Source organism: Emys orbicularis, chromosome 6 (assembly GCF_028017835.1).
Source record: "Emys orbicularis isolate rEmyOrb1 chromosome 6, rEmyOrb1.hap1, whole genome shotgun sequence".
In the NCBI taxonomy this organism is placed as follows: domain Eukaryota; kingdom Metazoa; phylum Chordata; order Testudines; family Emydidae; genus Emys; species Emys orbicularis.
In genome coordinates this window covers 110,221,575-110,293,663 of record NC_088688.1, presented here as the reverse complement: position 1 = coordinate 110,293,663, position 72,089 = coordinate 110,221,575, and positions in this window count along the sequence as shown.

The following is a 72,089-nucleotide window of genomic DNA, read 5'->3' as shown; positions in this document are numbered from 1 at the left end:
TGACTCGTTGTAGCTAAATTAGCCCCCATCATGTTGTATGTATAGTTGGGGTTATTTTTTCCAATGTGCATTACTTTACATTTATCCACATTAAATTTCATTTGCCATTTTGTTGCCCAATCACTTAGTTTTGTGAGATCTTTTTGAAGTTCTTCACAATCTGCTTTGGTCTTAACTATCTTGAGTAGTTTAGTATCATCTGCAATTTGGAAATAAGAAATTTCTAACATACTTTTAAATGTTATTTCATAAAGAAAGTTCATGCCAATAAGGGAAATTGCTCTTTATTTTAAGGCACCAGGCAGTCGATTGTGTAATCTTATGTACTTGACAAATGGAGTTCAAAACCATAGTGTCTCCAGTAAGGTGGCATAGTAGATACTCTGCACTAATTAGGCCTCAACTGGAGTAGCGTGTCCCGCTCTGAGCGCCACATTTCAAGAAAAATTGGAGAAATTGGAGAAAGTCCACAGAAGAGGAACACAAATGATTAAAGGGCTAGAAAACATGACTCTGAGGGGGAAAACGGGTTTGTTTAGTCTGGAGAGGAGAAGACAGAGGGGACATGATAACAGTTTCAAGTACATAAAAGGTTGTTACAAGGAGGAGGGAGAAATCTGAGAATAGGACAAGAATCAATGGGATTAAATTGCACCAAGAGTGGTTTAGACTGGACATTAGGAAAAACTTCCTGTCAGGGTAGTTAAGCACTGGAATAAATTGCATAATGAGGCTGTGGAATCTCTACCATTGGAGGCTAGACAAACATCTGTCAGGGATGGTCTAGATATTACTTAGTCCTGCCATGAGTGCAGGGGACTTGACTTGATGACCTCTCGAGGTCCCTTCCAGTCTTTTGATTCTATGATTATCTGATAAATGTCTAATCATTCATTGGGCAGACAACAGTTCAAATCTTATAACTTGTGATCCTATATAAAATATTTTACACCTCAGCTCCGTCTCAGAATCCCATGCAACATAAAACTGTGCTACACAGTTTAAAAACTAGAGCCTTTATAGTTGGAAGAAGAGACAAGTAGCAGGGAGTCTTGATTTTTGTACGTGTGCGCACCCACATCTATAAAGTCAAGGTTTAGTTACTGAAAGCAGTTTGGGGTACCTACAATTACAGCTTTCTGCAGAATCTCAGGGTATGTCTACATTGCAATTAAAAACCCGTGGCTGGTCCATGCCAGCTGGCTCAGGCAAATGGGCTGTTTAATTGCAGTGTAGACGTTCTGGCTTGGGCTGAAGCCTGAGCTCTAGGACCCTGTGACCCAAGCCCAAAGGTCTACACTGCAATTAAACAGCCCCTTAGTCCGAGTACCAAGTCAGCTAGCACCATCAGCCATGGGTTTTTAATTGCAATGTAGACATATCCTCATTCTGCCTTTCTTCACTCCAGTAAACATTGATTTCTCAATTTTAACAATAAAACTATTTCTTTTCCAATAAGCAAAACTTCATAAGCCAGTAGTTTTCTTGTGCTTACCATTCATCTTATCTTTGAGCATAAGAAGTCGTCTTGTTGTTAGGCACAGCACCTGCCTTCCTATCCCAAATATCGTTCTATATGCTTAGCTGACAGACGGACAGTGCACAATTCATAATATGTAAGCTTGTGAAACTGACCAATATTCTGAAGATATTTACAAGTATTTTGCAACAAAGCTTTTTAGCAAATGCCTCCCTGAACTCAAGGTTACCTCTTTGGAAATATTTGTAGACATCTTGCATTTATATGCCATGAATTTGGAACGTGACATACGTTTCATTACAAAGCCAAAGCTTCATCCTGGCAGTTTACTACACTTCATAATACAAATGAAAAATCATTTGCTGACAGCAAACTAGTGGCAGGTGTGCTTTAGTGTTGACAGCTGCATTTCTGACATGGATCACAGAGAAACTCTACCGTAGAGCTAGAACATCTGGAACATTTGGTCAGATTTCAAAAGCTAATTTAAATAGGTTGTCTTTTCCCATTTCATAATATAAAACAAGAACTATGATGCAGAGTTTGCATTATGATAAAAGCAAATAATTTTAAGAATCACATTTTCTACATTAATATATTGATAGTTACTAAAGGCATCACAATTTCATAAGAATTTCTGCATCCAAGAAACCGCTGAGGTAAAAGCAGTTTATTTATTGCCATATAATGCCCATAACAAAAGCGAGTAAATTCGGTAAGATAACTATTAACAATACACAGAGCTCAAAACTCAAATGTAGTCCTGCCCTTTGGAAATCTCACCTGAACTGAGACATCCAACCAACTGCAAATTCTTCAGAGCAGGGACGGTCTCCTGCTATGTTTCTGAACAGTGCCTAGAATAATAGAGCCTGAATCCTGATTGGGCTGCTGGGTGCTATTGCAATAGTACATATAAAAAAAATAAACCATCATAATAGGAACAAAAATAAGAAGTTCAGCTAAAAGGCCAGCTGAAAAATAAGCCGTGCTGCATGATCTGCAGCTCACCATACTTGAGCAGTGATGGACACTTGGGGATCTGAGTCCTAAAACTCTATGGCTGACTGAAAAAGCAAGTTCTAAGAATTGACAACTGAGTCTAGCCAGGACTTCAAGCGTGGCATTGAGACTCCATATTTTAACATAGTTATTGTGTTGATACAGACAGGGTTTGACGATATTGAGCCTAAACACTTCATTATCAGTAAGTCACAGGACCAGATTCTGAGCTGCTGTACACTGGTGCCGTGCTGATTTACACCAGCTGAGGCTCTCACCCAAAGCAAGCACTTTAATAATCCCTGGGATCGCTTCTGTGTCTATGGCTTTTAGAACTAATTCCATGATGGTCACGTTAAAAAACTCAGCTAAACTTTTCTTTTTTAAAAACCAAAATTTCACATGTAATAGGCCAGTTCATATCAGCTGATTTTTTAAAATAAATATGTGGTAAGCTATTTATACCAACCTATTAGAATAAAGTTAGATTTATTATATGTAAACTATACCCAAAGCTGAAATGGTGCCAAAAGTTGTGCCCATCTAATAGTGTATATTCAAGAATACAGTAGGGAGCCTAGATTAGTGGTTAGAATACAGGCATGGGAATAATTAGGTGTTGGGGTTCTTTTCCTGGCTCTGCTCCTGACTTGCTGTGAGACCTTGAGCAAGTCACTCAGTCTCTCTAGAGGCCTAATTTTATGCATCTGTAACATGAAGATAATTACATATTATTCTGAGGTAAGTAGTAATTTATAACACAGAGATTAAAAAGCATTTACCGTATATACTCGTTCATAAGCCGAATATTTTTGGTAAAAAAGTGATGCATCAAAGAGCGGGGGTGGGCTTATAAATGGGTCTACACCTAAATTTGATGTTTTTAAACTCTATAGAATCATTTAATTGAGTATCTAATACATTGTCGTTTTGTTTACCTGGAGCGTCTGCAGGCATGGAGACCCTCGGCTCCCTGTGGCCGCAGTTCGCAGCCAATGAGAGCTGTGGGAAGTGGTGCGCCACTTACCGCAGCTCCCATTGGCTGGGAACAGCAAACCGTGGACACTGGGAGCTGAGGGGCTCCGTGCCTGTGAACGCTCCAGGTAAGCAAAGTGTCCAGGCCTGCTAGCAGCTTACCCTAACGGGCCAGGACCCAAAGTTTGCCAACCCCTGAAATATAGGGTTGGCTTATGAAAGAGTCATACCGTTTTTGCTATTTTTACCTAACCATCTTGGGGGTTCGGTTTATAAACGAATGGGCTAATGAACAAGTATATATGGTAAGTGCTTTGATATACCACCTTTCACCCAAGGATAAAAGTGTTAATGCAGTTAGAAAGAAGAAGAAGAAAAAAACTTCTTTTAAGACATTGTATAAACAATACTAATACACTGTATGTGCTTCGTCTACACAAATTATTTACCCTTTCTAAACATAACTTTTCAAAACTAACTCACAGATCTAGCTCACAAACTTTAAAGTCAAAGTCATGGAAATATTTTCGGTTACACTGTGCACATCTTTGACTGAAGTTGAAAGTTACACTGTAAAGCTATACTATCACTCCATAGATTTAAAAAATGACTGACAATGAAATATAATCCCCCAAACTGCAGGCTGAGGGTATTGCGGCACAAGATCACATTAAGGTATTGGCTTTTCCTGTAAATGGAAGAGCCCAAGTGATATATTTTATATGCAAATTATTTTACATATGAAGACAGAAGAGTTGTAAGTCCCTTCACTTACCCCGGCCCTTGGATTCCCACATTTTCTCCTCCTCACCAACCCACTTCTAGCCCCCTCCTTCCAAGTTTTTTTAAAGCTACTCCTGTTTCCATCTTAGCTAGGTTGATCATCCCGTACTGCTCTAAGTAATTTGTTTTCTACTGAGACAAAAGTAGCTAAAGTCATTGGAGTCAGAAAAAATGTCTCAGGACCCTGTATGCGGATTGCCTGCATCATTTCAAAGCAAATTCCTTGTGTACCAGCACTTTTGAATCTCGTAGTTTATGAAGGGAGGTGTGATCCAGGTGAATGAGCAGAGGGGCTGGGAATCAGGAGCTTTTAATTTCTAATTCTGGCTTTTCCACTAACTCACTCTGTGACCTTGGGCAAGTCACTTCACTTGCTTCCATCTGTTAAATGGTAAAAATAAAACTTGCCCACCTACCTCCCAAAGGACTTATTAATTTATGTCTGCACAGTGCACCTAAAGTGCTAAACAAATGGTAAATATTATGTGCCCCAAACTTAGGGCAACAGAACAGACCTTGGGGCAAATCAGGATTTGATGTTTTTCTAAAAGATGCCATGGGAATTATTTTGGGGAACTTCTATGGCCTGTATTATACAGGTGGTCAGACTAGAGGATCACAGTGATCCCTTCTAGCCTTGGAATTTATACATACTGATTTTACTTACACACACACACACACACACAGAAATTAAATGCTTGTATATATACACTCCATCCATCGAGGTTGGCAGTATAACAAAAAGATGATCCTGAGCGTTAATACCTAATGCTTTTTTTCTAAATTGCCCACTCTGGGCTCAGAGTCCTAGTATTTGAAGGCAAACAGTTGTGTTCTTTACCCAGCATACAAGGAATTGTGTGTTTTAGGAAATAAAAGATAATTGATGAGGTTATAATTTAAGAAGTATTCCATATTGTTCTTGAGAGATAGTGATACGTACTGATGCTACTTGTTGAGTAATGTAATAATCATCATGAGTAAGGTGGCAGAATTTGACCCTTGGGGACTAACTCTCCACTGACCTGCATCTCCTGTAGGCATTTACAACAGTGCAAAGTGGGTACAGAACTCTACCATTCTGATCTGAGAGTGTTTTACATCCAGTTTGCATACACTTTATGCTGGTGTAAGGGACTGGACAAGATGAAGGGAAATGGAGGATCAGGTGATGTGTAAAGAAACACAGATGCAGGAAAAATGTGACAGAAATGACTACATGAAATTCAGACAATTAAACAAAAAAAAAACAAGAAAGAAAAAAAAGACACTATTGAGTGACCTTGGTGCAAAAGACTGCAATGCTGTAATCTAGGTGCTTTTGTGACATGCTTCAAAGAGCAATAGAAATTGTGGCCTGACTCTGCTAGAGCTTTCTTGTAAGATATTGAAATGTTTTATGTTTGTTAATTTTCTAGGTAACTAGATGGAGGTGGGGGCAAGTTTCTAATAATTGCACTGATAAAGAAAATAAAAAGAATTGGTGTGTATTATTGTGCCAACAGGGGATTGGGCTCTTTTTAATACAACCCACTAAGCACCCGAAGAACTGTAAGTTGTATGGATGAATATGTGACTAATGTAGCCTCCTGTCCAGCCGTTACAGAGAACCAGTATTTATTTACTAGTACACTGTGACAAATGACTTTGCTTTTAAAGTTTTTTTCTCTGACTACAGTCAATTGCTTTCTAGATCACACTAGTAGCTACTTTAAAAGTATGGTCTTGATAAGAAATCATAGTGAAAGTCAAATAACGTTTCAAAGGGTTAAATCTTTCAAGTGGAGTTTCTTTTGTTTAATATTTATCTTGACTAAGTATTGGTTAGGCACCATCCATGAAAAACTGAACAGCCAGACGCAACCTCCTATTTGAAAGAATGTGTGGTACTCAAGAAGTTGTTGACTAGGATGCATCTCATTAACATTCAGCAGCACTGCATGGAATAAAGGAAGCCCCCTCCGAAACAGGAGGAGGGAAGATAAAAGGAGAACACAGAAGAAAACAATGCTGACTAACTGCACTGTGAATTTTCCCTTTAATGGAATCGCTTTGAACATGCCCTATCTATAGCAGCTCTCCGGGCACATGCAGTGTTGAGGGTCAGGAGGGGCACAGGAATGCAGGACTTGGAACTGAGAGAGAACTGCAGGGAAAGGCCATTTATTTTGTTAAATACGTATAAAAATAAATTAGTTAACATATTCACCATCCAAGCTCTGCATTCCCAGCAAGTAGCAAAATGGGGTATCTGGGGTTATCCAAAGCTCTCGGCAAGGGAAGCATAGTCCACTAGTTCATGTCACTGCTTTCCCATTTCAACATTATGCTAATTGTAAATTAGATTGAGAGTTGGATACTTTGGCAAATCTTACATAAAACAAAAAAAGGTCTAATTACAACACACATAGCACCAAGCAGGATTCCTCCATATAGCTCAAATGTGCCAAACATTGACTGTTGAGGGCTGCCCATGTCTCTGTAGTGTACCCTGTGAGAGATTTGCCATTTCCTGAAACCTGCTTTAGTCCCAGACATTCACTCATTTAGGCTACATACAAGCAACACCACATTACAGTGGATAGCGGGGCATACAGAGAACAAAGCCTTTTTTATGTTTTGATAAGGCTGGCTTATGTCCCACTTCTACATTCTGAATTTACAAATGGGTCTGAGTAATGTGCATCTTCACTAATGATAACCTTTCAGAGATACAAGTATAGTCCAAAATTGCCTGCATACTGCTACCCCATTTTGGGCTGAAGTATGATAAATACCCATACATTTAATACCATTCAGACATGGCAAAGAACCACATTATCATTTTCTTTTGCTGCTGCTGTTTGACTGTTTGTTTTCTGAACTATCTCTGGACAGTAACACAGATGATTTCCTTCCAGCATGTAATGGCAACAGCCTTATTCTTTAATTCAAAGAAAAATAAGAAACATTGCTGTTGTTTCACCATGTTTACTTGACATGCATATGGGTATTGAAAAGGAAGTAGCGGTGGACTGTCAACTTGCCTAGAAAACTTAGTAATAAGAATATCCAATTGTCTTCATCAACCAATGTTTTCTGATGTGAATGTTTCAGAAAAGAGATGGTAGACTGGAAGAATTCCAAATATGCTGTGATGATTCAATCTTTTGGGCACTGACCACCTAATCTATGATAAAGTAAACATTAAACACCTAGCTGCTGTTATATATCCCACTGCCTCCAAACCTTCTTTACACCTGACTGCTCCTGAGCAAAACGTTTTTCTTCACAGAAGTGGTGCTCAGGCTCCCACCACTCTACCAGTTATGCTACTGTGTAATTCCCCTGATATATAACTGCAGTACCTTGGCAGATCTGTTACTCGAGTTAAACAGTACTGTAAAGCTCATACAAACTTGGTCAGAATGGAGCATCATGATCATCTAGTTTGACCTCCTGCACGTTGCAGGCCACAGAACCTCATCTGCCCATACCTGTAATAGACCTCTAACCTCTGGCTGAGTCGGTAAAGTCTTCAAATCATGGTTTACAGACTTCAAGTTACAGAGAATCCACCACTTACACTAGTTTAAACCTGCAAATGATCCATGTCCCATGCTGCAGAGGAAGGTGAAAAAACCCCAGGGTCTCTGCCAATCTGACCCAGGGGAAGATTCCTTCCCAATCCCAAATATGGCAATCAATTAGACCCTGAGCATGTGGGCAAGACCCACCAGCCAGATACCTGGGAAAGCATTCTCTGTAGTAACTCAGAGCCCTCCCCATCTAGTGTCCCATCACCGGCTGGAGAATTTTGCTGCTAGCAGTTGCAGATCAGCTACATGCCATTGTAGGCAGTCTCATCATACCATCCACTTATTAAGATCAGTCTTGAGGACAGGTAGGATTTTTTGCCCCGCACTGCTTCCCTTGGAAGGCTCTTCCAGAACTTCACTCCTCTGATGGTTAGAATTCCTCTATTTTCAAGCCTAAACTTGTTGATGGGCTAGTTAATAAAAATTGTTTATGCTGTGGACTCTCCAATGGATTCCCTTCCAAATCCATCCTCAGTACAACAACTGGCATAGATAATATAGTACAGATGGATCTGAACAGTCATATAGCTGTATACTGTATATCTGGCATTCATTTCTATTTGCTTAACCTTGCCAGCCTGAAAATAAGCTAAGGGAAAGGAGACCATATACATTCTAACTAGTTCGTTATTTTTACTGCACTCATCATGACATCACATTGGTGTCAGTTTGTTCATGAGAAAAGAGGATTGCCTGATAGCAGTAATACAGTAATCTTCTATAATAAGCCAGGTCACTTAAGCAACTCAAAGTTATTATTAGAATCTGTCCTGTTCCCCCAACTAGACAGCAAATTGCTTGGGTTGAAAAGAGACAGAGGATACGGTATGACCTTATTTAGATCTATTAATCTTTTCCCTAAAATATTTCTTAGTCTTTGTTGGCAGGAGATAGAGGAAGTAATAGTGGGCCAATGACAATGCAAACAAGCCAAGGGAGGGGGAAAGAAATTTGCCAAAGTATACAAGGGAAAGATGTGTGCCATATGGATGTAATGTGGGTGACAATAGTCCTCTATCTTGTGATGGCATGGACAAAGGTGCTTTAGAAATACCTTAGGTAAAATTGATTATATATTTGTCATAAGTTGCACTAATATATTTGATTTAGATATTTTATTACTAATAGCCTCAGAACTAGCTAGAGAGATGAACACTCTACCTGTTAAAACACAATAAGAAGGGGAATCCTGGACAAATGCTTACTCTGCTAGCTAGAATAGGGGCTGGGAGAGGAGGGATCTCAGCCAGGAGCTGAGATCCACATGTTTCCATACCTGCTCCCCAGCATCATCTCTGGTGTGTAGGCTTTCCTGACTCACGCCCCACCTTTCAACCCCCTCCTCCCCCGCCCCACTGTCACAACTTTGACAGGATCCAATGTTTCATGGTCAGGAAGATCCAGCTGAAGGCCATAAAATCCAGTGGCCACTGGTCCTGGCCACTCACATAGAATTGTTAGGGGATATGCCTATGTCAAGGTCATGGGGGTGGACACAGGGCATGGCCTTCTCCCTCAGATTTATAGCTTATCTGGACCATTACTTCTAGGTGACATCTGCACTGAAACAACCCTCAGATAATCTGGGGTGAGTTACCCATGTTTATTAGTTATAAATAAAATTGAATCCTCTGCATTTAAACTTATTAGGGTGTCTGTATTTCATTGTTTTTGAATCCACAATGAGGACTATGAGATGGAACCACAACTCTGGTCAAACATCCCCTTTCAGCCATGCACCAGTCTCCTGTGACCAGAATTCAAGCCTCTGGGTTGGTCCCTGAATCCCCAGGATGATTTAAGCCTTCTAGAAACTGAACAGAGGCCAGACATATCCCTGAACTTGGGGTCTCATGGCACACACTCAGGGCACAGGCAGATCTGACATCCCCTTCGGAAAACTGGAACCTGCTATCCAGTTCCCTAGCCCCTGGGCACAATGATCGCTCTTCAGCCTCTCCCATACTTAAACACACCATCTCCCAGAAGTCCCAAAAGGTACTAAGCTTCTCATTTACAGTTCTTCTAAGGCTCATGGTAGTTGTGAAGCATATAAGACGGCCAAGACAGTTTGCACAAGTCTAACACGTGGCTCTTCTACTAAACCATGTGAAGCACGGACAATACAGATCATACAGAATATCCCACACACAATGCCCCTCAGTAGCTCACCTTTCCTTTGGCAGTCCTTGAGGTTGTTACATGTTGAGTGGATTCTCCCTCCTGGGGTTTCCTTCCCTAGCTTGGGGTGACCTTCCTTTCTCCTTCCCAGGGCTTCTATTCCTGTCTCTCTCTTTCTAGTGTATATGCTCCCCTCCCAAAACCTATCTTTCTTTGTTCTGTCTCTTGGTAACTTTTTGCTGCTCCAAAAATTCTTCCCCTCAGGAGGAGGAAGTATCTTTTCCCTTGGGATGCAGCTACTGTTTCACATAACCTTCGTGTGGTTACAGCACTGTATTTTTATTATTATTATTATTATTTTGCTGTCATTGAAGTTAAGTACTTTCCCACTGTCCTCAGTCTGAGGAAAACAATTTTCAGGTTGGTGAGACATGGTGGATACTCATACAGAGAGGCATTCGTAATATTAGAGTTTTCACAGTAATACTTCATCATAACCTTGTAATATCAATCAGAATTCATAAGTTGCGCAGAGCCACCAAATAGTCACTGATGGCACCACAAAAGAGAAAAGTACATTCAACATTATGACTAGATTCATTAAAAAAAAAAGCAACAAAAATTAGGCAAACTTCTTAAATGCTAGCAAGTTTCATTTCATTCCTTGTGTGTATCACCAAAGTAAATGACTGAGATTAATTTCAACATGACACATACCAGTGTATTAGTTTGGTGTAGACAATAAAGTGTGTGTTTCATCATGTCTGGAGGAAACATCTTTCTCTCCCTCCCCCAGTCAATGGGGAAGACGCTTCCAATACTATAAAATTCTGTAGTTTAATATTAAACCAGCCAACGAAACAACAAAGAACACAACTAAAGCAAAGGGGTGTTGGTGCTTGAAAAATGCAGTAATATACATTGTGTGCCTAAATTATCTAGGCACGGGTCAGCATAGACAGTGCTGAAGATACACACTTGCTGAATCCAGAGTGAGACAGCCATATAAACGGAGTAAAATGTGTTATATTTTCCAATCAGTTGCTTTCCAGGAACAAATCATGTATGCAGATACATGGTGGAACTGGAGGTAGATGCAAGATTATGGAGAACTTCTAAAGCATTGAATTGGAATAACAGAAAGGGCTTGACAAAAATTAAACAGGGGTTAACAAAACTGACTAAGAATTTAGAAAATTTAACAGTGAATGAAATCCTATCTAAACAATTTTAAAATCATATGGAAGAATTTGAGAGGGAATTACATCCCTGCATCAGAATTCTATAGTATTTTCAGACCAGCTCATTAAAGTCTATAGAACATTCCCATGAGGGTACTGTAATCTAATTTTTACTGTTCTACTGAAATGAAAATTACATGCTTTGGCCTGTATTCACTCTGGGATTCTGACTATGGAAATCCAGGCTGTATTCCCCTGGGTGATAAAACAACCCTAAAAGGAGGGGAAAGTGTTGCAGTGCTGCCAGCTGCTGGCAATTCTTGCTCCATAAGGGGCCAGTATGCAAACCTAAATATGGCCCTTCCTGATTAGTGAGGGGTATAGACAGATTACATAAAGGATGCACTGTTTTAGTGCAGCCCTGAGGAAGCTTCTATTAGCAGTGTTCTTGGTTCTACCAGAGTCTCATAGTGCCATGGATCTCCCCGGCAAAGCCCCCAGGAAACACTACTGCCCTTCCCATGGGGTGAATCTCCACAGGGGTAGCTGCCAGTGAGGTCAATCAAAGCAAAAGTGTAATATTTTTAAACCCTGAAACTTTCCAAAAAGGGATCGGGAGAAAACTGCAGCATCCCTCCTCCTTATGTATTAATATGGCACAGTGGAGTTGATGCAAGTTGTCCTTGTGAATGAGATATGAAGTAAACACACCTTCTCAGTGCACAAATGAAGGAACAGAGGCACTAATAAGGTCCAATAAATGGCCACGTTTTTTAGCTGATGACCATAGTTGCCAACTTTCACACAGTAAATAAGCACCCTGACTTTCACGATAAGCCAAAAATCAAGCTAATCACATTTCAAAACAAGGCCAAAACAAGTCAACCCCTATGAACCCCAACACTCTATGTGACTAGAGATCCCTGGCATGCAGTCTGGGACCGCTTCTCCCTCCCCTTTCCCCCCTTCTTCTTGCCCCCCCTTGCCGGGAGCCGATCCAAAAAAAAAAAAAAGAAGCAACAAGCTACAAGCCAAAAAACTAGCCAATAAGCAACTCACAAGCCAATTAAGCCAAAAGCAAGCCCAATTTCTGCGCTGTTTTCGCGGGTTTGGCATGTCTGCTGATGACCCACAGTACCATGATATTCAGCCAAAAATTTCTAAGTACAAGACTGAAAACAAGAAAAAATAATGGTTAAACGTGTTATTTTGACCTCTTTCCTTTATTAAAATTTCAGATGCTCTCCAAACTAGCTAGCTATTAAAACTTGAGGGACAAGATGTAGGAAAGACTGTGCCACTGCCTTCGAGGCACTCTCCCCCTCAATGCTCATTCTAGGGTGGGTGCTGCCTATTCCATAAAGCTATGGGTCTGCCACACAATATGGCTCTCAGTTTGAGAGAGAAAAGAGAGACAAAGTGAGTACCTTTCTCAAATGTAAAAATATGCACCCAAAAAGACTTCCAGCCATTATTACAAATATTATATATAAATTAAACCCACCTTTTCTTGTATTATACTACTGTTGGTCCCAGGTCTGAGATTTACACCAATCCCCAACAGATAATGCAAACATGAGGAGGTCTGTTTCGTACAATCAGGTCTGTGGGAATGTCAGCATGATCAAGTAAGTGATTATGAAGTGTCTTTTGAGGCAAGAGGAATTTGCCTCAAATTATGAAAGGAAGTATGTCCTCTTGTACTGAATATAGTGAGGGTCTGTTTAGGCTAAGCAGTTTGAACTATACAACCATTGGAATTGTCCTATGAATTTTCGGGAATCTGAACCTAGAAATGTCTGTCTCCTGCAATCCCTATTTTGTCCCTCAATATAACAAAGTTGATTTGTCTCTCAGTTTATACTCTACTGGTGTTCAGAAGTACGTTAATGTAATGAAATGAAGGTCATTAATTATATGGCACAAAAACTGTGTGTGCTGTTCTGTGTATCACAGAAAATAATTTGTATTGAATGGAAGGAACTGGTTCAGAAAGCAAAAATACTTTAAAAAAATCTAGTCTCAGGTTCAGAAATGGCAGTTACCACAGATTGGTATCTACTGATAACAGTGACAGTTTATTAATAATCTGTCGTGTAAAGCTGACATATTGGGTGCTGAATTCTGCTCAGCCACACAATGAAATCTCATCCATTTTATTACTGCCAGAATTACCTACATTCAGTTGAAAGGCTTTTACGGGTTTAAATATGCTTTAAAGCTCTTTTCTCAATACAATTTACTGCTTCTCCCCCCAACTCCTCGTTATCAACAAGACAAATCAACAAAAGTCTAATCTTGATCTGCCAGTGTATCCATAGTCTATCGAATAAATAGCAAGTTTCAGTCCAGATACAAATTTTGATAAGGGCTGATAAGGTTACAACCAGACAAATGGAAAAGTCTTAGTATCTAAATTACTTGCTCCTGACATGCCAAGAGGAGGAAAAAATATACTTTAAAAATAACGCACATGCATGCACTGTTCCCAAATTGTCTGTGTGCATGTATTACTATACCCAATGTCCTCACTTGATAATTTACCTAGTTGCAAATATGAATAAGCTAGAGAAAAATAAAAAGAGATTCTCCCTAACAGGGCTCCTCTGTAAAAGGCATAGAAACAAGAGCTGTGCAAACCGTCTGGTTTCTATTTTCAGGGGGTCCATTTTCTTCTGGTTTTAACTGTGAGGGTTTCCCCATCACCTCTAATCCTTTTAGATCTATGTTTAAGCCCAAAATCTCAAAGTAAATTTAAATAAAAGTTACTGAGTGCTACATCATTTCTACATAAAATGGCTTGGATGAATCTCAGCTTAGTTTATAAAGAAGGAACCTAAAACTAAGGGCTGGTCTCCACTACAGGGAGATCAATGCTGCTGCAGTCGATGCAGCAAGGATCGATTTAGCGGGTCTAGTGAAGGCCTGCTAAATCAATGGTGGAGCGCTCTCCAGTCGACCCCTGTATTCCAGCTCTCTGAGGGTATGTCTACACTTTCCATGGATCGACACTGTGATGATTGATCCACTGGGGGTTGATTTAGTGGGTCTAGTGAAGACCCGCTAAATTGACTGCAGATTGCTCTCCTGTCGACTCCAGTACTACACCAGAATGAGAAGCATAAGGTAAGTTGATGGGAGAGTTTCTCCCATCAACCCAGCGTGGCGTAGGCCCTGGAATATGTTGACCTGAGCTACGTCGACTCCCGCTAAGTTATTCACGTAGCTGGAGTTGCATAATTTAGGTCGACTTAACCTCATAGCGTAGATCTACCCTGAGAAGAGTAAGGGAAGTCAATCGGAGCACTGTGTCGATGGGAGATGCTCAGTGAAGAAACTGGAGTATGTCAACCTAAGCTACGTCGACTCTAGCTATGTTATTCACATAGCCCGAGTAGCATAACTTTGGTCAACTTACCGCCGTAGTGAAGACAAGCTCTAAGTGAGCTTCAGGTGGTTTCAGGTTTCACTCGATACACTTTGCCCAGTCCTCATGTAAATGTAGCTGTGTTCAGAGAAAGGCTATAACTTCTTTGCTCTTTGAAAATACATTAAGCTAGTTCTGAATTGAGGTGATTCTACAATCCTCTTTTTAGGACTTATTTATCATTTGGTTTGTTGTTTTTCATCTCTACTTATATAAGCCTATATGACATAATTCAAACCCCCTCCTATCGACTTTGATGACTCCAACTGACCTCACAGGAAGCTTATAGAAGAAAAAAAAAACATACTAAATTGTTGTGTTTAGCCACATCCTTCAGTCTGGGGAAGAACAGAAGAAATTATGCACAATCTCTCCCTGTTCTCCACAGACACAAGGTAGTGTGTGAGCTGCCTCATCCTAGCAAATGGTCCCACCTCTTTTCTAGACTTTTGTTATGTTCATGGCATATACACAGAGAAGTCCTTAAAATACTCTTGCTGGAAGGTTGCAATGTAACACTACATTTATTTATTGATTTTTAGAACTGAGAAGGATAGCACACAGGAACCCCAAAACAGAGACACACAAAGCAGGTTGCTCCCTAAAACAGAAAGGCACAACTCATCATACCTTACTTGAAGCTGGCTATCTGCAAACTGATCACAAGCTTCCCTACAGAGCCTCCTGCCTGCAAGCATGATCAGGAAACCCCTGAGAATTTAAAGTGGTAGATCACAAGTTAACACTTTCCAGTACACCACACTATTCCCTCCCACACTGGGACAATTTGTACTGTTAGGGGCACACAGAAGGAGCAATTTCTGCTCTCAATTGGACTGGTCTTAATGGGGAAGGCTCTTTGCACCATCCATGTACCATTGTTCACCCAGCACAGGGCTCAAGGACAATCTGGCCACAAACAGCAGCCTCAGGGTTTGAATCTTCCATAGCAGCTGAAAATTTCAAATCATTATGCAAATCATTTAGTTAGGTCATGCAACATCCCTGAAGTACAGAGATATCCACATTTTGCAAAGGAAAACTGAGGCATAGAAAAATGAAACGACTTTTCCAAGGTGACAGCAAATCAGAGACAAAACTGGGAAGAGAAATCCATGACATATTTTGAATTCCAACCCTGTACCTTAAACAGATCACCCATCTTTCCCATAGGACAAATATCGCTCATTGAAATTCAATCTCTCGCTCTCAAAAAAAAAAAAAAAATCTGTTCAGTTTATTTCAAAATGTTCTACATTTGTTTTTCCATTTAAAACTTAGAATGCATCTAGATACCCAGTTTGGCTCAGTTATAAATATTACTGTTAATGCACTTCAATTATTGGGGAAAGTTTATAAAATATTACAACATGCTTAAATTTGTCCTGTTATTTTCACACAGACAAACCCAAAGTTAGATTTTTACTAAGGTTCTTGAAGGTTTGCCACTCATGACTGAATCTAACCCTTGTGTACCATCCTATTCTGGGAAAACAGAATTAATCAGAGTATTTACAGTACTGACTTTGAACAGACCTCTCAAAAGACACCCAAGTGTGGCCAGCTACATGTGGTTCTTCTATGGTGTTAACTTCTGAGAAAAAAAATATTTCACTTAGGACCTTAAGTTGGAAGTAGATGAAAAGCTAGTGCTTTATCCATCAAAGCATTCAACTGGTAGCCAGTAACAGCCTAAATACTTGTTTAGATCAGTGATCCAATTTCTCTGTACTTTAAAAAAAAAATTACTGTCACCAAGAGTCTAATAAACTTAAATCCGATTAACACATTTTTCCCTCCGAGAAAAATAGGTTAGTCTTTATTAGCGATTTCTACATCTTCATATAGAACGTAAAAGTAATGAAAAAGTAAAATACAGAAGGCGAAAGAGGCAATTGTTTACCACCAATTCCTAATATCTTAAGCAATGAGTAAACCTATGAGTAAAGCTGTAAAAATGCTGGATTTGTTTTTGGTTCAAAAAGTTGCAGCTACCATTTGTTAAAGCTGTGGTTTTAGTGTAGTCAGTACAAGCACCATAAAAAGCCAAAACACATAGATAAAAAATTAGGAACAGATGTCACACCTCAGCATGTCAACAAAGCACTAGGCAGACACACCCCTGGGAGTCTAGTTTCATTTCATGCTTCCCCTCAACCTGTTTCCTAAGGAATGATGACATCCCTCCACTCCCGAAGTACTCCCACAAGGAGCACCAACTATGGGGATGCAGCCACACGCAACCTCCAACACCTTCTTCCACTTTCCAAAGCAGGATAGCAATATAGAAGAGAGAGCATGGCCTGATTGGCTCTCAAAGGCAAGCATGAGGCAGGGGCAGCCAGGCCACATTTCAGTGCTGTTACGACTCCATGTGCCAGGCCGCACCACCTCTCATTCAATTTTGGCCCAGCTGCCACTCTGTCACAAGGGAGAGGTGGCCAGGACCAAATCTGAGTGAGTGTTGTGGTGACCTAGCACACACAGTTGCAACACCGCTCAAATTTGTGGCAATTATCAAAAGTTGTGGTGTGTTAAAAGTTGTAGTTTCCACACCAAAATTGCAGCCTGCGATTTTCTTACAGCCTTGCCTGTGAGTGCCATAAATGAATGTTACAAACATACTGAGGTATAAGAGAAACATTTTCGCAGTTGTCCCGTTTTGGGTAAGGGTATCTCACTATTTTATGATGTTCTAGGTTTTGGATAAATTAACTAAAAAAACACCAGCTCTATACACTTATATGGGTCTGACCCCCCAGACTTTGACGTGTTTAGGATCAGGCCCTATATTAGAACTGCTGTATGGAATAAAGGTCTGATACAAAGCACATTAAAATCAATGGGGGTCTTTTCATTGACCTCACTGGGCTTCGGATCAGCCCCTAAAAGAATATTTTGCAACTATTTTAAAAACTGTAAAATAGTTTCAAGGGGATTTTAAATAGAAAAGAAATCGTTAGTTCCAATATGAAAAATATATCAAATTTATTCCTGTTGTAATTCTGTCATTTACTTGATTGGTGCTACACGAGGCATGAATTTTTCCCTGTATCTTTATAGCGTGTTATTACAATAGCCTCTTGGTCTTCAGGGGCAACTCTTCTTTAGGGAGTTAGCAGATCTGTACATAAGCAAATGGAAAACTTTTTGCTAGGCTGCATTTTAAATAATTTATGTTCCAGATATTTAATAAGAACATTGGAGGCTAGATGAAAGAAATAATTTTACCTTTAACGTATAATTTACATTTCCAATTCCAAATCCTTTGTAAATGTGAGTCACTCCGGGCTTATGATAAGCAGATATTGACATGGCCTTTGAATATAAAGTAATTGCTTAATAGAATTTCTCCCCCCCTTTCCTATAACTTGAAAGCAACTAACAATGATTGTATTTAGTGGGATGACTGTGAATTGCGGAGGAAGGTCAAAGACTTGTCAGAAGAATCAGTCTGAGAACAATTGCAAATAATCATTGGCACTGGTAGCTACTAGCATGACCATTACTAGTGATTTTTGTGCATCAGGAAAAGCTTGTCTCTCACCACTGAATAGTTTAAATGATACAACTGGAGAAAACGAACACAAAATTACTACCTACTTGGAAGTATTATGCCTTTGTCATCTTCTTGACTGATTTTAGCATATAGTTTCTAACGGACCCTTGTCTGCTAGAACTTGTAACAGGACACGTTAGCTCTGTCTCCAGGTCTGCAGCAAGCTCTAGTCTGGTTGTAAAGTGCAATTATTGCTAGTTCGAGACAATTAAATTGCTGTTTTATGTGACAGAGCAGAACCATAAGTGTAAACACCTAAGGCTCCTAATACAGAACAATAGCATGTGTAAGATGGCATTCTTTGTGCCTTTAACTCCATCCACCTAAGTACAAAATATGCCTGTTCTTTTAGAATTCATTTTAACCTTAGAAATAATCGGACTCCCAAGAGATACAATGACATTCCTACAGGTACAAAAGATAGAATATCATCAAGATTATAGAGCATCATTCTAATGATAATTTGTCCTTCGTCGACACTTAGGCTATTTATCAATATTTTCAGACTGTTGTAACCACATGGTAATGATAATGGGAGTGCTAGTGCAAACATTCCCCCCAGGGCTGCTGCTGGTTTTAACTGTCCTGCATCAGTCTTTTCAGAGCAAGACTAGACAACAGGTGGTGTAGTCGAGATACTGGCATTGTTAACCATGGTGTAGCAACTGAGGGAAATAATTGACAAGCAAACTGATTTTATTCTAATTAGTCTATTTAATTCATCATAGGGCCTTAATCTAACTAAATCTGAACATACAGTAGGATATACATGGTCAACATAAATCGTTACCCTCAGTATACAAGTATTTTTCTGTTTCACAGACATACTAAATGATGCAGTTAATTTTCCATTCATATTACTCTTTAATCATAAATTAATCTTGGAAAAACATAGAGCTTTGTTTGATACGTTAATGTAAAAGGACGGAATGTTTTTTATATGATACATTTTAATCTGTCAGAGGTAAATATCCTGTAGACTGAAACAACATGCTGCATGATTTTTAATAAAAGTAAATACTTTTTTCTTCAATATGGGGGCACAATAAGAGAAAAAAATCCTCCCCCCAGCTATTTGATTTCAAGTTTAATTTACATACAACCTTTTCTTACATTGTGGTGTGACCCGAAAAATTTGTAGTCACATAGTAGTTCATGCACTGGTGAATGTACTAGCAAGAAAAGATATTTTGCTTTCTAAGCTTTTTCTATAATATTTTACCTGTCATGCTTGAAATGTACATTAAAAGAACAACTGGCTAAGCACTTTCATGGTGCTTTTAAGGAAATATGAGTTGGTTCATTGGAAAGATATAAATATCTAGACGTGTATGTGCATATATATTTTTTCTTGTAGGGGCTGAAAACATAAACATAGTGAGAATCCATAAAGATCAATCAAGTTTATTTGTATAGTTTTGTCATAATTTAAATATATATTTCATATAGGTACAAATGTTTCCAAACACAATATTACATTATAGCCACCAACAGTAGAGTCTGGCTGTTAAATATATAGATATACCAATATCATCAGATATCTCTTCAGCTGTAATACTGAGCCCACAGGGATGAGGTAAGGTGGAATTTTTGTTATATACTGTCCAAGCTGTATATTTCAAACCTTACTTTTTATTATTTTATACATTTTTTAAAAGGAGAAAAATATAGATGAAAATAATCCTCCCCCAAGTTTTAATTCAATATTACAGCTGACTAAATATCAAACATCCCAGTATGATACATTCGGGTATCTCTATGATTTGCCAATTAATGCTTTCCAAGACTAAAACTGTGCCTCCTCTTAAGTGTTAGTGAGTACCACAATTATATGCTTTCCTTTAGACAGCCACTAACAGGTACCCACTTCTCCACCACATTTTTCCCACTAGTATCCAGCATCCGAGTTCCCCAATTCCATCTCTTGCTACAATTTTTTTCAGTATTTGGGAAATCTAAAAGAGCTATTAACTTTCATGTGAGATTAGAGGAGCTGGTTCAGAATGCTTTCTAATAAAAAACAAAGGAGGAGCCTCAGTCCCCACCAGGAGTGCAGCACCACACAGAGGCACAGGCAACATTTTGAAAGCAGCAAAAGAGCTGTTTGGACAAAGAAAAGTTGCTGCCCACGGCTTTATTGACTCAGAACAGTTTCACTCATAGTGGGAAGGTGCTGGTTACTTTTCCCCATTTAGAGTACTGCTTTTGATGGATTTCTTCCTTCTAAATAACATCACTAACTATGCTGAGAAATCATCCAGCAAACCAGGGCTAGCCTAGCCATTTTCAAGGACCTAAGCTACCACCAGGCCCCTAAGTGTGCAGCACCTTTTCCTCAATAGCCTCAGTGCTGCTGTTGGGAGGTGTCTGCGTCCTCTAGCAGAGGAACTAGGAGATGAGACTGGTGAATTGCTAGCAATTGATGGGACCCCAGAAGTGACCCCATAGTTCCACTTACTTGCTTTGCATTGGCGCAAGACTGAACCTACTCAGACATATCCTTTCTTTCCAATAACTGAAGCAATGCTCAGAGTAGCTTCAAAGAAATCAAAACAGCTTGGAAAGCAGAAGCAACTACTTCTATAGGACTAGGGCCTTGCCTACAATGAATGTTCTCCAAAACTTTCCCATTGTTGACCTAGCACCAATACACCTCCACCTGTGCCAGCAATGGTGTAAGCACTAGTGCAAGTTGGGTGCAGATGGTTTCCCGGCTGTATCATCTAACTCACTCCTGCACTCTGTTCCACTAGCATTTCCATAATTGTTAGCGTCGGTACAAAGCCAGCAATGAGAGAATTTCAGAAAATACTCAATGCAGGTGCAGACTTAATACAAACAGCTCCTCTTAGTGATTTCCCACCTCTCTATTTAAAGAGCCAGAGGACATACCTAACTTCACAAGCAACTTTGTGCAACTTTTCTAATGAAAGAGGAGTCAGGCATAAGCTAGAATTAGGATTTTCATTAGAAACCTAAAATTAAACCCCAAAAGGCTAACAACATATTTTCTGAGTTTGGTCTCATTTCACTGAAAACCCCATCCCTTCAAAAACCCCATCCCTTCAGTCTCTCCTTTTAGATCGCCAAAGTCTTTGAGGAGGAGTCAGCTGCTGGTCTACAAATCCGCCAGTTCTGACTCCCCCATCTTTAGTCTTTTGTGGGAGGTAAAGGGGAAGGGTCTCAGACCTGCTGTGTCACACAACTCCTACCACAGACCACCTTGATGGGAATAAGGCTGCCATCAACCCTCCCTTTGAAGAGCAGAGAGACAGAAAAAGTGAATAAGTCTGAGGGTTGGTCCACAATCCTTTGCACCACAGCTCTGGAAAATGATGCAAGAGGAAATGTGCAAGAGATTTTAGAATGATTCAGCATGCAGCACCACCACCACCACCACCACCACCAGGTAAAAAGGTGTGTTGCATGCTCTGGTGCTATCCAATTACTGATAGGAAGCCCCCAACCCTCTGCAAGAAACCCTTTCCAGGAGGGAGTGGAGCTAATGGGGTGGGGAAGCAATGGTCATACTTTGTGTAAACAGAAGATGGAAGAGCTGAGACCAGGTACTCCTAAATATTCCATAAGACAATCAGTAGAGGAAACAGGTGGAAAGTTTCTCTACAGTAAGTAGCTCCCCTCTCGAAGAATTCAATTAATGTGTACCCATATCCCAGTAGAACTCATATGCCATCATGTCTTATTGCTTAAATGATGCTTAGCAGATACATAACATTTTCCATCTTCAAAATATGAATTAAATAAGTGATATTCCAATTATTTAATATGTGCATATATATTCAATTTTAAGTTATCCCACAAACACTAATGATACAAATTGGAGAGTTCCTTTCAGTCTATTATTCCCTTGCCCTCAAATCGTAAAACTAATCATCATAGGCATTGTTAATACATAACAGTTTGTCAAATTATAAAGATAAGACTATGTAGTTTATACCAAATTTCTTTACTTTTAATATACTGTTTCCCCAGGGTAATATTTTATTACATAACTGCCTTTGTTTCAACAATGGTGCCTATTAGACTGTCCCACCATTTATTTCTTATTTAGTTTACAAAGTGCTTCTTTATGCCAATTTTAAATTTGATTTTCTTGAAATTTCTTTGAATGCACCACAAACCTATCATCTGTGCTGTGCTCAAATGAACTAATCTGACATTATTTACCTCCATTTAAGATTTTCATAATTCAATTACATTTGTTCCCTTTGAACATCTTTTTCTTCTTAAACTACATAAAATTAAGGTTCTGAAACCTTTCCTCATCAACCTATTGTATAATCCAGAGAATAACCTATTACAGTCATCCCATGTCCCTTTTACGCAGAGAACTCAGAGCATTAAAATCATGAAAAAGCACAAATTATTTGAGCAAGATACACAGACAGTCTCTCCAGTATTAGGGAAAAAATATTTATGTCACTGCACAGTTTAAACACACCATACAGTAGTTGTGGCTGGGCTGAATCCTCCACTCTGTGTTGACAGTTTCTCTGGCCTCTTGTCCTGCATCACCCAGACCATAGTAAAAAAGCCTCCTGTGACCTATCCTAGAGTCAATTGAATTGTATACTCAGAGAACAGTTTCCTGGGAGAGGAACTGGGAATAAAAACCCAGCCATCTCTTACAGTATGGAGGGATAGAAGTCCTCCTGTCCCTGGTCCCCCCTCTCAACACGTCATCAGGGTAATTAGTTTGCCCTAGTAAGGAAAATAGGATGACTGGTTGGTGCCAGGGAGGTCAAAGAAACAGTCAAGCTCAGTGAGGACAAAAGACTATTGATTTACACCCTGAATCAACAGGGTAAATAGATTACTTAGGGACTAGGAAACTAATCGCTCTGTTGATCCCAAATAGTAAACTTCTGATCCATGCCAGAGTGGTTTTTTTTTTTTAAGATGATTCACCTTCTCATAAGTGCTGTTCTCCGAGATGTGTTGCATATGTTCATTATATTGTAGGCAAGTGTGCATCCTGTGCACTGGTTGCGGAGAGTTTTCTCTAGTGGTACCCATGAGGCGCCCCTGCCCACCCCCAAGAGCCTAATGCTTCAAAGTGAGGATACACAGGTGAAGCTGCCCTGCCCCTCCTTCACGCCAGAAGCTGATGGTGAACTCTGATGCATCAGGGAAGGATTAGGTAATGGACCCATCCAACATATCTCAAAGAATAATAGTTACAAGAAGGTGAGTAACCATTTTTCCTTCTTTGAGTACTTGCATATATCCATTACTCTGTTGGCGACAAGCTGTTATACCACGTGGTGAGACTTGGAGTCTCATTAGAAGAAGGAATGTAGGGTCACTTTCCCTACATTTGCATCTTCCCTTGAGGTAGCAGAGAACACAATGTCTGATAAGGGTATGAATGGAAGATCATGTCATCACCTGACAGATGTCCATAACTGGGATGTGTGCCACAAGGGCTGCTGAGGCTGAATGTACTCTGGTTGACCATGCTGTGAGTTTATCAGGATGCGTTCCCTCTTTGGCAGCATAACACAGTGAGATGCAGCTGGTGTTGAATTTCTAGAGTCTTGGAGTTGTGATTGGATGACCTCTCATGCACTCTGTGTAAGAAACAGCTGGGAAGAAATTTGAAAGGGCTTTGTCTTATCCAGGTAAAAAGCCAGAGCTCAACAAAAGTTGGGGGAGGAGGGCTGTAGAGTTCATCTTTGTGATTACGCAGCTTTGGGAAGAAAACTGGCAGCTATATAGACTGATTCAGGTGGAAATCAGATACCACTTTTGAGAAAAACTTAGTGAATGGAATGAACTTTGTTCTTGTAGAAAACTTTGTATGGTGGATAAGTGACCAAGGCATTCAGTTCTCTCACTCTCCTAGTGGAGGCAATAGCCATGCAGGAAGCTATATTCACTAACCTGTGGGGGAGCAAGCACAATGCTGAAGACTTGAAAGGAAGATCCCTCAGAGCCGACAACACTAAATTCAGATCCCAAGAAGGAGCTAGGTCCCTGATAGGTAGAAGAGGAAGAGAGAAGGGAAGTCCTCTGCACTTATGGTCTTGGCTCATCCACCAGGTTAGAGATGACAACACCCTGTCTGGGATGCATAGCAACTTGTCTAGATGGTAAATCTGAGGACAATAGACCAACTTGGGCATGCCTGTAATGCTCTGAGTTTCAGTCTGGTGTGCGTGGCTCACATATGTACATGCAGCCATATGATCTAAGAGCCTGAGGTAATTCCTCACAGTGATCTGAGGGACCTTGAGGGATGCACAGAGGCTCAGTATAATCTGAAATCTGGAAAGAGGTCAAAATACTGTGGCAAAGGTCAAATCCAGGACTGCCCCCAATGAATTCTGTTCTTTATAGAGGGAATAATGTTGACTTTTCTTTGTTCAGTTTCAGGCCCAGGATGTTGAACAGACACAGTTTGATGGACAGCAGCCTGTTCTTGGGATCTGGAGTGACCATGAACCAATCATCCAGGTAAGGATACAAGTGGATGTCTCTTTTGTGGAGGTAGGATGCCATGACAACCATGCACCTGGCCTGTCATCAGCACAGAGGGTCTTTACTGAAGGGCAGGATGGTGAATTGGTAATGGTCATCTCCTACAACGAATCTAAGGAACATCCTGTGGCCAGGATGGATTGCCACATGGAAATAGGCATTCTGTAAGTTGAGAGCAGCATTCCAGGCTCCCAGATGTAGGGAGAGAATGATCTCAAGTCTATACATTGCTGAGAAGTGAGTAGGTAGGCCAGATCTCCAGCATAGATGCCAGCCCTAGGTGATCAGAATGCATGGTTGTTTTCCTGCAAGCACAGGTCACAGAGCTAGTCAGCTCCGAGATCTCCATGACAGTGCATGTGACATGCATGCCTATAGATGTGGGTCAAGTTCAGAGAAAAACTTCATGCCTGAATTAAGCTCAATTAATTTGACTCTTCTGGTTATTTAATAAAAACTGAGGTTAAGTGAGGTCATACCAGACTATGATTCATGTAAGGAAGTATTAGAACTTGCCCCACCAGGTTTGACAGAGTTCCTCAATGCTTCAGCTAGATCTTTGCACAGTCCTATGTTCTGACTCAGGCTACATCTACGCTACAAGCCAGGAGTGTGATTCCCCTGCTTAGGTACACATACTCGCCGTCATCAAACTAGCATGAGTATAAATAGCAGCATAGGTGGGGTGGAATGGGTATAGGCTTCATGGCTGAGCCGTGTTGAGTATAAACCCACTTAAAACTGGAGGGTACGTACTCAGCACAGCTTAGCTCTGCCTCCACTGCCATGACCCGTGCTACTGAAGCTATAGGGCTATTTGTACTTGTGTTTGGTCCATGAGAGCTAGCATGAATGTGTGTACACAAGCAGGGGAATCACACACCTATCTTGTAATGTAGACATAGCCTAAGACTCTTGCACCTTCTTTTCATAGTAACCTATTGCAATTGTGCCGAACTGTGTCCTGACAAGTTTATAACTCTGTTTATCTGGGGATAAATTCATCCCTGATTTAATTCATTTGAAGTCAATAGCGATACATCAAGAAAGAATTAGATTCTTTATCTTTTCATTGTACCTTGAATCGCCTAGAAAGATGATGTAGTAGTACATGAGGTTCTCCCCCTAATAAATCCACAGTGGCTAGAACTTCTAACCTGTCCCCACTTTTATTTTGCCTATAATAAATTTAAAATGTGTTTAAGAAAAATAACTCCAAGACATTTTTAATAACTTATTTAACAAAACATCCTCTATTGCCAGAAGAAACTGTCTGCATTCCTCCCTCACCTCTTGGAACTATGGGTAAGTATTTGTTTCTTATTTTTGTGAAATTGTACTTTTAAATGATTCGGTGCTATTTAGCAGTTAGTTTGTATATTCATTTTTTCTTATTCACAATACTCATGCCCAAATATTTGGCTCTATTCATATTGGTGAAATAAAATACATTTGTTAAATAGACATGGAACATTCATCACGATAAACCCGTTGGAACATTGGAACCTCAAAATGGATCATCATTAGTTTTCCATGTTCCTTCCCTAATAGATAAAGGATTACTACTGTAAAGAACAATATAAAGCAGCAGCTGCCCAGGGGAAGAGAGCACCCAAACACTATGTACAATATTTACATTTAATGAAACAATGGCCTTATAATAGTGTGAAGGCCCTACAAATCACTTTGCTGTATGTTCATTAAGAATTGGCTGTGCATTAAATGTCCTCAGCTGTGTCTGAATCACTTATTACAGTCCTTAAGAGACATAAAAGAGACTGTTATGCTAAAGTTAATATGCTTAAAATTTGCTACCAACCCAAGACCTGCTAACCCTAATTCTAAAATAATTCTACAAAGCACCGAACTATTACCTTCTAAATCCCCAAAATCTAGCAATTCAATGAGTAAATCTGAGCACAAACAAGTACAAATGGTTTATTCAGATTACTATAAAAGTACCAGTTAAGCAGTTATACTGTACACCTATAAATCGCCTTCAGATCAGCAGTGAAGACGTTGTTCAACTATTGTTACGTAATGCAGTACTCTAGAAATAATAGTTTCTACTCCACAGTTGATGGAGAAAGAGAACTTTCATGGACAATAAAGGATGCAGGGTTGTTTGTTTTTATTATATCCATCCATCTTAGCCCACAAAGTAAATATTAATTCTTAGATGCCTTGTATGTCTATAGTACAGAAACATAAATTTTAGTTCAGGTTTTCACAGATAAAGCTTCAGAAACACAAATATAACTTAGGGCTCATTACAGAGAAGTGGTAAAAATTAAATATATCACTACGTTTGCTGGGCTGCATTTTAAACTGCTGCCTTCACAGAAGCAACAGAATCACAAAACAGAATTGACAGGTCTGTTCTCGGGTTTCCACTCTTCAGGGAGTTTTATCTTTTGCCCAAATATGCAGGTTATGACAGCTATTTTGTGTTCTACAAATGAGGTTACCTCATGAGTTTGCTCCCAATTGAATGCTAACCATATTGTCTTGTTATAAACAAACATTTGACTTTATTATATTTAATACTATGAAACAGCCTTAAAACATGAGAGAATATTTTCGTGGTAATGCTAAGCTTTTAACTCTTAAAAGCTTTTACTTCACAAGCTCTTAAATGATACCGACTACATGGTAAACATCTATATCCTTGGTCCAAATGTGTTTAGTATTGTAGTTTTCTCAAGAAATACAGAGTATTACCCAAGACAGAAAAAAAGCGCAAATTGTAGTCACTGCAAGTTTCCAGTAATTTTTATTTTCATTGTAATAGGTACCTGTCTTGGACTCAGTTCCCTGAAGCTGTGACATTAAACATTTGTTGAGGGAACCCATTTTGATAAAGCTTGACAGGTAATAAAACAAGTTTTACTTTCTATTGCTGGTTGCTGCTATTCATTCTCATCAAAGAAGCTTTTCCACAAAGATTTTAATGTATAAAATTGCCATTTACATCTGCAGGATTTCTGTCAGTTTTATAAATCTTCTGAATCATTTTTATCTAATCCACTTTGAAATCACATTGGCTCCAATATTTGATGACTATATTAATATTAGTCCCATAATGGAATGTGGCCAGGTTACATGAATGTAGCCTCAAAGGAGTAAAAGCCTCACTACAAAATATATTCTTCTTCAAACTATTCCAGAGAGAAAAATGAACCATTTTATTGCCAGTTTAAACAGTGAGGCAACAGACCAGTATACCAACAATCTGCCAAAAAGACCAGGTGACTTTAACAATAAATTTAGCACAGACTTGTTTCTTCTCATTCTCTGAGTACCGCAGCCCCATCCTGAAATGTGATTTCTTACATTAATAAACAATTTGAAGCTTAAGAAATAACAAAAATCACTTCTTACCCTGAGCTTGCAGGTTCTGAATTCAATAAAAAATTCTCCACCCTGAGACCTGGGAAAATACAAGAAAGAAAATCACTCTATCAGCACTGACAATAATTGGTGAGACATTCGAAATATTGTAAACCAGGTAAATGATGGTTCAATGCTATGAGTAATTAATACACACATACACTATGGAAAAATCAATGGACTTAAATCCTTGACTAGCATACTTTGAATGGAACATTATTTATCAGAAAAGAAGCTCAATAAAACCTTTAAAATTTAAGTGTAATCATTCTTTTTTCAATGTTCTGAGGCAAATTCAATTTCAAACTTCCCTACAATTGAGTTTATGCATTTTCACAGTGAACACTAAACTCCCAGGGTAGCTAGGTAGAAAAGTGTTCAAGTTATATATTGCTGTAGTTCAAACAATATTCTTGGCTAGCTTGATCTAGAAACCAATGGCTTTTTTTGCAGGGGGTAAGCAAATTAATTAGTTCTCTGTGAGGTATAAAGAACAGGCAACACGAGTTCAGGCCACACTCCAAGGCTTTGGTTTGAAGGCTAGAGAAAACTGAGCTAATTACAGATGATACACATTTGTGGTTGGAGGGAATCAGAATGCCCTGCAACAGCTGACAAAGGAGCAGTAGGGGTAGAAGCACAAGATAAATGACTGGAGGTGGATGTTTGTAAATGTGGAGGGACTCAAATAAAATGTTTTCTATAAATACCAGGAAGAGAAATCAGTTTAGTGTATAAATCTCTTTCATGAACAAATAAAATTGATTCACAAATGAATTAACTTTCATTTAACTGAACTGGATGCATTTCTCCATAAATGCTAACATTTGTTAAAGTTATCAGTAATATAACAATGGTTATCCCATTACCAAGGCTTTAAGTTACCCATTAGTTTAATAAGGGCAATCAAAGAGTGATTTTTCTGCAACAAAATGAGTTTCCACCTTTTTGTTTCCCAGCATTTTTTTCCCACTATAACATTAATGAAGATTAATTCTTCAGATTTATAATCTGGCAGAGAAATATTAGAAAATGCACAGTCTAAACATATTATTATATATTAGTACTTGCATTTCAGATTAGGAGCACAAAAGGGAGCTGGACATGTTATAAACCAAAAACACTATTCAAGCATATCACCATACACCAATACTAAATTTACTTTAGCATCGTGTTAATTTTATGTAATGATAACAGGTATAAGAGAAAGATGAAAATGCTGGCCCTGATTCAGCAAAGTACTTAAACATATGTATAACTTCAAACACATGAAGAGTTCCCTTGTTGTTCTGTAAGTACCTTGCTGAATTGAAGCCTTAATTCTGAATTATTATATATCAATAAATTCCCTGTGTGTGTATGCAAACACACACACACACACACACACATACACTTTCAAAGTGCCACTTGTAATTCTGTAGTTAATGTTCTGTTCTACATTTATAGGCAGGGTAGTAGCACTGCCTACTAATAAAGTTGCCTGATACTTCCAATTAAAAGACCCTGTTTTCAGTTGCTATACCTTTGCCAAACAGTAATCATTTAGGCTGAAATGTTCCATGTCAGGGGTCTGCCACAAGCTGATTTGGGGGAGAGGAGGAGGAGGAGGAGGAGGAGGGAAATTTCAGCCAAAACAATTTCAGCCATTTCTGAAAACAATGTTCGGGGGAAATAAATTGTTTCACCCATGTTTAAAAAAATGGTTACCTTTTCTTGAAAAAACAGTAGTGCCCCATGATTTAGAGTAGGGCCTTGAAAATTAATGGCCTTTGAGTTAGCAGTGTAGCTTTTGCCACCCATGAGAAAATCTGTCCAAATCTGGCCAATTTATAAGCCTTGGAAAATTGTAGTTCATACATGCTCAGTAGAGACATGCTATAGTTTTGCAGCTAAATTCCCTAAAGATTCCACTTGCAATGAGCATGTTCTAGTCAAGACTGAACAGGGATTTCCCTGAAGCTGCATCTCTGGACCTGGATCCAGGCACCAAAAGTGAAAAAAGGGAGCCTATGTCTTCAGTTTTCTCAGTGTTCCTATTACTGAAGCTTGGGCAACAGGAGGTTGCTGCCTGATTCAAGTGCAACTGGGACAAAAGACAAACCTGAGAGGATTTGGGGGGAGTAGATAAGCACAAGGAGCCTGTAGGATAAGGGCAGGTGACTGGAACCAGATGCTGGTAGGGGCAGAAGAGGGAAACTGTGACTGGGAGTTGGGGTGAAGGAAGACTGGGACGAGCTGGGCATGGAGACTGGGACTATGGGCCAGGGAGCGAAATAAGTGGCAGGGGAAAGACAGATTGGATGAGGAGCCTGATGGAAGATGGACAGGGAGTTGAAGGCTGGAACTGGATAGGTGAGGAGAATGAGACTGGGATGATGACCTGTGAGGGAAAGGGGAAGAAAGAGGATTGGGACAGGTTGGAGGGTAAAGGACACATGGGGTCAAGATTCGGGGTGTGACCCAGGGACCTCTTGGTGCCAACTCTTGGTGCCTAAGCATTACAGTGATCCCTTGCCTCTGCCTCTACATACTAGTTTGCTTAAGAGTGTAAGGTCTCTGCTGAAAGCCTGTGTCACATTGGTCCTCACAATCATTGTGGAATGTAAGTACAGAAAATATGTAAGAAGTTAAGAAACATGTAAGTTAAGTTAATTTTCAATTTCAACTTGTAACTGGTCACTGGTCAAAAGGTGAGAAACAGATTTCCTTCAGGCAAGGGATGTTTATCTGTCTGGCTACATGTAAATAGAGTATTGTAGGGTCCACAATAGATGCCCATTTACAATCTAAACTAAATGCAAATGAAGGGACTGTGAAATCTTCCAGATGGGGAATTTTACAGAAAGAAATAAACCAGCGGGAGGGGATCCTGTTTACAAGTGAAGACAATGGATTTTTGGACTTTAACTGTACATACAGCGCTACACTCTACATCCTTTACTGAGGGAGAAAGCGGAGAGCAAGATTTTTCATGAAAAAGGGATCACAGCCTACCTGGCTGAAAAACACTCGTGAGCAATACTAGGTTCTAGAATGCATTGTATTACTTTATTTTATATGTAACTCTTAATTTCCAATATTTTCATCTGTTTGCTATTACTTGAATCTCCATTCTTTGTTAAACAAACTTCTTATTTTTTTTTAAACTATAGACACATCTAAGTGCCGTTTGTCGAGTGGAGTGGTGATCCTGAGGTGAAAATGGTAAGGTGGTGTATACTATTCCCTTAGGAGTATCAGATCTGGGAATTCTGTGAGTGTCTAGTGGAACAAGGGCTGGACACTCCAGGAGGATGCTCAGAGGTTGGAGTGTGCCTATTGTTAACCTGTAAAGAAAGAAAGGTGCCTGCGGAGGCCCAGAAGCCATGTTTTTGTTGACAGAGGCTAATGGAGGCAGGCAACTGATCCACAGAAGGGACAAACAATGGTTCCTCACACTAAGGGCAAGTGGCAACAAGGTGCCTCATAACTTTGCATACCCACAAAAAGCATCAGAGGGGGAAGAGGCAGAAGGGTCTGTTCCACTACAGCATACTTCCCACCTGAGTCTAGATTGGAACCAATGAATCCAGAATCTCACTATTCCTCTGCGGTCAGAAAATATCCGTGAAACCCACTGGCAAAGTAACTCTCTTATTCCCTTCTAAGTGCTGGTCCACACAGAGAGTGGTAACCTATCACTGATATCAAGAACTCCATTAGCTCAAGCAGTAGAGGTCTGTGCAGTGGATCTAAAGGTTCCAACCCTGCTGAGGAATGATGTAGGTATTAATACTATGCATATGATATAACTGGGTTTTTTTCAGTTTCCTTTTTTTTTTTAAATACCTAGGAAGTTACACACACAGAATCTATGTTAAAAGGCCATTAAGGTTGCAAAGTTAGAAAATGCCATAAATAAGGTTGCCTGTGCAACCTTAATTGAGCTCCCTTGTGCCCATGCATTATGATAGTCATTAATTGTATGATCTCATACTATTTTTTCCACAGGACCCCTGCCTCATTCAGTGCACAGGATGGACCTGCTCTGGAGGTGAATCAGAGATATATAGTCAAGGACATTTGTCTGTCGGATCAGGGCCGGATTTAGGGGCAGGCAACCCAGGTGAGCACCTAGGGTGCCAGGCTCGGGGAGCACCGAGCTCGGAGGGCTGTTTTTTTTTTTGTTAGTGACAGAATGTTTGAAGTAAAATGTTTCGGGTATTCCATACGTGGATTCATTTTTCACAAACCTCCAAAAATGTTCTGGGCCTTTGTAGAATCTTGTGGAACCTTCCAGACCTTCTGAGAACTACATTTCCCTCAAACCTCCTAGAATGTTGTTAGCCGTGCCCCCCCCCCCGGGTATATAAGAGGCGGGATGTTGCCAGTCAGTCAGTGAGATATAAGAACAACATGAAGTGAGAGCCCAGTTGCGATATTGTGAACCTTGTTTTATTGTGTAATTGTGAAAGTGTACTTGTGTTTTAAGACTGGAAGAGTGTAAGTAGTGACTAATAAAGGACATATTTAATGAGACACCAGAGATATCTATTGAACGCCATCTATGCAACAATATAAATTGGGGGGAAGGGGAGCCGAAGATGCTCCTCGCCTGGGGTGCCATTTGATCTAGGGCCAGACCTATGTAGGGTCCCTGATTCATTGGTGGATAAAATAGTATGTGATCATGTTATTAAAGACTATCATAATGCACTGGCACAAGGGGGATGAATTAAGGCTACACAGGCAACCTTACATCTGGCATTTCCTAATTTTTGAGTGCTTGATTTTGCACCTTAACATTCCTTATTGTATTTTTGAGTGTGCATGTATGTATGCAATCAAACAAGTTTTTATTTATTTATTTATATAAAATACATTATATGTGTGTGTGTGTGTGTGTGTGTGTGTGTGTGTGTGTGTGTGTGTGTTCGTTCCAGGAAAATCTGCATCAATCATGCTGGTGACAACTGCTGTGGCTAAGATTGCAAAATAGTTTTCATTCTAAATTCCTGTTGTCAAAAGATAATAATTTTCTAACATATTCATGTTTGGGCTGATTCTCCATGCAGGTCCCTTCATGAAAATGGTGGTGGTGGTGGTGGGAGGGGGGGAAAGGTAGAAAGAAGAGAGGGGGATATAGAAGTTTTTTTTTTTTTTTTATGGGGAGAGGTGAACAAGTTAGAACAAAGTCCCTTTCTGCTGTTAACATTTTATGGAAGGATTAAAACAACCACATTTCCCCCATCTTAAAAAAAAACAAAACAAAAAACTAATCCACATCAAGAAAATATTATCACCACCATTATTATAGACAACTGAAATACTACTGAAAGGCAATGGACACTCATGTAATGTAAAAATAGCATATCTTTATCCCAGCTGAGGATCTTTCCTGAAAACTTCAACCTTGGTGCCCAACCTCGCAAACAGTACCAGGCACAGTGCTTACTAATATAAGTAGTTCCTTGAGCAGCACATACACTTTGCTAGGGACTTGTCTACATGGTAACTGGAACCAAGATAACTAAAATCAGTTCTAATTCTCATCTTTAGCTATTTCAGCGTAAATCTCTGGGGGGTATTAAATTATATCAAATATTTGGAAATTAAGTCAATAATAAATCAATTTATGTTACATTCACTTCTTCTGAAATAAGAGCGTCTCCATCCAGACTTGCAATAAATAACTAAAGATGTGAATTACAGCAGATTTTATTTTCATTCCAGCTACCTTATAGACAAGCCCTAAGTTTGAATGAAACTCATTCAAAATTAATGAAATTGTAGGACTAAGGAAGTGCAATAGAAAATTCTGCAAAGTTCTTAGCTGTACACCTAAACATGGATGTAGTGTGAGTGCAGGCAGATAACTGTACAGTTGTTAGCTAACAGAAGCTTACAAGCTCAACTATTGAAACAGGAGTACAATGTCAACATGAAGGGTTCAATAGCTAAGAGTAAGGAGTGGTGGTGTGCATTTGTGGTGTTTTCTATTTGTTTTCATGGTGAAATTTCAGGTATTGTTTATATTAATGGACACCATAAAATATAGCTATGTGGACAAGTTAAAAATAAACATGTGACATGCTTTACTGTTGGCGACATAATAATGGACTAGATGAACCTCTGGGTCTATTCTGGCTCTGCAATTTCTATGTTCATATATTTTGTCTCTACTTTGTCCCAGTCCTTTTCAACTTTAAGTACAACAAATGCTTAAAGACATACTCTAGGTATTTTTTAAGGCATAGCTTTACAGCATAAACAGTGTAAAATCACAGATTAGAACTACAATGCTAAATGACAGCTGTGCAAATTGTTTCACACAGAGCAGATCATATCATGTGAATGTTTATCTTTTCATCAAAATTCTGATTTTTGATAGTTTTTTTTGTATTTCAGCCCATGGCAAGAAAAAGAAACTGGTTTCACAATATTTAATTTTACCAGGAGGATATGACATCCTTTTATGCAGCAAAATGTATGCAAGTTACTCTACATTTACCTTTCATGTGGCTGCTTTTAAAAAGGCAATATGTACATACATGTGTGTGTACAAACACTGCAGGATGTCTTCAAAACATCGTTGGTGACCTTTGATTGGTGACCCTGTTCAACTCTTCCAGTCAGCCATTTCATGTGAATTCCCTTTGATCAAGAAGGGATCTATCTGGTTCTTTCTGGCTGATTTCTAGGGTGATCAGATAGCAAGTGTGAAAAACCGGGATGGGGGTGGGGGGGTAATAGGCACCTATATAAGAAAAAGCCCCAAACATCGGGACAGTCCCTATAAAATCGGGACATCTGGTCACCCTACTGATTTCCAGCCAGAGAAGAACATAACAGCAAAATGTTGACTTGGTCACTTTTAACATTCCCGCCTTCTAGTTAGACAAAGGGAAAAAATCTCAAAAGCACAATTTAGGATATCTGGGCAAGCCCCTCAATATACAGAATAAAACATGCTGTGTTGCTGAAGAAAACAACAACTGTCATATGAATGCAATGAGGCCTGAAGGGTCAGACTCTGTTCCTGAGAGGAAGGAAGCACAGCATGCCTAAATTAGGCACTCCAGATACCAAAGAAACAGAATGACTCCTTTCTTCAAACAACTGCAGTTGTGAATCAGAAAGGATATGCTAGGTCCCATCAGACAGCCATATTATTATCATCATCATCATCATCATCTAACTCATATAGTGGAGGCTATTTTCAGATCTATCAAGCTCTGCAAGTCCACATCTATTTTATGTTCTTTCAGTGTGTGTGTGTGTGTGTGTGTGTGTGTGTGTGTGTGTGTGTGTGTGTGTGTGTGTGTGTGTGTGTGTGTGTGTGTGTATATGAGTAAACCTCATGCAATAGATTGACAGCTCTGAAGTTTGAAATCCATTGTTTATCTACAGACTAGAGCAACAAGGGCAGCAGCTTTACAAACTTCTTGTGGTTTTACCAATGTCTCTCTTGACATTGAGAGATCACAGTTACAAGGAAAAGGTAACTCAGTTTCCATTAAAGACGAACTCAAACCAAACCCCACAGCTTCAAACATGTCACACTTTAAGGAAGTTCAAATCTCTCTTCCACCTTAATAGCTTGATCCCAACTTTAACTTCTAAATCTATTCAATCCTTGTCTTCTCTTCCTGACCTACAAGAGGAGAGCCAAAATAGTGCTACATGCTAGACACCTGTGTACTACGAACTGGGCTGAGACCATTAATTCCACAATATGGTGATCAGCTGAATTATAGTCACTCGTGTATTGGGTAGGATTTGACTTAGATGTGAAAGCCTATGTATCGAATTACCACCCCCATCCACTATAGTTTCCCTCCGCTGCCTTTACAAAATAAGATGTGCTTATCTTGCAGAGATGTTAGACCAGGTGTCTGGGTGTTAAGTGACCTCAGTTTTTATTCCTAGGTCTGCAACTCAACTATTGTTGCTCTAGAAAAGCCACTAACTCTTTCAGTCCACCCAGTTTCCTGTTCTGTAAAATGGGGTTAATAATTCTTATCTATATAGTAGGTACATTGTGAGATTCCATTAATGTTTCTAATGTGCTTTGTGAGCCTGAGAAAAAAGGAGCTATTGAAAGACCGAGAATTATTATTCTATATGTATAAATATCTATACAATTGTACATTATATTGTCTTGGAGGAAATACAATTCCTGTTCTCTCAAGAGCATGATTAATTTACCTGCAAGTCATCTTGTTTCCATTTAAGCAAAAAGTGATTTATTTTCCAAGTTTGCCAACTCACGCAGGTCATGACACTATTCAGTAACAATTACATTTTTGGCCAATTCCCATTTTTGTAGTACAATCCCTCTAGCAATTGTCATTGGTTTTAGGATTTTTTGTGTGCACTTCATTAAGATCCCTACAGACTCCAAACATTAGAATTTTAGAAAACAAGCAGGAGACTGTTATCCTTTGATAATGTTCTATTCTATTGCCATTATCTCGTAATTAAAAGTCACTGATAAAATGATTGTTAACTAATCAGATTATTGTATTTTCAAACTCATTTTAACATAGCCTTTAATGAAGGGACCCTATGAGCTAAAAGACAATTACATTTCTTATGTCATGAATGAAATTCAGACACTCCAACTATATCATTCTTGTCACTTATTTGTTCAAGAAAAGCCAGAGAATAAAATTATTAGTTTTCAATATCTTTGTTGCACATAGATTTTAAAATTTCAGTAAGAAATCAGCAAAGGAAACAGATCCTATTTGATAAAGTAAACATCAGAAACATATTTCTCCCAGATAATATTCACTACCAGTTTAAGATCAGTTTAGACTGAATCTACCCTAATAATTCTCCTCTTTCCTTTTGTTGCAAAGGAGATAATGACCAGGAACGAGTAGATGTTCATATTCTCACTAACACATAAAATGCAATTCCTTGAAAAAAAATAGTTCCCAACTCCTGATACATGATTACTCTTGCATTTTAAAGATGTGAATCAAGTATAGCATTATATTGAGCCTGTTCAAAATATTAACTCTCTGAAAATAATCAGCTGCTGAATACTCTGGAATCTCTATGCCAAAATAAGGTCACAGTTCAGAAAAAGAATTCTAAGAGTACTTCAGGCAATCTGTGATTAAGTTTAGATTTAGGCATCCACTCAGGTAATGCTGCCATTTTTCACTCTTTTTGGAAGTACCTAGGAGTATATTGTAGCTCTCAGAGAAGAGCAAACAAAAAACAACCAGGATTAAACAATAGTTGTCAGATTTCCAAATTCTTTCAATTTTTATATATACACTCATGGTACAGGTTACTACCTCAGAACTCAAGATTCTGTTCCTGGCTCTAACACAAACTTACTATATTATCATTCACAGGCCACTTACAATCATTTACTCTCCTATATCTCCACCTCCCCATCCGAGTCTGGCAAATGGAATCAGAAACTGCCTTGGTCAAAGGTGCATTTTGGCAAGGAATGCAGAGAATGAAATTTCCTTTCACTCTTGAAAAAACAGCCCTGCACCGGTAAGCGGTACACAAAGAAAATATTCCCCATCACCAGGTATTTTTTAATCCACTGGTTTCATGGCTAATCATTTCTAGTTTTCACATGGCAATTTGTGAAATATTTTCTATTCCTTGGAAAACTGCCCCTCCTATAAGCCAGTGCAATATTTTGTGATGTCATGTGATTTTGCTGGTGAGACAGATGGAGACACAGAAATACTACATACATATCAAAAATGTCAGAAGGACACATTTAAGTCAATCTCAAAAACTTCTTAATCAATTCAGCTGAGAGAACATTCCAGCTATCAATGTGACTGAACCCTAAACATTTGAAAGTATTAGTGTTAAAAGAAGGCTGCAAAACAGCCCAAATATGGAGATGCTATCCCTTCTCCACAATATACCTCATAGACTTTCTACCCTGAGTAATCCATGCTCCCACACAGTGTACGGTTCTTTCTCCCTCACAAATGACTGGACCCCGGCGATTTGAGTCTGCTACAATCTTTGAGCTAACAGACTTGGGGCTTCTAGTTGAAGCAATAGAACCAGCAGTCCCAGGTTCAGCACCTATTTCTAATGAGCACTGCTGGGGTATCATTGGAACTGTTTCTACAGCTCCCCAAGGCACAGATCTCTGCCAGTTAAAATAAAGGAAGCTGCCAGCTGTAGCAGGACAACAAGCTGTAACCAGGCAATAGGGTGCAACATGCTCACACATGCACATATCGATTCAGAGCCCACTGAGATCGACAGGAGTTGTTCCACTGACATCCTTGGGCTTTAAATCAGGCCCATAGTGCCTGCTTCCTCTCCCACTGAAGTCAATGGGGAAGAGAAAAAAAAATCAATAGGACCGAATTAGACCTATTTTTTTTCTTCAAATATAGCTGGTGCAATAATTTTACTACATGGAAGTGGTAACAAGCCTTTTTGGAGACTAAGTGAGACAAAATCATTTTAGACAAAAGTCAGATTGGTCAAATTCTTTAATTGATTTATAATTTTAAAACAGTTTGAATTTTCCTCAAACTGTGCAATACAGATTAACCTTTGTGTTCAGAGTAAATTGGTAATTTTCAAGCCAACACAATTTTTCAAATCAAAGTGGCAGGGGGTCTCGCAACCTAATTATGGACAGGCTACCTCTTCTCCATGGTACATACATGCACACACACTTACAGCTTTTCTACTCAGAATCTCACTGGTTTAATCAAAGGCTTGAATTTTAGTTTAAAAGAAAGAGTGACATTTTGGCTTATCTTAAACCTGTCTCTGACTTCTGCTAAACCAAAATAAACCACTCAAACTGATATAGATTTGTAGACTCTGATTCCAAATAGGACCATCATCATCTAGTCTGACTTCCTGTATACCGCAGGTAGAACTTCCTCAAAATAATATTTAGAGCATTTCAGACAAACATCATATCTTGATTTAAAATTTGCCAGTGATGGAGAATCCACCTCGACACTTGGTAAATTGTTCCAGTGGTTAATTATTCTCACAGTTAAATATGTATGCCTCATTTTTAGTCTGAACTTGTCTAGCATCAGCTTCCAGTCCGTGGATCATGTTACACCTTTCTCTGCTAGATTGAAGAGCCCATTATTAAGTATCTGTCCCCATGTAGATACATATAGACTATAATCAAATCACCCCTTAATTTTCTCTTTGTTAAGCTAAATAGATTGAGCCTCTTGAGTCTATCACTCTCTAAGGCATGTTTTCTAATCCTTTAACCGTACTCAAGGCTCGTCTCTGAACACTCTCCAATTTATCAACATCCTTCTTGAATTGTGGGCACCAGAACTGGAAACCCTATTCAAGCTGTGGTCACCCATTGCCCAATACAGAGGTAAAATAATCTCTCTACTCTCAAAATTCCCGTTTATGCATCTCAGGATCGTATTAGTTCTTTTGGCCACTGTGTCACACTGGGAGCTTATGTTCAGCTGGTTATCTACCATGACCCCCGTGTTTTTTCCCACAATTGCTGCTTCCCAGGATAGAGTCCCCCTTCTACATTCTTTCTTCCTAGATGAATACATTGACATTTAGCTGTATTAAAATGTATATTGTTTGCTTGTGCCCTGTGTCCAGACAAGGGTTTGCAGCACTTTAACTGAACTCGTGCGAGTTTGCACAGACTTACTTTGTGCCTTTTCTAGCTCTGTAGTATGTGCTCTCAAAGCTCACCAAAGCAAGGCCCTACCTCTCACAGGGTTTATGAGCTCTGCAGGAAAAGCACTTACCACAGGACCCTGAACACATACAAATGTAATTCAAATTGGAGTGACTGACTAGTAAGTGGCCTTTTTGTGCAACTTAAAATCACTACAGTTCAAAGAACCACACCTAAATTCTGAAGAATTGTTTAACATAAGTTTCACAATTGAATGACTTTTTTTTTTTTTGGTTTTTTTTTGGGGGGGTGGAGGGGGGTTGGCCCAACATGGAGAGAGAGAGAGAAGCAGCAGCACAGGATAAAACATTGTAAGACAATTATTCCCAGACTGTGAAGTTAACAATGCATTCCAATCCGGAAACCAGCATGTGAATAGTGGAGATGAAGACAGTGAAGTAATCTGTCCTGCTGTACCTAGAACTCAAAGAAGGTGGAGATACTTTGCTGGATCAGGAAGTTTAAGAAAGTGGCGATATCCAATTCCAAATTTCCTACCTTGAATTAACTGTGTTTTGTTTTTAACCAGGATTAAACCTAGTTAACTTGAACTAAACTCATGACTGTTAATAGATATACTGAAGGAATTTTATAACAGCTACATCCCATTTAGCCTTTTCACATTTAGAGGGCCAAGGAAATAATTGGTTTAAGGTAAGGGGCCCGTGATCTCCTTCAAACTTTTTTCACTCAGCTCCAGAAGCAAAGGTTCTTCCAAGACAAGTAACTGGTCTTTTATTGGACCAACTTGGTGAATTCCCAAATCAGATCTCCTTTCAAACTAACTGCTTGAATTAAGTGCTGCTCTAATGTCCAGATTTTCATAAAGTTCTATGTGAAGAAATGTGAATGCTTTATCAGTCCTAAAGAATTTTCATTTGATTCACACGAGCACTAAGTCACTATGAAATGCATATCTGGTTTTGACAGTTTATCCTATGTGCTACCTGTGGTAACTAACCTCAATGCCATCTAAAAATAACTACCTGTCTTGGAATAGGCCTTAAAAGTTTACTATCTTTTAGTGACTGAATTGTTCATCTTATATAGACAAATCTGAACAGCCTAGAAAAGTTAGTGATTGCAAGGAGCTGTTATGTATACTACTGTTAGCAAGCTCCTTCCCAGCAGGCTGTCTGCAGCTGAGCCCATGGCTTTTATAGCAGAGCTATGTGATTTCTGGTCAAAAGAAGGGGCAGCATTGTCCAATGAACTGAGCACAAGTCTCCTAAGTTCTCCAGTCCCAGTTCCGACTACTTGAATCCTGGATTTTTCCTGTGGCCACAGTCAAGCCACTCAACAGATTTCTGCTATAATCACCTCAAATTCGTAAAGTGGAGACAATAGCAGCTACTTTACTTGGGGGTTACGATGATTATGTAGCTGATGTTTGCTAAGCAGTACATATGTGAAGGAAAAAAACAAACAAAAAAATACAAAAATGCACTCTCAACCTTCCAAATACTGGAGAATCTAGTAACCCTGGGATCCACAATTTACTATAATTGTCCCTTGCAAAGTTGTGCGTTCTCGGTAACTATGAACAGATCTCAGCACAAGCTGCTGGACTCCACATTAACTGGATGCTTTTGCTAAAGTGGCTGACTCTGGAATATTGTATGTTGACATTTACATTGTGTTTCTGCTACAGAGTTATCAGATTCAGATGAATGGAGCAGTCCACACATGAAGTGCTCCAAAACAATAGTTATCAGAAGACTCAAGCAGACTTTACAGCATAGTTTTCTGCTTATTTAAAGGTTTTCATTTTGTACATATTTAAGTTTTTTCCCCAAAAACAGAATTAAAACTCAAATAAAATGAAAACCGTGATATGCCTAACCAAGCATGCCATAAGGCGTTGGGAAGACGACCAGAAGGGTGAAGATCTGAGTCAGATGGTGTTCTGACACCATCTCGGGCAGGAATTTGATGCAGAGATGCAAAACCATTTTGTTGGTGAAGGCTATGTCGAAGAATCAAAATTATCCCATAATTTCTAGGACCCAATAGTGCATAGTGATGCTATGCCATGCCAATAAGAAAATATTTTTTCCCTCAAAATGGTGAGAAAAAGGAGACCAATTCTGTAGACAGGAGCTGGGATCTAAGATCTGAGAAAAGAATCAAAATGCTGCTTCCAAGAAGAAGAAGGAAAGTTAGATGATGGGATTAATGAGGCAGAAGAAGTTGATCTCTAGCAGTGCTTGTGACCTTTATAATGGACTATTTACCAAAGTAGTTATGTTGGGATTGTTACATATATTAGCAGCGTGACTCTGGGATGGGTTCATTTTTGCAATAAGAGAGCTAAGAAAATTACACGTGTTAAAATGTGATTCCAGTCTCCTTCAATTTATCCAGGTCATAATCTCATTTGGCATTATATTCGGGTTTGATCCAGACCATCAAAAACATGTATTATTTCATTTACTTAGACTGTCTTCCCCCCGCCCCAACCACCCAAAGATATTAGAAGCCACAGCTAAAAGCAGCCTTTTTATGCAATGCAATCCAAACATTCAAATCAAAACTAGCAAACATACAGCCTAAATTAAGAAACAGTGAAATGATACTCTCCTATAGAATATTTAATCTTTCCTATGACACTCAGAGAAAAGTTCTATTTTCTTGAACCATTTATCATACGCAAAAAACGAATCAAACGATCTATAAAGTGACAATGAACGGTAGGTGAAAAATCAAAATTAACCTCAGGTGCAGAACGTGGAAGCAATCATTTCTGGGGAGCACAGAAGTGACAAGATAAGTCTAGTTTATGATATAATTTCATGCATCTCTCCTGAGTTCTCACTGTTCTCTAGGTTATAACAGGAAACATTTCTTCTGTCAACTTAGTTTATAGAGGTATGTTACTGAATAAGAAAAAGCACATGTTTATGAAAACCAATTTACTATGAGTCTGAAACAAGGATTCAAACACCTGGAAACTATATTACAGCCAACACAATTTCTTTAGGTCCCAAAACACAATGAAGCTATTAAAATGACCAGTCTGCTTGGGTTACACCATTTTGATGGGTGGCATGTAAAATACTGAAGTCATTACTAGACATATTAAACATCCATTTAGGAGATATGCTCTATTTATTTAACTTGCTAAAATGTGTGCCAAACAGAATATTATGAAAACACATCATGAAAATACTTGGGTTGTGGAAGAATTTGATTAGCAAACAGAACATTTCTGTACAAGAGAAAGAACCACACACCGCATCAGTAACTGCTGCTCAGTATTCTCCACTTCCAAGTTCAGACTTTTTAGAGTAACTCCCAATGGTACCTCTGCTTCAGAGCTCCTACAGGTAAGCCATAATGCACTCATTAACCCCTTTTTCACTGGGAATGCATTATTGCTTCCCCGTTGGAGTGCTGAAGCACAGGTACCATTGGGAGTTACTCTAAAAATTACTCTGTATCCATTTTAACTGAAATTTCAAATTCTGGAAAGAAAATATCCACCCTTGGAAAATGTATTAGATGCCTAGCTGTGTACCTGATAGTTTATTGTGCATATCTTTCCTAGATTGTTCCCTAAATTAAAATAGGAGAAAAAGTTTGCCATATTGAAATAATCAGAGGAATTAAAGATACACAATCAGTGGGAAGATCATCGTAGTCCCTAAACCTAAGAACAAGGAGAGGGTATTTGACAAAAGACAAATTACTACTATTCCCCCTGCCCATCACCCCTTCCCCCCCAAAAAATCAACCCAATGGTCAATACATGCTTAACTCTTTAGTAAAGAGTAATTTAATGTCTATATCTCTGTTTGATTCCAGCCATAACCCAGGGATCAGTACTCCACTTACACGCTTAGAAGAGTTTCTTCACATATTTTACAGCACGTGATATAGCGTAAAGCAAACAAACATCTACTCTCTAACTTTAAAATTATGACAGGTTTCAGAGTAGCAGCCGTGTTAGTCTGTATCCGCAAAAATAACAGGAGTACTTGTGGCACCTTAGAGACTAACCACAAGTACTCCTGTTATTTTTAAAATTATGGTTGGTTCTGTACTACTGTGTTCTTTTGCACTATGTTCATTTCTAAAAACTGCACTGATCCTTTCATGAGGTGAACGTATAAATTACATTAACTAATTGCATAAAAATAAGCTGCTAGCAAGTTTTGAACTCTTTAACAAAACCCTCATGAATAGCTACCTTTCTTTTCTATAACCCACTTACATCTCTCCCCCCCCCCCCCATTCCTCCATCTTCTGAAGAACCTGGGTGAACAGATTCCATATCTTCATGGGTGGGTGGGGCTCGTTTTTGTTTTTTTAAATGAAAAAGGGAGTAATGGTTAAGTGGTCATGCTAGTATTCTGTTGCTGCTGTGGGGAGTGGAGCACAGACCACTATGCAGGGCCTGCACCATCATCTCCTACTCAAACTTATTGTCTGTGTGAGTGATGCCATAGTGGACCTTTATAGTGTAAGTAATTTGCACATTTAAATACAAGCTTTTTCCATGTTCCAGTGACTATCAATCTGTACCCATGTTCTTTCTTTTAGTCAAGTGTACAATATATGTCACAGAACTGGATTCAAAAGATCACCTCATTAAAAGTGTTTTCTTGGTTTAATAAATAAATTCAGACCCAGGAGGAGTATTCACACATTTGTAGATTGAAAGAACAAGAGAATATTGGGCTTTAGATGTATAACACCAAACACACAGCCAAACTGATGAAATAAATGTCTGTACACTTCAGTTGTGTGATTTAATAATACCATGCCCAGCACTACAGACCAACACCAGATGGCTGAGAAGGGTTTTCTACCATAAATCCACAAGTTCTAGTGTAGATATTCAGGAAGTAGATGACAGGGAAGCTCTTACATGAGGGGGGGAAAAAACTTTAACAAAAAAACTTAACAGTTTACTGTAAACTGAGACAAAATGTTTTCCATCAGAACTCCACAAATGAGAAATATTAGATCATATCCAGGTTACAAACTAAATAATGAATTCAGAATCCATAGGTGAAAGAGAGAAAGCAGGAGAATGGACTACTTTTGACTTTTCATTGACAAAAGTAGAAATATTATTTTTACACAGGTAAATCAAACATGATAAACAGACACCATCCGCAGTGTAGTTTCAGAAAAAGTCTGGGGAGGTGGCAAGTCCTTTCTTTGGCTACACCCTTCTTCCTTTACAGGTCAGGCCATCTTTCCATTTGTTTATGAGAAGGGAGTATAGGCTATTATGAGAGGAGTCATGTTCTATTCCTGACTCTGCCACTGACTTACTGTGTGACTTTTAGCAACTCAGTTACATCTCTATGCTTTTCTAACCAGTCTATGCATCCCAGGATCGTCATCTTGAATGACGACTGTCCTGGACCCTGCTTGATCAAGGAAGGCAACAGTGTTGAGTAGGATTGCTATTTAGTATAAGGTATTTTGTTAGTATGGAAGAGTCCATTTAAATTAAATCTAATAGTAGTAGTGGAATAATTAATATCAGTAATGAGTGTCTAAACATGCTCAGTATGAACTGCATGCTTACAGTTTTTTGCTGAGTGATCTTGAACTTAATAAAAACAGATGACTTCTCAGCTGAAAAAAACTTGACTTACAAAATGATGTTATTGTGATAAGGGAGGCAGTTGTGATCATAGCACAGGACTGCAAGGCAGGAGAATTAGACTCCTTTCTCTATCTTGCTCTTGGACTAGTCATGACTTACCTGTTTCAGTTTCCTCATCTTTAAAATGGGAATACTGTAACACCTACCTACCAACGTCATGGCGATGTTGTCAGGATTAAATTTTGTAAAGTGTTTTGTACATGCAAATGTTCTAACAGTGATAAGTATTCGGATTATATTTTAAACAAAGCAGCCAGAGACATTATTCCCTCCTCCAAGTTCTCTTTATATTTGTAGGGAAATGTCAAAGACAAATTGAGTCAGTTTAAAGACCAGTTTGAAAATACTTGTATTGCCATAGGGGTTGTGCCTAAAGTGCAAGCAAACACACCATGGAAGTCTCAGCAGCATTCCTTTTACACAGGATATGGATGAACGCAGAATTTGGCACAGATTATAAATACATTTAGAAAGATACTTTCACTCCAGAAAATTATTCACTAGAGAGACTTTCTTTTTTAAAACCTTAGTAACCAAGGACAATCTGAATCACATGATGCTTACATGATGGACTTACAATTTTAACTCAATCATGCAAGATTTGGGCACTGCATGTCTTCTTAATTAGACATAGGCCTATAAAGAATATAAAATGACTATGTGAAGCGTCATAAACATTTGTAGAAATTAATGAAATGTAAATTCAGGTTGTAAGTGACCCAAGTAAAGAATAATCAGCTGAAACAGGCTCATATTACTATTATGCCATCTTCCTCTTGCCACCAAAACTAGTATCTGCAGATTTGTTTGTTCTGGGTGAGATACTATAAAGACTAAAAATTATAGTACTGCATCATTTTATTATTCTGTCTTCATCCACCTGAGTGAAAAGTGCTATTGGCTTGAATCCTATTTGTCCTGGATAGTCCTCCTATTTACTCTGTTCAGGAATTCCCCCTGAATTTTCTCTGAAACCTTAATTCTTCTGTTCATAATTCTCCTCATTCAGTTTCCTTTTTGGAGCTTTTTAATTTAAGTGTCCTCACTCTACCCCATGCTAATTTTGAATATCTGATTAATAGACCTGATCTTCAGACACAGCAGTTCTTTTAATTTATTCCACTGTATACAGGGTTGATATTAGTTCTATTACACTTCCTTTAGGACCTTTCTCCAGATAATGAAGACTAAAACAAAACAGTCTTACAGACATTGATTCCTATATACAAATACACATGATTTGTCTAATAAAGATTGAAGGATTTCAATCAATCCTTTTTGAAAGCTGCCAATGAGGTTGTTGGGTAATTTCGGTGAAAGGAGACAGAATACAAAGATTGCTTATCCCCAGTTCAAGTCTAGCTGATTGAGGCTCACCTGTCTGTGAATCTCTATTTAAAAAGAAAGGAGTCCAGTGACATAGTTTAAGAAAAGGGAACTCACTTTAGAAGATCGTCAAAACTTGGGCTTACAATAAGAAACATGGGGAAACAATCCTGATGAGGGTCTATGTGAAGAAAAGATGAAAGCTTTTAAAACTACTAACAAGCTCAGTCCCAGCTTTGGCAGCACATGGTTAGATGAGTTGAGCATGCTTCTCTCAGCAGACGGGTGCAGGAGCTTTGTAAGTACAGACCGAGGATGGACAACTGGTGGACCAGGTGGCACATCAGCTTGCCAGACCACTTATTCAGCTCGCCTATACATGGATGTAGAAAATATTCTTGGGGCGATGGCACTGAACAGGTGGGCCATGGCCCATCCAATTTCTACCCAGTCTCACCCAAATCTGAGCACCAAGCACAGTGCTCAGTGTGAGGGAGTGTGCAGGGGGTACAGAGTAGAGCCTGGGAATGGGTCCAGGAGACCATGCACCTGGTCACAACGCCACTCATTGGTCCAACTTCCAGTCTGCCACTCACACAGAAGAGGGGCTCTGTCCCATATATTGGAGAGATTTGGAGCTCAGTTAGTTTTATTCCCTTCACTAAGAAACCTGCTAATCTAATGTCCAGTTATTTCCTATAAATCTAAGCCAGAACCACAGAGGAATTGCTAAATTCCCCTATTTGTTGAGAAATTGTGTCTTTTTGGGTTCTTTCACTTACTGCTGTAGTTTGCATAGCCTTCATAGATACTTCAACTCTGTTGCTCTTTTCTATTTTCTGCTTTTCATTATAGTGACATGGTAGTGACCCTATAGTTGAGGCTGACAGTAGCTTTATATTACACACCCATGTGTTTATCCCCCAAAATTTACTGGTTTTTATTTTTTGCACCTGAGATTTCTCAGGAAGCCTCCTTAGTCAGAATGGACCTGTGATATTTCGTTAGAGGCTAATTGGCTTAGATCCCTAAGAGAAGAGACTCAAATACCAAGGCTCCTGTTTTGTGAAGTCTTACCAATTTTCAGTGAGGGATATTGTATTCCAAGTAACAACCCAGTGTAAAAACTCCAATTTGTTATTGTTATTCATTGTTCTTAATCAGAACTAGTGTCTTTCAGTATTTTGGGGATGACTGAGTGCTTAATTTTCTACAAAATGAACCTTTGAAAGGAGCTTACAGACTTTGACATCAGAAGCAGAATGGAAGAAAATCTGATGGTGTGCTCAAAAGTAACAGCCAATTTCTCTCCAAGTACATAAACAAATGAAGCACCAAAAAGAGGATAGATATTTAAGAAATGTGGTCACTTTTTAGTGTACTCAAAGTAAGAGGGCTCCCCAGCCCACAAGTCAGAATCTTTAGCCAGGTTCCTTGAATATTAACCTGAATAAAGTAATATATAATGTATGTTAATATTTTATTGTAATTTTGCCTTAATAAAAAGGTTTTGAATTTTTTTAAAGTAACAGCCAATGATTAAATTTATAGCTGAATGGAGAATTAATCTAATGCTCAATATTTTGAGCCCTGATTACACCTGGAGTAGGGTGAAAAGCTGATTGATTCATAGTACCCATCTAGGCATCTCAATCTATTTTTAATCCTTACACGGGGCTTAGATAACACTGATAGGCACATTTCATAAATACTTATAGGTTACAGGAAAGAGAATTATTCCTCCTTTTTTTGTATATTTGAGATAGAAGACTATAATTTAGATATTGGTAAATCATTCAGTGACCTAAGTTTCTCTCTTGCAAAGGTTTCTATGCCACAATTAATTCTCAAGAGAAAGCACCAATCATTTTCTTTTTCATCTAATTTTTCTCTTCAGGTCACAAAGACAGGCAGAATTATGGAGTGTGAGCACAGATTCCTTTAATTGATACTATACCCTGCATAACCCATCATTCCCCAACCCATCCCCCTCCCCTGACTTTGGTTGCTGCCCTACTCCCTCGCTTCCCTCCAGGAAGGTGTCTACTTCTGAGTCTCTTCCCTTATACTTCTTTTTGTCAGCTGCACAAATGTCTCCTCTTCCCTTGCTTCACTACTCTTTGGAAAGCACCCCACTGGCCAGAGAACTCTGCATGTGTGTGATGTCACAGCTGTGAATTCAGTTGCTAGATATTTGTACTTCTGGGTGTTATGTCATACCAGGGAATCACAAGACTATTTTATTGAAAACAGAAATGACAAGATACGCAGATGATCAAAGTAATCTAAAAAAATCGCCCCCATCTGAAAATTATTTCCCATTAGTGTTGCAATATCACCCAAGATTAATATAATGGAGATATTGAGGTAAAAATGTTTTCCTCATTTTTTCCTCTCAATTTACTTAGTCCATTTGACAGCATTTTATTTATAGTCAATTATACTGCTACCCCCATATAATTCATCAGTTCCCTATTTGTGCATTTTATATACGAGAGAGGAATTTTTTTTTTTTAATAGCAATGTGTGGTTGTAAACATATACATTGGCAGGAAAAATTTAGGGACATGCATAAAATGACACTACTTTTAACTCATTTTTAAAAGAGCTAATTAGGATTTCAAGCTGGCAATGTCTCTAACACTACAATCATGGTTTCACTAATACAGTCCTCCATTTAGTATTCTATGTGAATAATATTCACATTTAATGTATTACTTTGTAAAGTGCCTCACATTTCTTGAACCCTTTTATATACACCGTGTTCTGTTTATATAAAGAGTAACACCATACGAAGTTAACTTTTTTGCCTGAAGGGGGTCAAGGTTTATAGTTAATACACAGAAATATTTGCTCTTTCTACCCCATCAGTGTCACCTCATATATAATTTATGACTTTTGGTTCGTTTTTCTGGGAGTAGAAAAATGCACAAGAGATGATTGATTTCCATTTTTTCTCAGATGATACAATGACAAATAAGAAGCCAAAGCAGTTTAGTCTGGGATGTTGGTTAAATATCAACAGATTTAATATGTAGGAGAGCCAATCTGCTTCCTCCCAAGTAATCCCTAATTTATCTAGGCAACAAGGTTCATATGAACACTATGAGTGCACAAAATAGCATGTTAAGCATGTGGTTCAGCAATCAAAAAATAAAAATTCCCTATTTAACCAAGCGTATAGTAGGCTAATCTCCCATACTGCAGTTCCAACATTCACTATTGTTCATGTATGAAAATGCTTTAGATGTGATATCCTTGTACTTGGATGTCACTCCTGAGAAGCCTTTGCTAAGAGAAGTCCACAGCACTTAAAAAGGTACTTACTATTTTCAATGAGTTTTGAATTCTACTTTCCCTTTTAATACTTTGTGAATAGAATAGTGTTATTTACTCTAGTAGATATTTTATTGGTTGTTAGCTGTAAAAATTCCTTCCATAATACAATATAGCACACAAAAGCAAGTACTGCCGTACCTCCTATCACAACATCTGAGTTATGCCCTCCCCAACTTCACAAAAGAGCAGTCTGGCTATAGCTAGAGTGATAAAAATATATCACTCAGTGTCTTTGCACAATTTTAGAACCTCCTCCTTCCGGCCAATCAGAAAACTGCTTTAAAAAAAAACATACAACACACGCACACTCTGTACAAGTTATTCATCTAAGTTAGTTTTCTGATGAGTCTCAGTGCATACTCCTGAGTAACATTCCAGGAAAGATTGTAACAAAAACCAAAACCAGAATAAAAAGCCCAAAGAAATTAGTAAACAGAAAAAGCTACCATATCCTAGCTGAAATGAGAGGGTGCTGGATTGTCCCCTTTGCAGGCATCTAGCAACAGACAAAGCACCACCACCACAGTTGACACACTTGCTGGGAGTCTCAGAGACCCAATGGTTGGAATGTATGTGGAAATGCACCTCACTCTTTACTCGGAAGGCTGATTCCATAAGATAATGTGTGGAAGTTAGTAGACCTGTCTGTGCTGCAACTGCTGAATAGATTTAACTTTATAGTATTATTTACATGGCAAATTTCACAAACATCAATTAACCACAATTATTTTGTATTAGATCAGCTGATAAAAGGTATAGCTTTCATTTAAAGAGGTTCTTCCAAGTTCACCCTTGTTAAGAGACCAAGAGCACAGAAAAATGTTATTCATATACATAAAAACTTGTACCACACTAAACTGAAGGATTAGATTTACATTTAAATTACATATTTTGTTCATGTATAATTTTGATATGCCAATCTCCAGTAGTGAAAAATAATTGTAAAAAGTGTTCAAATTCTCTTCTTGAATTCAACCTCCATGTTCCCCAAGGAGCCCATCAAAGCGATATTCTAAGTGGATATATAGTGGCTTAAGCTATAACTAAAATGTTTGTTATAAATTATTCAATAGTGAATTTTGTATGGTTTTTGAACTTCTCTATTTAAAAGATAAACACATTAGTCTTCCAAACTAAACCTTGATGTCTGAGATTCACATTCAGATCATAATAGTTTAGGACCTCTGTGTAATTCTCCTTGAAAAACCATGGTCACAAATTTACTTTCAGGAGCATACTGTTACGTAGGCTTCAACGTTAATCTCATAGGAATAAAGACAGGCAATTCACACCTTTCAATGACACAACAAAACCTCTGTGCATTTGTTTGCGATTAAATTCTTAGATCTCTCTATATATATCTATATCATCTATAGTGAACCCAAGCAACAGCCAGAGGGGTTAAAATACTCAACAGAATTCCTAACAAAGGCTTACAGGTAGGAAGCATAAGCTCCCCAGTCATCCTCTTTACATAGTCCAAGCATCAAATTTATTATCTGACTTCTGTTTTCCCCTCACACACAGTGTAGCTTATGCAAAACACTGCTTACTCTTAAGGTACTCTTGCTAATTAAGGTAATAGGATTACAGAAGGACATTTAGGAAAAACATCTGCATGGACAAAAGACATTAACATTTTTTCTCCCCGTCCATGATCTCTTTTAAATCCTCTCTCCTTTCCTCACTAAAGTCTACACTTATTAAAAATGATCAAACATTTAGAAATTGTATTGTACAGAACCTTTAACATTAAAATATCCACATTCTATCAAGTACTTTTTACATATACAGAGTAATTCTTTGAGGGTATGTAAAAAAGCAAGTAGGCTCCCATTTATTACCTTAGCCACTTAGTGCTACATGGTCAGGATGTATTTCATTGTTAGCAACAAAACTAGAAACTTTATTAGAAATGATCCTTCCCCTCTCCACAGACTTGCCATCACATTCCAAAGAAATCTATTTTTACATTTTACACTTTAAAAGATATTTAATAAATAACTACTGATTTATCACAGACCAAAAAGAATCACAAAGAAAGGCAAAATGAGATCAAAATCCACTTTAACATAACCATGCTAAGTTGAAGTCCTCAAAACATCGCAAGTGAAGAATGTGACCATAAAGACAACATATTGCTGTCAATCCTCAGCTATGGCCAAGAAGCCCTCAGCACAGAGGCATCAAGGTCACAGTAACCATTGTTTGGGCCTCACTGACCTGAAGCCACTGTTCCCTGGGCTAGCCACTTGGTGAGAGTTACAGAAGCTTGAACATTTCCTTAATTTGTTGCAGCTGACCACAGACAAAAGGGTGCAGTGACACCCTGGCTATGTCTCTTGTCTTTTGTTCCCCAGCCACCTCCCCTACAGTGAACATCAGGCAGGGTGGTGATGTAGGCGTGATTACGGTTGCACTCACACCACCCAAGAATTCTCCTATGTCCATTCACCACCAACCTGCATGGGAAGTAAGAGATGATACTGAGTGTGTAGCCCCTACTGTCATCCCCATACATGCAGTAGAAAGGCCAGGAAGTCATCCAAAGGAATGAAGCGGTGTCTTGATCACCCTTATATCCTACATGGCTGTGTAAGCCCAGAGACAATCTGTCCCGTAATAATTTAATTCCTTCAAGTACCTATGAGAGGTTTCAACCTGAAAAATCCGTATTTACATTACACTATAAACAAACAGAGAGCTGTGGTAGGATATTTATTCTAAAGTAAAAATCATATGAATCCAACTCAGGAAGAGTACATATCACTTATGGCTACCTACAATAATAATTAAAACATTTAAACTTTCAGGTATTACACAATAAAATTCATGCAGCATTCCTGTTAAGGAATGATCTGGGAGAAAAAAAAAATCAGTACTGCTTTATTTGTTGCAATGATCTATAAACAGATTTTTCCACTTTACTCGGGTTGAGTAGCACTTTACCCTGTAGATAAGCCTCACTGATATAATTCATCTGGCTCATTGCTTGCTACAAAAAGTTTTTATAAAATGTCTAGATTCTGTCACTGACTCACATTGAGTTTCTATGACTTATCCTCACTGAAATTAATGGGACTACTTATGAAGTAAGGTTCTACCCAACACAAGGGTAAAAGAATCTAGTACTTAAGTAGTAGCAAGTATTAGTGTGGGATAAATATGCCACTGTAATATTAGGGAGAATGTATGATTGTTAAATTTATTTATTGCTATATAAAATAAAGAATGTGGTAAAAATTCTGCTTCAGAAGTGATATTAATAGTATTATTAGAATTATTCTAAAAATATGCCATGCTAATATAACATAGTAGCATGGTTTTGTATTGATACAGCTGCATACCTTTGCCTTTCACCTGAATTCACAAAGTCATCAATGTCCAAGTGAAACAATAAACTTAGCTTTAAGTTTTCCGTGGGAGTAAACGGAGTGTTTCAGCATTCTTGAAGTGCACTTTTTAAGCTGATGAAGTGTTACTTTGTGATACTGTACGAAGTAATGGCCATCACTGATGGCCACTTGTCCTTCGGGGCAGAAAAAATTATTGTTAGAAAAAACATGTTTTAGACTCCAGCATACAGTTTTGTAATGTATTCTAATGTATTACATCGTGTGTGGAATTATGCTAAAAGTTTGGAGTGTTCCAGCCAATCAAAAGACAGGGATGTCAACTTATTTCTCAAAGCAGTGGCTCTGCTCAATAAAGTGAGTTTTTCTGACTAAAAATCTTTGGCAACAATTAGAGACTCTATAAAATGCCATAAATGCCCAGTATCACATTTAGGATTCAACTGTTTTATGGTAACAATTGCTACTTTGCAGCTCAAAACAAAACAAAACAAAATGCCATAGTTAGACCGTTGGTCTAAACTTATGTTACATGGAAAACCTCAGATGGTCACATCTCTGAGAACCATCCTAACCGGAAGAAACAGGAAAGTATTCTTCATTTTATTTTTTAATCAATTATTCAGTAATAAATCTGGAAAACATTGCAACCTTCCAACAATAGTTGTCACTAAAAACAGTCATGGGAGCAGCTTCACAAATTTCATTCTGGGATTCTAAGCTCATTATCATCCTCCAAGTGTGATTTTATCTGATGATAATTAGCTTCCTTGTAATATTGCCTTAAGGTCTTTAAAGCTTGATGTATTTTACAATTCTATAGTATTTAGTGTAAAACTAGTGCTTGATATATTTCTTGAGATACAAGCAATGCTTTTTACCTTTTGAGTAGTTTCCTTGATGAATACTCATTGTTTTTCATCAAGGAAGTACATGTATTTCTATTCTACTAACAGTTACACACATGCTGGACATTACTCACAGGAGTAATTCTATTGACTTCAGTGAGACTACTCACAATAGTAAAGTTAAGCACATAAGCGTTTTCAGGATCTGGACCTATGTTTTTAATAGATTATACATCCATCTCTGTATAATTTGCAGATTATTTTTTACATGTTTGAAAAAGATTCTACTCAACCTCTCATTATGCATACACATCTTCCCTGGTCACTAAGCAGAGTTACATGTAGGTACTGACAGGAGAGTGGACCCACTAGTGCTTTGCCAATAGATCTATTTAGACATTGCTTCTTGAAACTGCTACAGATCTGGATTTTTCTATTTCTTTAGGTTATGTCCTTTGCACTCGTTCAAAATTCTGATGGTGTTCCCTGGTGACAGCTGTGGTACTTTTTATCTGACAGTACTTAACCTGCTCTAAGATTTGTTGCCCTGAGCTCTATTAAGATTCTCAGATTTATTATATTTAGTAGTTTCTTCTTTGTGCCTCAGTAAGCTTTTCCATACATTACTCTCTCTGAATTACTCTTCAATGGTTTATTGTCTTGTCCTAAAAATGACTAGCATTTGTTTATTGGGTACTCCTAATTTGGGAAAATTGTTCTCCTTTACGAGTATCTTTCTCCACTCTTCCCCCACTTCTTGTATAAAGCTAATGAATATTTCAAACAGACAGGGGGGAAGTTGTTCGTGCACAGTATTTCAGATTCCAGTGTTTGTTTATTATGCATTCTATTTGCTCTTGGAATTAGATTACAGATCTAGGACTATAACATTACTATGCATTCAGCATGGGAATTGGATATTTGAGTGTGCACATGCAGCAATTTCCTTGCATCTCAAGACATACCACTGCCGTTCTTAGTCAATAACCAACATGTTTATTGATCAGACAGAAAAAATGTTTGTAAGTAAATATGCACTTAAAAAGAATCAAATTAAAAAACTAACCATTTCTATGAATAAACAACTCAAAGGTAAAACATTTTAGCCCAGCCTTCTAGGATACAGCATTGTATGACTCAGAATCAAGAAATGTAAGGCTGGAAGGGACCTTGAAAGGTTACGTAGTCCAGCAACTTGCATTGGGGGGGGCAATTAAATCTAGACCATCTCTGACCAGCATTTGTCCAACTTTTTCTTAAAGACCTCCCATGACTGGGATTCCACAACCTCCCTCCGAAGCCTATTCCAGATCCTAGCTATCCTTTATAATTACAAATATTTTCTTAATATCTAACCTATATCTCCCTTGTTGCAGATTAAGCCCATTACTTCTGATCTTACCTTCAAAGGACATGGAGAACAAGTGATCACAGTCCTCTTTATAACAGCCCTTAACATATTTGAAGACTTATTAGGTCCCCCCTCAGGCTTCTGTTTAACACTAAACATGCCTATTTTTTTAACCTTTCCTCATAGGTCAGGTTTTCTAAACCTTTTATCATTTTTGTTGCTCTCCCCTGGACTCTCCAATTTATTCACATCTTTCCTAAAATACGGTGCCCAGAATTAGACGTCGTACTCCAGCTGAGGCTTCACCAGTGTTGATCAGAGCAGGACAATTACCTCTTGAGTCTTACACACAACACTCCTGTTAATACACCCCAGAATGATATTAGCCTCCTTTGCACCTACATTGCTGACTAATACCCATTTGTGATCCACTATAACCCCAATCCTTTTCAGAAGAATTACTGCCTAGTAAATTATTCCCTATTTTGTAGTTGTACACTGTTTTTTTCCCTTCCTCAATTTAGTACTTTGCACTTGTCTGTATTGAATTTCAACTTATTGATTTCAGACCAATACTCCAATTCATCAAGATCATTTTTAATTATAATCCTGTCCCCTAAAGTGCTAGCAACCCCTCCCACCTTACTATTATGTACAATTATTAAAGCATGCTCTCTACTCCATTATCCAAATCATTAATTAAAATATTGAACAGTATCGGACCTAGGACAGACCCTTGTGGGGCCCCATTACATATGTCTCCCCTCAGTTTGAAGGCAACCCATTGATAAATAGTCTGAATATGGTCTTATAACCAGTTTTGCATCCACTTGTAGTACTTTCATCTACACCACATTTTCCTAGTTTGCTTGTGAGAATGTCATGTGAAGCTTGGTCAAAAACCTTACTAAATTCAAGATGATGACATCTACTGCTTCCTCCCAGTGACCCTGTCAGAGAAGGAAATCTAAAAACTCATACTCAAACAGAAAACAAATCAGGCCAAGCTATTATAACCCAGTAATGGCATCTTTTAGGTTTGCAGAATATATTACTATCATCTCATCGAAGAGGCAAGACGACAGATTTTGAGATTTATTCAGTGCTAAAGATACACTGACATTTTTTAAAGAATTGAGGCGTCTCCAAAAACAAGAACAAACAGTGAGGGAAAGAAGAAACAGTTGTTAACCCCCAAATTAAGTTGTAAAGACTCACCTTTTTTCACTTCTAGTACTAAAAATGGGCAAATGTTTTAGTTCTAACTATGGCTGTCAAGCGATTAAAAAAATTAACCGTGATTAATCGCACTGTTAAAAAATAATAGAATACCATTTATTTAAATATTTTTGGATGTTTTCTACATTTAAAAATATATTGATTTAAATTACAACACAGAATACAAAGTATACAGTGCTCACTTTATTGTTGATTACAAGTACTGTAGTTCAATCTCTTTATCATGAAAGTTGAACTTACAAATATAGAATTATGTACAAAAAACCTGCATTCCAAAATAAAACAATGTACAATTTTAAAGCCTGCAAGTCCACTCAGTCCTACTTCTTGTTCAGCCAATCGCTCAGACAAACAAGTTTGTTTACATTTGCAGAAGATAATGCTGCCGGCTTCTTGTTTACAATGTTACCTGAAAGTGAAAACAGGCGTTCTCATGGCACTGTTGTAGCCAGCGTGGCAAAATATTTATGTGCCAGATGCGCTAAAGATTCATATGTCCCTTCATGCTTCAACCACCCTTCCAGAGGACATGCATCCATGCTGATGATGGGTTCTGCTTGATAACAATCCAAAGTGTACAGACCAACGCATATTCGTTTTCATTATCTGAGTCAGATGCCAAAAGCAGAAGGTTGATTTTCTTTTTTGGTGGTTCGGGTTCTGTAGTTTCCGCACTGGAGTGTTGCTCTTTTAAGACTTCTGAAAGCATGCGCCACACCTCGTCCCTCTCAGATTTTGGAAGGCACTTCAGATTCTTAAACCTTGGGTTGAGTGCTGTAGCTATCTTTAGAAATGACACACTGGTACCTCCTTTGCATTTTGTCAAATCTGCAGTGAAAGTGTTCTTAAAATAAACAACATGTGCTGAGTCATCATCCGAGACTTCTATAACATGAAGTATATGGAAGAATGTGGGTAAAACAGAGCAGGGGACATACAATTCTCCCCCAAGGAGTTCAGTCGCAAATTTAATTAATGCATTATTATTTTTTTAACGAGCGCCATCAGCACAGAAACATGTCTTCTGGAATGGTGCCCGAAGCATGAATGTTGGGCCTTCATGAATGGGCATATGAATGTTTAGCATATCTGGCACGTAAATACTTTGCAATGCTGGCTACAAAAGTGCCATGTGAATACCTGTTCTCACTTTCTGGTGACATTGTAAATAAGAAGAGGGCAGCATTATCTCCTGTAAATGTAAACAATCTTGTTTGTCTTAGCAATTGGCTGAACAAGAAATAAGATTAAGTGGACTTATAGGCTCTGAAGTTTTACATGTAACAAAAATAAAATCTACATTTGTACGTTGCACTTTTGCAACTACAGTACTTGTATGACGTGAATTAAAAAATACTATTTCTTTTATCATTTTTACAGTGCAAATATTTGTAATAAAACACACTTTGATTTCAATTACAACACAGAATACAATATATATGAAAATGTTGAAAATATGTCAAATTGCAATTGGTATTCTATTGTTTAACAGTGTGATTAAAACTGCGATTAATCGCAATTTTTAAAATCACAATTATTTTTTTTAGTTAATCGCATGAGTTAACTGAGATTAATTGACAACCCTAGTTCTAACTCTTCCTAAATGTTCTGAAATGTATGAATACATTTTTTCACTCATTTCTGGGGTTCAGATGGGATCAGAATTGCCAAAATGCACAAGCATCTGTTTTGGCACTATCTCCAGCCAAGAGTGGAAGTAGAAATGTCAAGAATCTTACAAATACCTGTTTTGTGAACTTTCCTGATCAGTTACTCAGACTCAGAATGTACCAAACAGCTCTAGAAAAGCATACTAACTTCCTGATGCCTATCTAAACCACTCCTAACTTTTGGTTACTGTTTGAGGTTCAGCTATTACTAATAACTACTCAGTAGTGAATGTGGATTAAACACTGCTTATGTGTCTTCTTTCACCTGTTGAACCTAAAACCATTTTCATTTGTTGCCTTATCATCATAGTATATGAACACCTCTCAAACAATTATATATCATCACAACATTGAGTTAGGCAGTTTCTATTTATTCTTATTTTGCAGATAAAAACTGAGGCACAGGGAGATTAAATGCTCTTCCCAAAATGGCAGTCAAAAATTGAACTCAAGTCTTCTGAGACCCAGCTCTGTGCCTTAACCACATAACCCAGACCTCCATATTCCTGATCTGAATAGATGATAAAAGAAAAGGAGAGGAAAAGAGAAGCTCTCAGAATAAGACTAATACTACTCCGGGACCATACAGCACTTTATGTTTATCTACCTCAACAACTTTGCGAATTAGGTAGGTACGTAGGACTGTCTCCATTTTAAGAACATAAGAACAGCCATACTGGGTCAGACGAAAGGTCCATCTAGCCCAGTATCCTGTCTTCTGACAGTGGCCAAAGCCAGGTGCCCCAGAGGGGATGAACAGAACAGGTAATCATCAACTGATCCATTCCCCCGTCGCCCATTCCCATCACTTTATAGATGATGAAGCTGAGACATCTTAAATGACTAGTGTTATGCCACTAAGCAAGTCAGTTGCAAAGCCAGGATTAAAACACAGAAGTTCCTGCTTCTTACCCTGTCTCAATCCGCACTGCATTTCTATGACACATTCCTTGTTTCAGCAACCACACTATTTGTACTTAAAAAAACAAACATACATCAATCTTAGGATTTTCTAAAGAGCCCATCTCAGTAATATATAAGTGCTCTTCTACATCTTCAAAAGTTTTCATTGCTGAAGACCAATCTAAGAAAAGCTGTGATAGCATTTACCAAAGAGAACATACCTTGTCTTAGTAACACTAAAACTGTTAAAAGATCACAGCCTACTAGAGATAAGAACCAGAGCTTGTATTCTCTGCCATAACTACATGCAAAGTGTATGGAATCTGGCCTTTTTTGCTTGATTCTATTTTTTTTTAAAAACTCTCCTTGCACACACCATTCAGCAGCAAAAGACAAGAGAGTGACATTCTGGAGAAATGAAGAAAAAGCAGTGACATCAAGAGGGAATAAAGAAAGGAGAATATGGTAACAAATCTGGGCTAATTGACCTAAAATATAACAAAACTCCCCTCAACCTGGAAAACTAAACTTCTAGAGCCACAGCTATAATTAAGGGGAGAAATCACTATTTTAAAGCATATCTACAACTATACTTTTTGGATAGTACTAGAGCAATGGACAGTTGCATTTGAAAACTCTACCTTATAAAGACTGTCTACTCAGAAGGGTGATCCGTTCTCTATGATGACTTTTGGATGGTTTGACAATTACCTAAATATTCTATTTTTCAATATAAGCATGCTTAAAGGAAAAAAAATGTGCAAAGAGCAGGATTAAAGACTAGAGAGGTAACCTGTTTTAATGTTTGGCAGGACCATACAGTTTACTGCTAGATTAGAGTCATAACAAATATGTAAATTTGACAAGGGGGTCTTTTCATAGCTGTTGTGTTCTCTCTCTCCCCCTCCATCTTCTATTTCAAATAATTATACTTGTATCCAACTATGGCATTTTCCCTCCCATACCCCTTTCCCTGATTTCTCTCTCATGTGTTTTAGATCTACAGAAGATTTCAAAGACAAAATTAATTTACTATGGAAATGAAATATTTTGTATCATCCTTTTTCTTAGTCACTTGGCCCAGATCAAAGATGTTTAGGCACATAATTCCCATTTAAATTAATGGGAATTAGGCACCTAAATACATTTGAGGATCTGGTCTGTGGTATTTATTACCTCAGTTAGTTTAAAGTTTTGTCAGCAGGATACGGTGGTTCTTTCAAAATAAAATGAAAGTGTCATTTAATAATTAAATATATTGTCATGGGGTGTATTGAGACAAAAAATCTCTTCATTTACAAATTATTTTCTTTCTACCCTTTTAGACTTTCCCTACGAACTCAAGGTCAAATTCTTTGATAATATAAATAGATATAAATGGATGCAGTTCTACTGACTTCAAATAGAACTGCATCCTTTTGTGCAAGCAGAGAATTTGGCCTTAGGTGTTCATCAGAACGAAGTACTAACAACACTAAAGCTGGACATATTGGGCACCAGGTGAGCTTCTCCATAACTCTACCCATTATCCATAGTCCTCTTTTTAATTATTTTTGTAATGTGCTCATGGAATATACAAGCATAATAACCATTATTCATCCACTGTGCTCAGATTTATGAACAGTAACAATGTGAGCTTTATTGCACTAACCCACTATTGCAGTTCATCCCTGTTCTGTAAAGGCTACTGTTGTAGTCGTTTAGATGGACTATAGGGGTCCAAAGATGTTAATATAACCCAGTCATTGTTGAATATTCAACAGTGTTAGACAAGGTTTGGTGTTCAGTATATGGAGACCTCAGCCTGCTTAGTACCATGGCAAACACACCATTCAAAATCTTTTTAACCTTTTATTAAAGCTACAGAAAGGGAAAACAGTCAAAGCATTTGAAATGTAAAGTATTAAATAGGGCTTTCATTTTAACAGCATCCTTTGTTATCATTCCTTTTAGCAGTAAAAACTTTTTTTTTGTTTTTTTTTTCATCTAAAAACTAACACCTTTCTTTGACAGTCTCTTACATGGTATCAAAAACCACCAGAGACCATTGTCCACCACTAATTCACTCACAAATTTTAAAATAAATAAATAAAATAAAAATCAGAAGTGATAGTGTTAAAAATCTGTGAGTGAGATCCAGCCCCTCCTACATATTTCCTTAATAGGAATCACTGATTACTATTAATGATCAGGTGAAGACCTAAGATTTTCATCTGAATAATGAACTTGATAACTGGTATAAATAAGTATAATCTCAATATCTACACAATGACATCCAAAATGGAATACTGCCTAACAAATTACTGGCAAAACAACAGGCCTGATTCATATAATTAACTAGTATAAATCAGGAATGGGATATGATAAAGTCAGAGGAGTTATATTCTGTTAAACTAATAGGAGAAGCATCGGACTCAATATTTACAATAGATCAAAGTCTTATTATTTTTAGTTACCAGAAAAATGTGGTGTACAGTATTCTTTATCAAGCCTTTTAAAAAATAAAAACAGGAGAGAACAAGGTGAGTGAGATACTGTACATTTAAGAAAATATATTCTTTAAAAAATGTAAAGTGAAATGTGTCTAAGATGTGATGCAATTTTTTATATGGCAGATGCTATTGACAGCTCAGGGTGGCTTGTCATGATATGATGGAAATGATGTGTGTGTTGCCAAGAGTTTTCTGGCGAGCACTTTTTTAAAAAAAACTTGTTTCTCTTGAGGGCATTATTAAACTGAAGCTTCTAAAAATTTTTAGACAAGTGTCTATTACATGCACATAAGATCACCGTTTTGAATGTATAAGCAAAAGACCATATGACTTTCCAAAAACAGGAAGAGACTGATATTTGAGTTATTACTGTTATGTCTGCTGTACTCAAGTTTAATTCCACCTGTTTAGTAGTACTCATTAAATCCATCATTCAAGGTGCTGCCTGCCAAGATAAATCGGTTTATTTTCTGCTCTTCATATATTGTCACAAGATAAATTATTATTTGATTGTGTACGAGCTAGTCTTTTTGTGTGGTATGTCAATCTGCCTGTATCTCCACTAGCATAGTCTAGACTAGTTTCTGATTAATATATAAAAGATTAAAGATCTCACTATTACTCATTGTTTTTCATCAAGGAAACTACTCAAAAGGTAAAAAGCATTGCTTGTATCTCAAGAAATATTTTAAGTGTATGTTTCTTAACAAGAAATGAAAGTGATTTATCATTGAATTTCCATGATAATGGATTTTCCAAATGCCAGTTTCATGTTCAATTATTTGGTCCCAAAAGTGCTGCTGGCACTGAAGATTGTGTTGATACAGAGGAGTTCATAAAGGAGTGTAAAGCTATGATTCATTCAGAGCTGATTGCCACAGAAGATGTACAAGTAGCAATACCCTCCCTAGAATTTAAGAACAACATACCAAAAAGAGTGGGCAGTTTAAAACTAGCAGGGTGTGGTAGAATATATTTGACAATTTACAAACAACATGCTGTCACTGATGATCATCATTTGAAATTCTAAACCGAGTGTTGCATGGGCTAAACTTTAGGATGCATGTTCTACATTATAAATGGAAGAATATCCATTTTTCTGGATTCATCTAAATATTCTCTCTCTAGTTGTATCCACAGTATGATACACATTTGTATCTCATGGATGCAGGAGGGGGAAGATGCTAATGTCCCTGCTCATGCCTGTCGAGAGTATGAGAGAAGTGTAAGCCCCTCTTCACGCACCTTGTCTTTTAGGGAGGGTTATGAGAAGAGAAGAAAATTCCTGGTCTCTCTACAGCAAGTGGTGAAACGTGAATCTATTGATACAGACAGACTTGATGGGATTGAGAACACTACTGTCAGTGCAACCAATTAGTTCCTAATCTACCCCTAATGTACTGTACAGGGTGTAGAGAGGATGACAGAGTGCAGAACAAATGGAATAGCATACAGTCGAGAGTGAGTAGATGTGAAAGAAAGTCTCAGTGAGTGATCGGACATGTGGGGGTTGAGTGTGGGGAGCTGGAGCACTGTAGAAGAATGAGTGGAGGTACAGTTGGCACACTAAAACCTGTAAAACCAGAGATGACTGTTCATATGCATCCAGTGTATGAGGGGGGAGAGTGAGAATTGCTAAATGTCATTGCCCCTTCTGAAAATGGCAGTTTATGCTTAAAAACCTGAATACAAATCAGCCCCAAATAGTTTTCAGTAATATTTTGGTACAAAATATGTGTCTAAAAGAGCCAGTGAATGTTAAGTTTGCCAAGTGGCAATATAATTAAATTCTTATTGTAGTGGAGGATTATAATTAGTATCTAGCCATGTCACCCATTTATTTATTTTTGCACAATTTATCTACCATTCACTTTAAATATTTACTATTCTAGGGACATGGCAAGTTGTCTGCTCCTTTTGTCAGTGACCTAAAATATTCACCCTAACCTATACCACTCGCTCTTTATGCCCCTTCAGATCAGGGTTAAGACATAGGCAATGCTCGTCCACTAGTAAGGACCTGGAGTCATGTGATTACATCAGACTCTTACCTCATAAAAAGAGTTTCTATCCCTCAGGATTGTGAAAAAGGCTTAAATATTTGACCCGACTGTAGCTTATGCAGAAATGCCTACGTGAGTCTGTATGAAACAGCTCAGAGATGTGAACTGCCCTATACATCTCAATAGGGTGTTAACTCCAAGGACTACTGTGACACGCCCTAGTGCTACCCATGGTTGCGAGGCACCTCACAAACTATCTGTTTGTAGCTCAAGGAAGTCTTGTCTGTGCCAGCGTAATTCAGCTCCCTGAAAGTAACAGCCTCTGGCCACACAAGCACTGTCTTCCAGGTCTCTGCAGATCTTGCCTTCTCTGTGCAGACTAGTGATAGGCACACACCAACACCAGAGCTGCCAGGGTCCCTTTTCAACAGGGCATTCTGTTTGAAAACCGGACGCCTGGCAACCCTAACTTCAGGTGGGAGTGTATTTGCTACAAAAGCCACCATGGTCAGCTGGGAAGATGTTTTGTGAACTTTCCATGCCAAATGAACAGGAAGTAGAATTTCAAAAATTCCCAGGGCTTTAAAGGTGGAGGGCCGCGTGCCTGCATACCTGGTTGCAGGGCCAGCTCTAGCGTTTTTGCCGCCCCAAGCAGCAAAACAAAACAAAAACAAAAAACAAACAAACAAAACAAGCGGTCGCAAGGGGCGGCAGCTCTACCGCCGCTTCATTCTACGGCGGCAGGTCCTTCCCTCCGAGAGGGAGTGACGGCTCCGCCGCCGAATTGCCGCCGAACGGCCGGACGTGCCGCCCCCCTCTTCATTGGCCGCCACAGGCACTTGCTTGCTATGCTGGTGCCTGGAGCCGGCCCTGCCTGGTTGCAGGGCAGCAGAGTTGAAACTGCTGACCAGAGCGGTCATGATGGGCATTGTGGGACACCTCCTGGAGGCTACTTAGGGCAACATAAGCAAGAGCAGTGTTTACACTGACACTGAGTCATTTTAACTTCATCACAAAAAGCTCTATGCCACTCGTATAAGTGGTTTTATTATGTCAGCATAGCAGGAGAGTTAAATTGTAAGGAGCAGCATTGTACACCTCCACTGTTTTGTTGACGAAAGCTGACTTTTGTCAACAAAACTGTTTGATGTAGACAAGACCTCACTCTCCTGCACAGGCACACAGTCCTAAATCAGTTCTTAGGGTTAAAAGTATGTTAGTGATTTTTTTCCCCTGTAAGTCATGGGTTATGAGTAATTTCCTCTTACCATTCCTCAAGGTTTGCTTTTGGGGATAAGCGATCACTCCCAGGGCTAATCCCTCAATTTATCAGGGGACCCAAATCGATGTGGCAAACAATAAGAATCAACCAAAAGCCAATGGAGAACACTAAAAATTAAGGAGCCAGAGTTTAGGTGGCAGAGTGTGCATTCCTGAATCGCTGGTGATTTTGGCCTCAGGCTTTGTAAAGCCTAAGGCATCTACCAGCAGCTCCAGAGCACGCTCTCTTATGTTAGATATTGCTTAGAAATGTAGTTTAGCGATTTTGAGTATGTCCAAAAACCCCTTATATTGGGATGACCTCTTCATGGGAGACAAGTCAAATTGAGAAGTGGAAGCTGATCCCTCGGGATTGGATCCTTATTGTTTTCATTGGTTTTATTACACTATTTTACGCTCAGGTCCTTCCTTAATGGAAGTCTTCTCTCTTCTTCCAGGACACTCATGCAAGAAGACATAGTAAGAGTCTACCCCACATTGATTTTCAAAAAATATCAATGCTTAAAATGTTATACCCACAACTGTGGTTTATTACCTCAATTTTATAAGTGCTCCAAAAGGGAACCATCAATTCATCCTTAAAAAGCAGACTGTTTGTAAAATGGCCTTCTGTACACTTACACAAAACAACACACTTGTTTTTTTCCAGCTCCTAACCAAAACATCATCACTTCTTTGGGGGGGGGGGGGGGAAGAAAGAAAGAAAAACACTGAATTTAATCCCAATTCAGGCTGATTGAGGGGATTAATGCTGATAATGTAGTCACAACAACTTGTCCCATGCTGTGGAGACAGCATCAAGAAGGGATGCAGATTCAAAAGGAGCCACTTGTGATTTGCATTTCACAACTGTGGCTTCATGGAACCCAGTGAGTTACTGGATAGCATAACCTAGGAAAAGAGTAATCCAAAAGCTGCAGGGAACATCATCCTATAGCCAGCTGGAAATAACAATGGGAAAACATTTAGAGCCATCTCCATGCTGCAAACCAGCAGGATTAGTTGTTTTGTTGAACAGCTACAAAATCTTTTAATTACTGAAGAATATAAATGGTTGTGGCAAATGAATCTAGGTAAACAATACGACACTACCACTAGCAAATATGTTTATGTGGTATTTTGAAATTAGAAAAATACTAACTGCGCCCCATATTTCTTTATTTCTTGGCTACAGAAGCATGTTTTCCATATTTTATATCTGTTCTCAGTACTCCTTACATTTATCCCAAACATATCACTTCTCGCCTCTTTCTTCTGCCTTGTGCCTTCTGCAGTGTTGATCCTTATTGCAGTTGTCCGTCTTCATTCGCCAGGCTTCCTCTCTCTTGCTTCAATACCCTTCGCAAAATCCATCTCTTCCACTTCATTCCTTTTCCTTTTACACCCCCCGCCCCCACAAAAGACAAAAGTTTTGCCAATGCATGTGATTGTGTGAATGTGGCTTTGTCGGCAGGAGTGCTCTCCTGCCGACAAAGTTAACGCCACAAGCAGGGCTGGAAGTATTTTGTTGACAAAAGTGCCGACAAAGTACCGACAAAGAGTGTTTACACACGCTGACCTTTAGCAACGAAGCTGTGTCAACACAGCCTTGTTGCTAAAAGTTGCGTGGTGTAGACAAGCCCTGAGATGGCCCTGATCCTTCAAATTAACATGTGGGAGAATCATTCACCCACAGGGAGGCTCATTACAGTTAAAGGAGTCTCTCGGGAGCATAGAGATCATATACTGATCAGTGTAGGATTTGGGCCTTTGTTTGTCAAATACAATTTATGTTAATACAGCCATACAACTATTTTAATTAAATAATAGCTAAGGTCAGGATAATTACATTAAACGACCTCTGACATATAGTTACGTTTCTCTGATAATGGGGTCAAAATATGACCTCTTAATTCTTTCTGTAAGTTAAGACCACTTTATTTTATTTTTTTTAGAGCTCACGTTCCTGTGCTACTTTTAGGTACAGTCTAATTTTCACAGGTGCCAAGTATCTGCATTTCCCAAGGGAATCAATTAACATTTTGGGTACTCTGCATCTCTGAAAATACAGCCAGAAAATGCAGGAAAAGATTATTTGTCCTGGATGTATAAGTATATGAACTGTGCTAGTTCTCAAAGTTCTTAAACAGTTACGTCCACAGTCTTCATTCTGCATTTGTGGATGTTTCAAATTCCACCAATCCAATGATGCCACTGTTTCCATTGTCACGTACTTAAAATGGGAAAAATAAATAGTGGTGTTTGATTAATCTCTCCCCTCTCCTACCACAAACACCTGACAAGGAAAGATAATGAAAACATGATGATGCGGTATAAAAGGTATTTCCTTCCACAATCTGCATAATCACACAGTCATTCCAAATTGGTGACAATAGATTACAGCAACCAATTACCTTCTCCACCCCTGACCCTGCTATCACCATCCCCTTCCGCCATCCCACTCTAATAGATGCAGATAAAACCATTTAATGTTCATTAAGAATACCTAACCCAGTTGCTAAAACACAGGCCAGCAAGTTAATGTTTTTTTTCCTGACTCGCAGTGTGATACTGAGCAAGTCATCATCTATGCATGCCTCACCTTCCTCATCCATGGAAAAAGGATTTTAAAAGTATTACATTTATGACTGTCAAATATCTGATGACTGGAACTGTCTGTATCCCCATGTCCACTCCTTTTTCAAGACTATGATAAATTTTGTACAAACTATGCCTTGTAAGGTATCATCTGAAAACTAATGATTTGCTGATCTTTATTGTCCTGGTAAAATATGTATTGAGGTAGGTAAGCCAGTCAGACTGCTGAAGCATGCAACGAGAGAAACTTTTGCTTTGAATTAATTTAGCTTAAGTTTGGTATTAGTTGCATTTACTTTTATTTTCTTGTAACCAATTCTGACTTTTATGCCGCCCTACTTATAATCACTTAAAATCTTTCTATAGTTAAACTTGTTTTATTGTTTTATCTAACTCAGTGTTCTTGACGTGTTTGGGAAACTCCATTTGAGATAAGATTTGTGCACATCATTTTCTGTTAATACAATGACAAACTTTATATGAGTTTGTGTTGTCCAGGAGAGGGCTGGGCAGTACAAGACGCATATTTCTAAGGGGAATTTGCTGGTGTTGCTCTGCAGTGTAATTCAAGAATGGCTGGCCATAGCACTCATACAGTATAGCTGGGAATAATTTGCATGCTGGAGGCTGTGCATGAGCAGACCAGGACTGGTTGCTCTCACAGCGAAGCAGTGTAAAAGGCACTCAAGGTTGGAGAATTGAGGGGACACAGCTGTTCAACAGTCCAAATTGTACCCTGGGTAATGTCATAATGAGCTATTATCTTTCCTTTCCTGCTTTTCAGTCCTTCCAACAATGGTACATTCATATAAAATGTTTCTGTTCTTTCCATTAAGGGTCTTGTAACTGATATGTCAAAGAAAGATCTGTGTACCAGTGTCTACTTTTAAATATTTACCAACTTTTTTGGGGGGGAGAAGGGGTGTGTCTTTCTGTTTACAGCTGTCTGAAAGTCTATGAGGAAAGTTTAATTAAGTTTAATATTTCAGCAGGACGTTCAAAGCATAGTGGGTTTTTTTTTGCCCCAATTTTCATTAATTAATTTTATATTTACTCTGTATATTGTAGACTAAGTCCCATTTTCAAAGGTGATTTAGGTGAAATTTTCACCCTATATTCTCAGCTGGTGAAAGTCAGCACTCCCTCAATTTCTGTAAATTGCTATAACTCTATTGGATGAAATGGTGATCTAGCCCATTATGTTTTTTGTTTTTGGACAAATTCAGGCAAAAGCTATATGAAATGTAATTATTACAATAAATGTTTTATATAGTATTCATTTACTATTGGAATTAATAAAAGATGAAAAAATCAGACAAGACTATATTATACTTCAAACAGCTCTGACATCTCCACAGAAAACTAAGCAGTAAGCTAACTCTGAATATAGGAAATACCTGAATCCTCTACCTACCATAGTGAAATTAGATTCTGAACTTTGGTGAAACCATGGTGTAAACAGCTTTAGAAAATGGTAAACCAATATTTGGGAACTATATTGTTTATCTCAGCAAGTGCTCAAACCAATTTACAACTGGAAAAACATACCAGGTCACACATACACACAAACAAAAGTCAATCAGCAAAATTGAATAATTAAAAAGGAACATGTTTTGCATGAATACAGCACATGACTCAGCATTGAAATATGCACAACTAGACAAACTGTATTGAGATTTTACCAGAATGGTGCATCACTTTCAAAAATATTGAACAAAGCAAAAGCAAATAGTCTGGAAAAACAAAAACCTACATGCAATGACTGTTTGGGGGTAAGAGAAACCACTTCTAGAATTTTGCAAACTAAAATTCTGGGGGGGAAAGAACTAATGGGTACACAGAAAAGACATCTAGTTTTAAACACTACACACCCATATTAAGTCCCAAACAAACAACAGATGCGCAAATTCCTGACAGTACCTAACTCAGTTAACACTGCTGTAAAGTATGAATTATTGTACCTGCTCTACTTCAGGAAAATTAATTTCAAACATGATGCAACAGTACTGCACAAACATTTCAAAGGAACCAAAAACACACTTCAAACTCTAATCTCTAACATTAGAATTCAGCTTTGTAACCAATGGGATCACTACACTTATGACAACTGGTGAAGAGTCGAGGAAGAGTTCATTTGTTTTGAACAATACCAGACTCAAGAACAATGGACCAAAACCTCAACTTGTATAAAGAAGTGTCACTCCATTGGAGCCAATAAGCTATACCAAATTACTCTAGCTGAGGATCCGGCCCAACACATTTTTAAGCAATTAGTAGGGAACAATAACAAAAACTGCATAGTTAAATATGTGAGAAAATGTATATTATAAGCCTGATCTTTTTATCCCATAAGTTTTGAGAAAAACTCCTTTCCATATGCATAGTTTCTGCACTGCAGAGAATTAATCGGTGAAGTTTTATTTTACATGGACAAGACTTCTGAGTTATGACTAGAACTGTCATTTGTTGACTATTGTTTCACTAATTTCACTTTATTTTATAAATATGACTCTTCCCCCACCTCCCATCCCCTGCATTAACCTCTAAGCTTTAAGGGATGGGTGTATGTATTTCATTGTGTTTCAAATAAAATATTCACAAATATTTTCCCATTATTTGTCCATCTTTAACTATGACACTTATTAAATAAAAGCCCTTAAAAGAGAACAAAGTTTCTGTAGAAATTATTTTAAACTTATATCATTTAATAGAAAAGGGGACAGATTTTTGAGTGTGTGTTTTAAACCACCCTATACAGCAAATGTAGGAATCGCTATTAAATTCTATAGGAGGATTAAATAAAACAAAACACATCTTCGAGAAAGTCAGCATTTTTCTATTATTTTATAGATCTTTTTCTTTGGAGGAAACTTGAAAGCTAATGCATTTCCCCCACTTTTAAAGCAATCCCAACTCTTTTTTGCTCACTTGTAACTTCAAAACGGTGAGTAAGAACTTCAGTTTTGTTTCATATACTAATCCTCAGTGAGAACTAACATGAAGGATTACTTACACTACGTTTGACTGCAAAAATATTTTGTTATGAGTAGTTTCCAGACATCTTTTTAACTTCAGCAAGAGGACTTAGGGCATTCCAACCAGTCTAAACACTTTGATCAAACGGAGGTAACCCACTCAGCTGGCTGCTAACTCTGCTCCCCGCTGGGAAAAAGGGTAAACAGATGATACAAAACTACTCAAGATAGTTAAGTCCCAGGCAGACTGCAAAGAGCTACAAAAGGATCTCTCAAAACTGAGTGACTGGGCAACATAATGGCAGTTAAAAGTCAATGTTGATAAATGCAAAGTAATGCACATTGGAAACCATAGTCCCCAACTATACATATAAAATGATGGGGTCTAAACTGGCTGTTCTCTTTCTTGAGTGGTATCTTGAAGTCTCTGTGGATAGTTCTCTGAAAACATCCCCTCAATGTGCAGGGTCAGACAAAAAGTGAACAGAATGTTGGGAATCATTAAGAAAGGGATAGCTAATAAGACAGAAAATATCATACTGCATGCAGATCTGGTCGCCTCACCTCAAAAAAGATATATTGGAATTGGAAAAGGTTCAGAAAAGGGAAACAAAAATGATTAGGGGTATGGAACGGATGCCATATGAGGAGAGATTAATAAGACTGTGACTTTTAAGCTTGGAAAAGACACGACTAAAGGGGGATATGATAGAGGTCTACAAAATCATGACTGGTGTGGAGAAAGTAAATAAGGAAGTGTTATTTACTCCTTCTCATAATACAGGAACTAGGGGTCACCAAATGACATTAATAGACAGCAGGTTTAAAACAAACAAAAGGAAGTATTTCTTCACACAACACATAGGAACTCCTTGCCAGAGGATGTTGTGAAGGCCAAGACTATAACAGGGTTCAAAAAAGAACTAGATAAATTCATGAGGATAGGTCCATCAATGGCTATTAGTCAGGATGGGCAGGGGTGGTATCCCTAAGCCTCCGTTTGCCAGAAGCTGGGAATGGGCAACAGGGAATGGATCACTTAATAATTACCTGTTCTGGGGCACCGGGCATTGGCTACTGTCGGAAGACAGGATCCTGGGCTAGATGGACCTTTGGTGTGACACAGTATGGTCACTCTTATGCCTCCTCTTCTAACAGGGGGCTCAGTCGGCCTTCCAATGCATGACTTCAAACATAGCTACAGTTTCCCTCCTGGTTGAGGTGCCAGACTGCCAGCTGTCTCAGCCTGTCATCTCTCTTTTCCTATGCACCCCACCTCCATTATGCTCTCCCAACTTCTCCCTTGCCTATCACCAAACATCTCCCTTTCTCTACCAGCGTTTTTGTTTCCCATGCATTATTTCTCTTGACCAAATTCAGGAATGAAGGAGTTAATGCTGCTGCACAGCCTCTCTTGCTCTGAACTCCTGTAGGAGGTAAG